Raw genomic sequence first — 72,089 nt, 5'->3', positions numbered from 1 at the left:
CCTGGGTTCCTAGAGTAGAGTTGGTTAATTTTCAATGGGATTTTCTGCCAAGGAGACCAAATTCTGTTTAAACCTGAAATGGCTTCAGCAACAATACAAGATGGAGGAACCTTTGCACTGCCATGTGCTATCACAAAATAGGAAGCTATACATGATAGGAAGGAATTCAAATGAGTGGTTGGGAGTGGGATGTCACATTTTCCATTATTTGTGTAAAATGGTTTTAAATTTAGAAAAGAAATGGGGATAGTTGAGCATGAGGTATAGATGGAAATATGCTGAGAAATGTCTAACACGTGGCTCTTTCTGAGGAAAAAAAAAAAAGTATGTAGAAAAGCAATTATTTATCTCATCTTTTTGGGGGGTACCTTTATCTCCTAGAGCCATAGCTGTGTTGCAGAGTCCCTTTTCTCTCATCTGCATTACCCATTCGGCCTTTTTCATTTTGCAGCTTATTAACCAGCGGTGGCCTTTTTTCTCCCCGGGTCATTTACATTTAGTTTATCCACTGCATGCTATGTTACCTGCTATTTGTCTCTAGTGTCACACAGTGAAGTCATGTGCCATTAGCACCTACTTCCTCGGATCATGGCCCATGTCAGTCATAGCCATGAGAGGACAAGTTAGAAACATCCTCCTCCTACATATGTTTCTTGCTGCATATAAAGACTATTCTTGAATTACTTGAAAGTCTTTAATTTCCTTCCATTGAATTGGGGAGCTGGCACAGTGCATATAGCTGCCTGGATAAGAATGTGCCAGGAGCTATATTTTCAGGGGACTTTATTAGATTCTACCAAAAATTAACATACATATTTCAAATATTTTTTTTGGAGATATAAGTAAGTAGAAAAACCAACGTTTAACTATGATCACTTCTTACAGTTGAGATGAAAAGGCCAAAAATATAGTTTTTAATCTTTTCCAAAATATGATAAGTGAAGACTCATTCTACTACCATTTACACCCCCACCTTAATTTTTTATATATAGAAAAAACTATCTCAGTTGTAATAAAAGAGCCACAAAAATAATTTATTACGGAAATAATTCTGTGTAAAAACATTATATCCTAAGTAGCCACATATCAGATTTGTGAGTTGATGAATATAAGAATCCTGGGGTCACACCTTGACACTGAGCAGAGAGTTAATTGCCCTCTTACTGAGGTCAGCTTTCAGCCATATGCTGTCATTTTTTTTCTTCTCTGGAGGATGTATAAAGTATAACTAAAAAGCAATAAAATATATTTTACATTAAAACCAAAATGGTTGCCTTAGAGCACAATGCTAGCCATAATTTCTGCATTTTAAAAAGAAATTTCTTTCTCTGCTCTCTATGTTCTTTGTTGACAAACCTTGTGGCTCCCTCTCTACCTGAAGAGAGCAGGCATAATTTCCTGTGCAGCATTCATTGTTCAAGAATGGGGTGAGCTGTATAGAATAAAACTGCATTAGCCGCCATATTTGTGAACAGCTTACCAAATTCCTAGATATGTGATGAGAAGTTGCTGCAGAAAATGAAATCCTAATGGCTTTCATAATTGATCTTTCCAAAACCAGAAATAGAACTCTTCGAGGCCTCCAATAATGAGAAAACAATCTACTTTATGGCCTTTGGGGGATGTGACTTTTAGTTATTTTTTGCTGTTGAATTTCTATAACAGAAATAGACATCTTTTCCTTTTGTTAGTTGATGGAGCATTAATGAAACACACACACACACACACACACACACACACACACACACACACATTTGTGGTTTGAATGAGAAATATTCCCTGTAGTCTTCCCTATTTGAATAATCAGTGCCCACTTGGTGCTGCTGTTTGAGGAGGCTTAAAAAGCTGGAGGAAGTGTGGCATTGTGGGTGGGCTTTGACAGTTGTAGGACTCCCACTGTGTTAAATTTGCAGCCTTTGCTTTGTGCTCCAACTACCCTACCTGCCACACCTCTGTTCCACCATCATGGACTCTAACCCTTTGAAACTGTAAGCCCAAATAAACACCTTCTTCAAGTTTTCTTGGTCCTAGTGTTTTACCACCTTAACAGGAAAGTAGCCAATACACTTTATATGCTTTTGTTAGTAGAACTCCAAGAATTGTATAATTCAAAAGAAGCATCTTTCAGCCATGTTTAAATTACCTCTGTAAGAAAACACCATTCCATACCATTCTTTCTTTAAAATACACAATGTCTTGAGTGAGCTTATTGTGTACATGTTAATTTTAAAATTACTTTTTCTTATTTTGTTATAACCTCTGTAATTAAACTTTCTGGAATGCTTCTTGGCTTAAACATGAATTATAAAGTACCTGAGCACAATCCATTCTCTCTACTAGTCCAAATTTATACTTAGGTCTAAATAACTTCAAGAACATAACCTGACGCATGCAAAACTTCCATTGACTTTTACTGGAGTCAGTGAAAGTCTGTCAGACATCCAGAATCTAATTCACAGCTGCATCCCAGAACACAGACTATGAACGAGAAACTGGAGAACTTTGTGCCATATAGCACGGTAATGTTCTTTTAATGTTTTTCCTGGTCTCAATGGGGCTTTTTGATAAATATGGGCCATTTATAAAGACATTTAGGTTCCTGGTAGATAAATATTAATTTATAATATATAAATATACTTGATTTTATCTATAAAATATTAATATTACCATTATTCCTCTTCAGATTTACATTTTAGGCATCCTGGTTAAATGGAGTCTGTGTGCTGAAATAACAGTTTCCCTGGTTATTTGTTCTTCCTAGTTTAAAGGTGACAATGGAGCGATGAAATGTTTTCCTCACGTAAATGAAATAAGGGGAAGATCCACCATAATATGAAGAACCAAAAGGAAGTAAATAATAATAGAATTATGGCAGTATAGGACAGATGCTCTACCAGTCAAACAAAAGAGGAACTGGGATCAAGTTAAAGCAGGCACTAGAGTGCTGTGACGGAGGGTGTGGGTGGGTGGGGTGAGATACAAAATCATGCTGTCTTTGGGCGGTGATTGTAAACACAGATCACAAACGTCATTGGAGATTTCTTCCAAATACGGTAGTGCTTAGGACCAAATTAAAAGACAAGGAAATCTTTCGAGTAAGTATTAGTCTTTGGGAAATAGAGATCATTATGGGGGGCAGGGAGGGCGTGTGCAGTTAATATATGAGAAAGAACATTGGGTGCAGAAGACAGGCCCTGGGAAATGATGGTGCCTTTAGGCCTCTTTCTCGGGCAGTTCAGCTGCATTCCAAGGCCAGGCTGGCATCTCTGGAATGTAAAGGCCAGCCTTTGTTTCTTCCCTAGTTAACTGAATCCCGCCCCCGCCCCCCCCCCAGGTGAAGGAAAGAAACTTCCTGGTGAGGATGGGGTGATCTAAAGTGGTGAGAGGAAGAACAGGAATGCCAGAGAAGGTAGCAAAGAGATTTCTACCTAATCACATAACAGAGTAAAAATGGCGAAACCCGCACAAAGCAGAGAAAACAGAAGCTAAGAAAAAGGGGAGATAAGCTCGCCCTCTGAAGTCAGTTCACCTGGATTTCTAGCCTACTTCTTCGATCTCTAGATGTGTAATGTTGGGCAAATTTATCAATCCACTTGTGCCACAGGTTCCTCATATGCAAAATAGGCAGGACAGTCAACCAACACAGCAGTGTCAATTGATAACCTGTCATTTATATGCAAAGGACTTATGACAGCATCTAACACAGACCCTATTGTGTAAGTGCTGATGGCTTTTACTAATGCAATTTAATACACTCAGTTTAAATTATTAAATTACACATTTCTTTTGTTAAACCTAAATGAAAACAGACTAAACTCGTTTATCTAACAGATAACCCCTTAAATTAAGTCAAAAAGCAGTCTGTAAGGTGGATAAAACAAACGGCCGGCAGATTCACAGCAGAGGACAATGCACTAGAAAAGCTAATTGTTGTTGTCTGGTCACAATGGCTGTTTGCACTAGCGTCCTAGCCAAAGGTCTAATGCACTTAACCGTGTGCCTGGTTCATCTTTGGCTGCGGCTGACTCTTGCAAGCCTAGAAAACTGATCAAAGTCAACCCCGCAGCAGCCTCTGCTTCGTGTCCTGGGCGAAAAGCCCATTTTTACATCTGGGCATCATCGAAACAGAGAAGGTTGAAGAGGAGAATGATGCTGGAGTAAACTGCTGGCTTCTTGTACCGTTTACAGAGTGCAGAGACAAAGGGGACACTCTAATCCGTGCTCACAACAGATTGCCAGATGAGAAATAGAAAGGGAAATGTGTCTTTACTGCAGGAAACACCCTGGGCTCCGGGTCCCTCCTCGGAGAGCACGGACTGACCGCAGAAGTCTTCTCTAAGGATCCTATCTGCAGCCTAAATCAGCGAGGGATTTCTAGTTCCCTGTCTGGGACACCTTAGGAGCACAAGCTCCTCCACAGAGGCTGTGTGTGATGAGGCATCCTTTTAGGAATCCATCCTGTTACCTACCTTTGGAATGCAGCACAGGGGAGGGGGCTGTTGAAAATAAGCAAAGACAGATTAAGGAAGAAAGGTTCTTTACTGTGAGTTCAAAATGATGTTTCCCTTCAGGCCCTGAGGCTTAAGCCTTTATTTCTAGAAGAATGGGGAGAGGAGGAGCTAGTCCCATTTGTTGCTAAGCGACTAAAGCTTACCCAGGTCACGTTTGCCCGCTATTGAGAAACAGTGACAAGGTGGATGTTGTGAAGCAGGGAAGAAACCTCTCATTTCAAGATTTCTGGTTCTGCATTTAAGCCATAGGATATTCTCCGGAACAAAATAACCAGGAAACCCATCAAAGTTCTTCTAGGATGGCGTTTTCAGAAAAGAAAAAGGCTCATCTGATGAGAGAGGTTAGGTTTCAGACCAAACCAACACAGCAGGGCATCTTGCCTCCCCTATGGAGGAGCCCTGGCCCATTACAAAAGGTGCTAATAATACATTAAACAAAAAATATATAGAATCTGTGTGTGAGGATAAAATACAAAACCGACAGATCAAGTGAAGGACACGAAGGAATATGAGAATGAATAGAGAGCGATTACACGTTCTTGCTGTGACAACAAATCCTGAAGCATGTGAGTGAGTTTTCTACAGATTCACTGGCCAGCATAGCACATGGATTCCATTACTTTTGTCAGGAGAGTATAATTTGATTTTTATCTATTTGGAAGCCTAGGTGTTTAAAAATATCTAGAAACTTTCTGGGAAACAAGTAATGAGAAATAACGTAATTTACCTATGATGCAAAAAATTGTATGATTAAGATGTGACCATAGATACAGTGTGATAGCTTGTCCTACTGGCCTCAGAATGAACAGGCAAGGCAATACAAGAGCCCAGAGCTGAGAAATAACCCCAAGTGGAAAGTCTATAGAAATTTATCAAGCTCTACAGGGGACATTTCAAAGAGGCAGATTGGATTTTCCAGATTGTTTTGGACCAACAAGTTAGCATTTGTGAAAATATATTGAAACTGTTCTCTCTGTTGAATTATATTTTGAAATTTAATTTAAGAGACTTCAATAGGAAAAACATGAAATCATAAAGTAGCAAGACAATTGAGGTGAAGAGCATCACAATCCTGAGGTTAAGAAGGATGCTATTCTGCTAGAACTGATGTCATGAAGTTTGAGTGTTTAATGAACAGAATCCTATATTCTCAGTTTCCCAGACCCGGAAGGTCAAGGTGAAAGTCCAGCAGGTCACAAGACCCTGTTTCTTGACAAGTCTTCATTCATCCCTTTCCCCATGGGAGAGGACCTTGATGGCTCTTCTTCCTCATCTAAAGATGCCAGTCATAGTTCATTAGGACTTAAATCCTACATACTCATTTAAACATTTAAGTTTCTCTTTGTACGTCCTGTCCTCAAATATAGCTACAATAGGACCAGCCATTCAACACACAAACAGTGGGGGCTAAATTTAATCCATAACACGAAGTACTTTTAAAGTATTAGTTGAAGAACAGAAATTCCATTCATTTAATTAGAAATATAATATATTCAAATAAAATAATAAGTATGGCACCTTTTAATTTCTTTCTTTTTTTTTTTTTAAAGAAATATTGATAAATCTCATCATTGGTGGTAGAGAGTTCATGTACAAGAACAGTGGATAAAACAACCGGTCCACTCTTAACATATTAATACATTTTTACCATAAAGAAGTAGTCCGTGGTTAGGGTAGTAGTTCAGTTAGTAAAATGCTTGCTTTACAAGCATAAGGATTAGAGGTCCATCCCCAGACCTATAAAAAATAGTGGGGTGTGTTGGGTATATTTCTAATTCCCGTCTTGGGAGGCAAGAAAGACACATCTCTGGGACTTAATGGGCAGCTAGTCTAGACTTCTTGGTGAGCTCTAGGCCAATGAATGACCCTGTCTGGAAAACCAAAATAGACAGTGACTGAGGAACAACACTCTAACAGCCGAGGTTATCCTCTGTTTTCCATATGCATGTACACACAAGTGCATGTACCTCCACCTCCCCACAGGCACCCACACAACTACACAAGAACATACACACACACACACACACACACACACAGAAAGAGAGAGAGAGAGAGACAGACAGACAGACAGACAGACAGGCAGACACAGAGATGGAGAGACAGAGTCAGCAAGAGAGAGTCAGAGAGACAGAGATGGACAGACAAGACAGACAGACACAGACACACACACACACACACACACACACACACACACACACACACACAGAGAGAGAGAGAGAGAGAGAGAGAGAGAGAGAGAGAGAGAGAGAGAGAGAGAGAGTCCAACAAGTGAGCAAAATATATGGGTAAACATTTTTAATGGTTTCTTAATGGCCAGAGAACATTGCGTTTTATGAATAGTATCTTAATTGGCTCATCCAGTCCCTTATTTACTAACTGCAAATTTGCTTTCTGACTATGTTTAATCTAGGACAGATTTAGATAATTAAAAAAGGAAACAAATTTGACTTTAGTAAATAAGGGATTGAAGAAGTCTATTATGAGATCAGTTATACGTGGGGATACACAAGTTGGTTTTGTTTTTCTTTTTAAAGGAAACAGTAAGTAGATAAGCTTTCTTGGTTTGGACATAGAATCTCTGAGAAAAAATATCAAGTGAGCAAAACAGGTTCTCATTTATGTGCAAAGTAGAAATGGATGTACATATGTTATATATGGTTCAATTATTTGCACTGAACATACAATATTTTGCTAATTTAAAAAGCAAGCTGTTTTGTTTAAAAACATCCCTTTACAGAAATGCAAATTATATATATATATATATATATATATATATATATATATATGAAACTGTATTTAAGAAGAGCAAAAAAACAGGAAATGTAAATAGATAAAATGTTTTTGCTCGATCAAGGGGCTCCAAAAATAGAGAAAGAAAAAAGCCTTTAAAATATCTATGAGTTTAAAAACTTGGGAGGCAGACTTAGAAGTTCTCACGTAAAACTACTCATGAAATGAAGTGTTGCATCTGAGAGAGCCCTTGACGTTCCCTGCACATGTTTGAGATGACTGGCTGCATGACCAACAGAGGCTCCCTGGTACCAGCCTGGAGATTGTCCCCAAAGTGTGTCTTTAAAGTGAAGGAGTGTACCTAATGTGAAAAAGGGTGCAGCAGATTTTCAATAATGATGCTATTTAAAAGGCTTTTTTGGTTGGTCTCTTTGTTTCTTTTCTTTTGCTTTGCTTGGTTTTTTGAGACAAGGTCTTTCTGTGTAGGCTTAGTGGTTGCAGAACTTTCTATGTAGACCAAGCTGGTCGCAAACTCACAGCATCTACCTGCCTCTCTCTCTCCGAAGTGCTGGCATTAAAGGCGTCCATCATCACCTCCAACTTCTTTAGATATGTTTTGTATAGACCTAAAAGTAGCAGAGGTGATCAAACGGGAAATCAACTAATACCGGATAGTCATGATATTTGAAAGTGAAAAAGGAGACAGAAATATAGCTGTACTTTAAAGGTAAAAGTCGGTGTGGAAAGTAAAATGATGACAATGGAAGAAGCTTAGGGGTGGCACGTGATCCAGAATACATTTTCTTCCTTCTTCCCTCCCTCCTTCCCTCCCTCCCTCCCTTTCTCCTTCTCTCCCTTCCTCCTTTCCTTCTTTCTTTTTTAAAAAAATCTTTTCTGTGTGTAAGCATGTACATGGTACAACTTGATACAGCCTATCGTCACGTGGGAAGAGAGGACCTCAATTGAGGAACTGCCTATAGAACAATATTAGCCTGTAGACTTGCCTGTGGGCATTTTCCTCATCGGTAATCACTGCAGAAGGGCCCAGCTCACTGCGAGTCATGCCATTCTTAGGCAGGCCAGTCTGGGGCCGTATAAGAAAGGTAGCTGAGTTTGAACCTGGGAGTAAGTCAGTAACGCAGCATTCCAGCACTGTCCCACTTCGGTTCCTGCCCTGACTTCCTTTGATGAGGGACTATAACCTGTCAATTGAAAGAAACCCTTCCTTCTGGGCATCTTTTGGTCATCACAGCAAGGGAAAGCAAGTTAGAACGGTTTCTGAAGCCAGGTCCTCACTCCTAAGCAGTAGGGACTTCACCCACTGATCCATCCTCCTAAGCCCTGGATCACTCCGGTCTCTTACGTCACATGTTGTGTGCTTAACTCAGTCTTTTTTTTTTTTTTTTTGGAGACAGAGTTTCTCTGTGTAGCCCTTGGCCATCCTGGACTCACTTTGTAGACCAGGCTGGCCTCTTGATGCCAGTCAATTTATCACATTCACAATGCCCAAAATAACTGAGAAACGATTACACGATTAAGTATGTAGACAGAAGTAAACGTGTATTTTTAAAGAAAAATGTTTAAAATTGTCCAGGAATATGAAATAGCTACCCATTGAAAACCAGTTTATAAGTGTATCCAAAAGTTGTAATCTCCTAAAACATTAAGACAAATACTTATGTTTAACAAATTGCCACACTGAGCTATCTACGGAATACTAATGCACACATAGGAAAATGGCTAATTTATGTTTCTTACGAGAGTGAACCCATAATGACAAATTGCAAAAATTTCCTGGAAAATTTTTCTTTTCTTTTTTCCCTCCCTCCCTCCCTCCCTCCCTCCCTGCCTCCCCCCCTCCTTCCTTCCTTCCTTTCTTTTCTCCTCCTCTTTATATTTTGTTTTTGAGAAAGGCTTTTTTTGTGTGTGTACTTGTAGCCCTGACTGTCTTGGAACCCACTTTGTAGACCAGCCTTAAGTTGGACTCAGAGATCCATCTGCCTTAGCCTTTGCGCCTCCCCCACACCCCACCCCACCCCACTCCTGAGTGCTGGGATTAAACGTGTGTGCCACCACCACCTTAGCCTGGAAAATAATGTCAACAACATGCACCTCATGTTAAAAATGTGCTTAGAGCCAGGCAAGAAAGAAGATACACACTTGTAATCTTAATACATAGACAGACGCTCTGTTCTTAGAGTTTCTGGGTGAAGTTTTTAAGGTCTTCCAAATACAGAGTCATGGTGTCTGCAAAGAGGGTTACTTTGACTTCTTCCTTTCCTATCTACATTCCTTTATATCTTTCTCCTTTCTTATTGCTCTAGTTAAGACCTTAAGTACTTTATTGAATAAGAGCAGAGTGGCCTCTTGTCTCAACCCTGATTTTGGAGGAAATACTTCACTTTTTCGTCACTCAGTGTAATGTTAGTTGTAGACTTGTCCTATGTCACCATTATTATGTTGAGATATGTTTCCTCCATTCCTAGTGCCCTAAGGGATTTTGTCATTAAGGTATTTTGAACTTCATCAAAGGCTTTTTTCCATCTGCCTGAGATAACTATGTGATTTCCATTCTTAAGTCTGTGTGCTATATTGCATTTATTGATTTGCATAGGTTGAGCTGATTTTGCAGCTCTGGGGTGAGACTTAGATGTGTCATGATATATTAATACGCTCTCTCATTCATTTCTTAAATGTTTTATTGAAACTTTTGAATCTGTGTTCAAAATGGAAATTTGACTAATTTTTTTCCACTTCTGTTGATGGTTTTGGTATTAACATAGTAACATAGTATTGGTTTGTAGGACAGGATTGGGAGTGTGTCTTCTCTTTATGCTTTGTGGAATAGTCCTAAGAGTTTTGGTGTAAGCTCTTTTGTAAAAGATTGGTTAAAATCCGGCAGTTACTCCTTCTGATCCTGGGCTTTTCTTTGTAGGGAGACTTTGGGTTACTGTGTCAATCTTATTGCTTATTATAGAAATATTTTCAGGTCATCCTAATTTAATTCTGGTAGCCCAAATGTGTTCCAAATGTATCCATTTCTTCTATATTTTCCAATAAGTTTTTTAAAGTACTACTTCATGATTCACCAGGTTGTTTTATAGCGTATTGCAGCATCCTCTACATCTCTAATTTTAGTAATTAAGACTTTTTTCTCCTTTCTGTTCATTAATTTGACTAGGAACTTGCAAATCTTGTTTATTTTTTCAAGAAATCAACTCTTTGATTCTATCGGTTGTCCTTTGACTGTGTGTTTCATCAGTGTTTACCAACAGCTCATATTTCTTCACACTTACTGCTTTTGTGTTTGGTTTGTTCTTGCTTTTCTGAGTTCTCAAGGGGCACCATTAGGTCATTGTATGTATGTATGTATGTATGTATGTATGTATGTATGTATGTATGTTTGTATGTATGTCATTCATTCATCCACGTATTTATTTATTTATATTTTTTTGAGAAAGAATTTCTCTCTATAACAGCCCTGGTTGTCCTCGAACTCACTTTTTAAACCAGGCTGGCCTTGAGCTCACAGAGATCTACCTGCCTTTCTGCTTATGAGTGCTGGGATTACAGGCATGCGCCACCACACCCAGCTCAGATCATTTATTTTAAATCTCTAAGAGTTTTTTATTTTGAGACTGGATTTCACTCTGAAACCCTGCCTGGTCTGGAACTTTCTACAAACATCAGGCAGGCCTCAAATCCACAGAGATCTCCCTTGGCTCTGCCTCCTGAATTCTGGGAATAAAGGAGTCCTTGGTTTTTGTTGTTGTTTTTTTGTTTTGTTTTGTTTTGTTTTTTAGTGTAAGTATTTGTAGCTATGAAATATCCTCTTAGAACTGTCTCTATGGTGTTCCAAAGTTTTGATAAATTGTGTTATTATTTCCATTTCGTTGAAGGGCTCTTAATTTTTTCCATTTAATTCAAGGGCCTACAATCCATTTATGAGTGTATTGTTCAATCTCTAAATATTTTGTGTACTTTCCATGTTCTTTTCTTTTGTTATTCATTTCTAGTTTTAGTCTAACATGAACTTATACAATAAATTATTTCTATTATTGTATTTGCTAAGGCTTGCTCTGTGGTATGCACTGTGATTTATTTCAGACAAAGGACTTTGATCTGCCAAGAAGAATATATACTCTGCATCCATTGGGTTGACTATTCCATAGATGACTATTGGGGCCTTTTGGTCTCTGAGGTTTCTCACTTGGTTTTAGTTGGATGCCTTAGAGAGGGATGTTGACGTTACCTAATGTTGTATAAGGACCCTTTTGTACTTTTCAGGAGACCCAACATTCGGTTCACGTTACATCTACTTTTTTTTTTTTTTTTATCATATTGATGAGTTGTGTCCCCAAATCAGATTTTAAACAATGTGTTTTTCTCTATATGAGAACAGTCCTGAGGTTAAACTAGTCTTAAGATGTGAACAGTAATAACAAGTACTTACACTAGGTTTGTGATATATTTACCAGAGGTCTAAATGCCTTTTCATAGTTTAAACACTTAATCATTATTCTAATCACAAAGTGCGATGATGTTCATATCCTTATTTTACGGAAGAAGAATCAGAGGCACAGAGCTTTTGACTAACCTGACCAAGGTCGTGTGATTAGCAAGTGGCAGAACTAAGGTCCAAACTCTTTTCCTCTACTTCATTTCTCCTCCAACGCCAGTGCACGCTTATTTTTCACAAGGTTTCTTTGATCTCTAGGCCAAGAGAGACTCCAAAAATAACACTTTTAATTTCCAAATTGAGGGCATGATTTCTAAATGGACCAAGTTATTTTTGTGAACCCTAGATAAAATTCAGGAACAGAACTTTGGGAAGGAACTTCCAGATGGCAGAAAATCTTCACAGTTCAGTAATTAAGCCTTTTGAGAATGTGACTCTGTGATGGAGCCACTGACTGATTAACTGTATAATATCAATTATATCAAATGGCACTACTTTAATTCTGTCAAAATTTAGAGAAATCTGACATGCTGACATGAGATTCTGTGAAGTGTGATAATGAGCTGCCAAATGTCATATAGTGCCACGGGGCGGGGGGGTGGGGGAGGGCACCCTTGCTCAGACTAAAGGTGGTTTTTACTCCTTATTCATCCCACATTGTGCTTTATTAAACACCATGAGCAGCCATATATACATACTCACCCTGGTGGATGAACACCCTCATCACTCTGGTTTATGTGACTCAAATTGTCCAAGTGATATGTTAAATTTGCAGAAGACAAATGTAACCCGTACGTGTGCATGTGTGTGTGTGTGTGTGTGTGTGTGTGTGTGTGTGTGTGTGTGTGATAAAGATTGCATACTTAGGGAATCAGGCCTCTATTCATACTGTCCCTCATTCTTGCAAAGCATGTTCCTCACTTCTCTAAAGTTTAGAGGTTTAACTTGCCTAATTTTATAATGACAGAAACTCACTGGCCATTAACGACAAATCCAGGCTGGCTCAATAGCAAAGCTGGAGTTTCTGAGTGACAGACACTTTCAACAGAGTTTGGCTTCCCTGAAAAGAGAGGCATGTCTTTTTTACAAAAAGTAGAAATGGTCATCAAATGTAAGAGTTTGTCTCATTAATGAAGCAGTAAAACTAGCTTTAGGGAAATGCATGAATATAAAATTTCTGTTGTGACCCAAAGGAGACAAAGGGACGCCTATACTATGACTTAGTGAGATGCCTGAGGGACCGGAATGAGTGCCCTGCCGTGGAGAACACCTTAGTTTTTATGTAAAGTATTTGCTGATAATTACTCCAACAGGCTAACATAGTTGTCACTCTTGGCTACTTTTCCCCTCCTTTCATACACTTCAAGTAACTTCAAGGAACCTCTAGAACATTCCAGACTACCAGAAAAATTAAAAGTCTAAAATCTGACCCACCATTTTTACCAGCTCCTTTCTTCTCACACTCACCCTTTCCTTGGACCAGAGTAATAATTTCGAAGCCATGGGAAGCTGACGGTAGGCGGATTCCCCTACCTCTTCGTTGTCTCACCCACTTTCTATACTAGGGTGTTTGTGTATTATTTACAGAAGTAACTCACTCACTGTTTTTAACTGAACAGAAAACAATGATTTAAAACAAAACTCTGCTTGTGGCTTCAAGAGGTGGGCCCGCCAGTGAAGCCCTTGTCTCATAAGTGTGAAGAGATGAATTTGGATCATCAAAGCCCCATGGGTGGTTGTGGTGGCCTACCTGTCATCCCATAGAGCTGGTGACAGACACAGGGACTTTCCAGAATAGTCTGGCTAGCAAGATCAGTCCAAATCACCAGCTCTGAGTTCAGAAAGAGAACCTGTTTCAGTATGCAGGGTGGAGGGTGACCTAGGAAGGTTTCTCATGTCAGCCCCAGGCCTCCGGATGCACACATACCTTATGTCGACATGCACACACACATATGCACTCACACATATGTGAACATGCATACTCATACACATGTATACAGCACACATGCATACACATGAAAAATAAGTAAGTAAATATATACATAAATAAATGCATTTCAATTTCTTGTATACATTTTTTCCCTCACATCATAGCCCAAAATGCCATTCTGTATTTGGTTCCATGAAGATCTTTGAACTGAAATTGTGTTCTTCAGCTGCTACTGCTGTCCTCCGTGGCTATTCCCTGCTAACTTTATCCTTGGTGGGATTTTGTAAAAGCCAGTAAGATAGTCCATACCTGGCTACCTTCTGCTTATGTTCCTTGACTCACTGGATACTTAGGCATCCCTCCTATAGTCAGTGGCAACAGAGCTAATGAATGTGCCGTCTTCTTGTCTTTGTCCAATCATCATTTTCCACTTATGTTTTTTCCTGCCTGTAGTCATCTCAGGAAAAACCAGACTCCAATGATTAAAGTGAGGAAAATGTCACTCTCCATTTCTGATAAGTGCTTTCAAAATTTAACCAGTAATAAAGCTTTTACTTATTGGCCTTTGGGAAGTGTCCAGTCTATCTCATTGTCTTCTACTCGCTGCAGGAAGGAGGGTGGGAAAAGCCGCATTACCTCACCCTGCCTAGTTCTCTGTTTATAGAGACAGTGAAGGAAAGTACAGCTGGGGTGGCAGTTAGTGGGAGAGAATTGCCAGTCCAGCTGCCTTTTTATCTCAAGCTTCTATGATTTACTCAATTACTTGCTACTATATTTAGAGAGTGAGATTACTTAAGATTCTTTTTCCTGAACTTTTGGGCTTAGTTACCAGTTCTGGGTAACTAACCGCCACTTAAGACCTATTGCAAGTCTACTTGAGTGATGACATTTTTTCTGCCCTGTTTCCCAGCTTGCTTAGGTCAGATTTTACAAAGCGAGTCAGTCAAAGATCCTAGTGGGCCCTCAGAGTGTTAAAGGAATGCGCATGAAAATCTCACATGAGGCACAGTAAGAAGGCCGATGGGAAAAATACATATCCTATATTTACTTTGACATCGTTATCTTTTCTGTTTGTTTGTTTCCTTTCTTGTTTGTTTGTTTTTCAAGACAGGGTTTCTCTGTGTTATCTTCGCCATCCTAGACTCGCTTTGTAGACCAGGCTGGCCTCGAACTCACAGCGATCCACGTGCCGCTGCCTCCCGAGTGCTGGGATTAAAGGTGTGCACCACCACGCCCGACCAACATTCTTATCTTCTTAAACTTTGTCTCTTTTATATTACCAAGAGATTCCTAGACTCTCACCCTTACCCCATCATATGTCAACAAGGATATATTTCTGTAAAGCCTTTGATTCAGTCACTTAAGAATACATAGTAGATTCAGACTTTATGGCAAGTACCTCAAACATTGATCACTTTGATCTGAGCTACTGCAGCCATGCAATCTATTATCTAGCACTGTTAGAATTATTATTCCTAAGAAAGTTGTTTATATGGATAAGCGAAACACTGTAGCACATTAAGTGGGAGAAGACTTTATACTTCCTCTTGATGCATACTTGCGTTTCATACTGGTTTTGCATGCAGAATCAATAAAATTTACTATAGGTCAAGAGTGGCATAGAGGATGAATCTCGCCAGGCAGCTGCCTTGGTGGGGGTGCTGTGGGGTGGCCCGGCAAGTGAACAGCTGTCTTCTTAGATTGGGAAGCGGATGAATGTTTCTGATGGCAGGAGGTTTTGCAGTTTCGGTTCTCAGATCTGTCAGAGGGCAGCCAAATTGGCTCGTTCCTCGTTATGGAGCCTATTTCTTCCATAATTGTAGCTGTTGTGCAAAAGGCTTGGCAAGGGTGGGATTTCACATTTGGCTATGGCTAAATACTCACTCAGTTATTAAGGTAGAGATAGTGAGAGTTCACTATTCAAGGACTCTGACCAAAAGAATTATGTTCTAAGATATTTATTTGACTAAGAGGAAAAGCTAACTATGTAGAATGAATGGGATGTAAGGAGCCGTGCTTGGTAAAGAAATCAGTGAGGATGTAGGAAATCGAAGGACACACTCCCTTAAAAGGAGATTCATTTAGAGAATGTTCCAAAGAAATGGAGAGAGAAAATAAAAACAAAGTGCAATATTTTTGATTAACATATACTTATATTCATTCAATCTCCACCCTCCACATCCATGGGGGAAAACTGATTTACTTCACTGAGGTTGCACTTGGATTAGCAACTGGCTTTGGTCAATGGGGTGTTGACAGATGTGCTGAGACAAAAGGCTTGAGACTTACAAAACTTCTGCGTTTTTTTCTCTTGCTCTCCCTTTGTTTTTCGCTATGAGAAGAATATGTTTCTGGCACCCACAAGTTTGAGGAAGATCAGAGATATCCAGAGCAGAGCAGGCACTAAAGCAGCTTGGCCCAGGGTCCAGACCAGTTATGGGCCAGCTTGCTTATGGAAGAACATGCTGAGTGCTCCTGGGGGCCTTTCGGTTGTCAGTTAAGTAGCAAATTTAATTAGTATATTCAAGTCGAAGGCTCTAAAAGCAAGGAAACTGGGATTAAAACATTTTAAGTTCCTTGATCATTTTTTGGATGAGAGGTACTGATTAATGCAAAACACATGTACATGTTCATATTACACACACATGTACGTATTGTATGGAAGATACTAAAAGAACAGTGTTTTCTACCTATTATCATTCCACACATATGTCTTTCCTTCAAGGCGATCATTGTTATCAGTTTCAGATGTTTATTTGAAGAGATATTTTATCCATATTTCTTTACCTCTTGAAGTAAATATCTGTGCATGTATATGAAAACAGTGGTGCATATTATGCATTTTCACAAAGGTTCCTTGGACTTTTGTGTTAAACTGCATAACTAGTGATCACTCTGCGTCAGTACATTAAGAAGAGACAGCATTTAGTACATATATAGTTGCCTAGCAACCTATCACTAGGAACAGTATGAATCATTTAGTTAAGCTCACCTTATAAGTATGATTGCATATACTATTAACCTAATCAAACACAGTTTTTCAAAATATAAGTAAATCTTTAAACAAGTTATGGGAAGAAAAAAGGGTCAAAATCAGCTCTTTAGAAGAAAAAAATCCTGAAAAAAAAAAAAGTGAAGGAAGTGTGTGGCAAACAAAATTTAAATAATATGATAGAAAAAAGATCCAACTCCACTATGTATCCTTTTCATAAAATATGCTGCTATTATATTATTTTTTTAAAGGAAAAGGATTCCCAGATTTCCTATTTATTAAAGCCCAGCTACATTAACAGGGTGTTCACAGAATATATATGAATTGAAAATGAGATACCACAGGGAGGCGTGGTGGTTCATACCTTTAATCCCAGCACTCGGGAGGCAGAGGCAGGCAGATCGAGGCCAGCCTGGTCTACAAAGTGGGTCCAGGACAGCCAAGGCTACAGAGAGAAACCCTGTATCAAAAATAAAAAAATAAAATAATTTTAAAAGGAAGGAAAAATGAAATATTGTATGTTTATCAAATATAATGTGACATAGGGACCATATTGTATTTAGTAGCACATATAAAATTATAAAATAACTTACCAAACACATGAAACTCTTCTCAGTCTGTTGACATGAACCAATATTATTATCAATTACTACAGAGTAAGAACAGGCAATTTATAAGAATATGTGAGAATTCAAAATTTAAAGGCTTTCCTTGAAAAATAATAATGTCAAACACCCCAGAAACATAATGGTAAAGTAAGTGTGAATGAAACATTTAAAACCTTGGCCTACTGGTCAATGCAAGGCTCTCAAACATGCAGGAAATATGCATTCTTTCAATAGATTTTTTTGTGTGAAATAATATACCTATTAGGCTTAGAAGAAATATTTGCTTATAACAAAAAAATTGATATCATATAGAATGGACTTCCAAGCCAAAATGTAGATAATTTACAAAATAGTTGAGGTGGAAAACTCTCTGTGTTAGTTAACTAAAAACCTGAATTCCAAATAATGGCATAAATTGCAATAATTAGAACTGGAGTTTCAATGGCTGTATAGCTTTAGAAATTAGTAATTTTTCATAACAGTATACTATCATCTTAACTATCTTTAACTCTTGTGTACTCTGTATATCCTAGAGAAAACAAAAAGAGATTGGAAAAATGAGTTTAAGTAGAAAATGATGAACAAATAAACGAATTGGTGGAATAAACTATATTTTAAAAAAGGGTCAACAGTAGAGCAACAAAACTCTAGAATGGGTGGAGATCGGCAAACTTTTGTTTCTATGTTTTGGGTTTTTGAGACAAGGTTTCTCTGTGTAACCTTGGCTGTCCTGGACTCTGTTTGTAGATCAGACTGGCCTCGAACTCACAGAGATCCGCTTGCCTCTGCCTCCCTGAGTTCTGGGACTAAAGGCATGTGCCACCACTCCAGGCTGGGGGCAAAACTTATTTTAAACAAAAACAAAAGATTTAAATAATGAATGTTGGGCCTGAAAGGGGAACATAACTAGAATGAGAGAATGATGTATAAGTTTCTCATGAGATGATACAATTAAAAAAAAATACTTTTAGACCTTAGCCTATATTCTATGCTATTCATGTGGGCCTTGTGCTTGTTTTGAAGCTGTGAAGAGCCTTGGAGTTCTCTTCAGGTGACTCTGTGCCAGGCCTCTGAGAAACTATCCCATCTGCTTTAGGCACGCAGATCAACACTGAGGTTTGAAGTATCTTTGAGTATTTGACATAATCCTGAATTTTAATGTGGTTTAGCTGAGGTTCTAAATTGACGCAGGGACAGACACCAGAAAGGACAAACTGGTGTTCACCACACACTAAATACATGTACTCACTTCTGTCCTCCAGTGTGACGTAAGCATTAGACCACTGACAGTAAGCAGGTTATGATACGGAACCCTAGTGTCATTAGGGAAGGCACGAAAGACCATATGTCTCTCCTTCCCTTCCCTTCATGTGTAGAGCAATGAGAAAATTATCTGCTGAATTTAGAAAAGGCCATGATCATGTTGGGTCTATGGTTGCTTAATCTTAGACCTTACAGATTCCAGACTATGAGAACTACAGGCTCATTAAATCACCCCATCACCTATATAGTTAGACTAAATGACAGTTGGCTAGGGCTCTTCTTCTCCTTCTTCTTCTTCTTCTTCTTCTTCTTCTTCTTCTTCTTCTTCTTCTTCTTCTTCTTCTTCTTTCTTCTTCTTCTTCTATTCTTTTGTAGATAAGAGTCTATGCTTCTATTTTGGGACCTGTGACTTTTTTTCATGACAGCACTCTTCCAGTATGAGAAGGTCCGTCGAATAGAGCGCCTCTGCACATAATTTGTTGTGCTATTAATCTCTTTCTCTAGTGACCAAAGATTTATCATAATGCATTGAGCAGTGAAAAATGATACAATAAGCTCAATTGTTCACAACTTGTCCTAGCTGGACATGTGCTTTTAAAGGTTTATTTGCACTGGAGAGAAAAGAAATAATTTAAGTAAGGTAAGTGGGACTTTTTAACAAGATTATGGAAATACGGTGAAATATGTGGAAGGCTTAAAAAATTAATTTTCTCAGGAACCTTGTGAAGGTTGTTTCTCTTTTGAGGTCCTATGAAATTGATTGTGGAAAGCACCAGTGGAGTGTTTATACCTAACCTGAGCGTGCGCGAATTGTAACTATGTAGACGTTGTTCTCAGACAAAATTAGAAATGAAAGAATAAAAATCTATCTCAGCAACTGGAAAAAAATAGAAGTTTTAGAACATATTAAAAATCAGGAGCAGCTTTGATTTTGCTGCCTGATGCAGGGAAGGGAACAGCCAGAACCAGTTTGGGCAAGTCCAACCGCTTAGTGAGTCACCAGAAACTACAGTGCTAATCTTTTTTCTTTTTTTCCTGAAATAACTGATTGTTTCCCACTAAGATTAGTTCTGAGGTCAAGTAGAGTTTCCACATTCCAAGAAGCAGGATGGAACTACCTCTTCTGGAACATTTTATCTTCCCATCGAAAATAGTGGTGCATACATTGCTGCAATCACTGTCTCCCAACAGGAGCTCATTCCAAAGTTATTTTCTTTGTAAGAATATTTTTTAATAAATTAATGGAAAATTTCACATATCCTACAATGTATTCTGATCATAGTCTGTCTCCTCTCATCCTTCTCCTCTTAATGCCTTCCAGATCCACCCATCCATCTTTCCATTCCCTCCACAATTAGTGTCCCATCCATGTATGGGAGGGAGCTGGGAATATATATTCTACTGAATCCAGTTTGTGATGTCCATATATTTCCATGAAATGTCAAGGACGCTGGCTCTTCCTCTCCCTGTCACCATCACTCTGGTTGTTTTCATAGTTCATAGGGTCTATTGCTGCTAGGACTCTTGATGACTCCACTCTCCCAGCAGCCTGCAATGCACCTCGTGGTACCATGAAAGCGAGCCAGCAGGAAGGGAGCTTCTTGGTCAGTTGGGTGATTTTCTGTTAAATAATCACATTTATTTACTGTGTGTGTTTATGTTTGTGTGGTCAGGGGACAGTTTGTGGGAGTTTGTTCTTTCCTCCCGTTATGTGGAAGGAAACGCCTTTAACCACTGAGCTGTCTCACAGCTAGCCCAACAAAGTTATTTTTCTCTATTTACATTCCACAGGAAGGAAACCTTAGTATCCCCTGAAAAAGCTGTTTCTTCATGAGGGCCACTTCCATATCTAGTCATTCTGTAAGCTCTGACTGTGAAGAATCAGCCCATGGTAAGTCCATTTGTATAGCAAAACAGAGTGTTCAAATCTGCAGTGAGAGTCTGATGGTGAACACATTAGAACACCACTTACAGACATATAGTATTTGAGAACATGCACAAACTTATAGAGAGTCTAAGGGGAAGACTTGCTGTTAGAAAGCAGGTCTGGCCGGGCGGTGGTGGCACTTGCCTTTAATCCCAGCAATCAGGAGGCAGAGGCAGGTGGATCCCTGTGAGTCAAGGCCAGCCTGGTCTACAGTGCGAGTCTAAGACAGCTAAGGCTACACAGAGAAACCTTGTCTCGAAAAAAAACCAAACCAAAACAAAACAAAACAAAAAAACAAAACAAACAAACAAAAAAAGAAAACAAAAAGAAGAAAAGAAAAGAAAGAAAGAAAGAAAAGAAAAGAAAGAAAGCAGGTCTGCCAGTGCAATGGATGGCTCCTCCCAGCATCAGAAAGTAGACAAACTAATATGCTACTGGGGTTTCTACTGTAAAAAGATGAGGTTTAAGTTACTGAGTGAACTTTGATCAATACATTATATATATTGTGATATATGATATCACTGCAAACGATTTTGAGCTTTTTTGACACCAATATTACATGGCTTAGTCTTTCTGTTAGATTATTTCTCCAGTATCCAAGCAGGGTTAAGGATGGGGCTTATGTCTACTTTGCCTCTTAACACTGGGATCCCATCTGGCATAGACCTTGCAGGCTAGGTGCATGCTGCCACAGACTCTGTGAGTTCATATGTGCACCAGTCTTGTATCTGGAAAGAGTTGTTTGCTTGTTATCTTCCGTCACCACTGGCTCTTATAACTGTTCTATCTCTTCTTCCACATATATATGTATACACACACACACACACACACACACACACACACACACACACATATGTAAAGAAACAGAGGCCATGAATTTGAGAGAGAGCAGGGGGTTGGTATGTAAGAAGATTTGGAGGAAGGAAAAGGAAAGGGAAAAGAAGTAATTATATAATTATATTTAAATTAAAAAATAATAGGCATTTAAAGCATGATGTGTTTGGATGTCAGTTTGAAAAGGGGTGGACTTACAATGATTAATCTTGTCATCTTGGCTGGGTTTAGAATCACCTAAGAGACAGGACTCTGGGTATGCCTGTGATAGAGTTTTCAGGTAACCCCACCATTAATCTAAGTAGCTGGATCCTCTACTGTAAACACAAGGTGAGGGCAGCTGCCTCATGCTTAAGCCCCGCGCTTCATCTTTGTACTTTCCTGAATGCCTGCTGCTTGGGAGGAGGTGATGGATGCTTTTGGATCAGCATTCTTACAGTATAAAGCTGGTGAGAGACTGGGTCCTGGCAAAGAACTATACATTGTGCTGCCTCCACTGGTCTGGAGAACTGGGCCTGGAGGGCTACTGCTATTTTGTGTTCTTTGTCATATGAGCCTACACCAAATCCCAACTATAAAGAAGCTACAGTGGACTGGGGAAATGGCTCACATTCAAGCTGTTGAACTTCTGAGCTGGCCAGAAGGGGACACAGCATTTTATTGAGGTGTGAAACACAGCACGGTGAGGAACTGCTGCCTTAACCCATATGGTTGCACTTTACTGTCAGCAGCTGATTTTCCCAAACTTCAAGATACACAGGGAAGGAAAACAGAATAATGTAAGAGGGAATTAATAGAAAAAGAATAAGACTAGTTACCTGCTTATGCATTACTTTTAAAAAGTGACCTGGATGAAGACAGATACACAGTGCATTCCTACACCTGTTTCCATCTTTTCTCATCTGCAGGCACACTGACTCCTTTCACATGCTTCCCTCTTCCACTTTGAAACTGTCTCCATACTGGGGAATTGTGCTGAAGCTTTTAGAACCACCTGGTTCTACTTTGTTAGTTTTCAGTTGATGATAGTGAGATGTGATAGATATTGATTTACATTCAGAATTTTAGACACACCACAATAGGAAAGATGCTTTCTTCAAGGCTGCCAAATACAAACAGCCAAAGACACTACGAATGTAACATTTATATAATTCCTCATTGCTTTGTGGTTCTTCTTGCTGTATGTAGTTTATTGTGTATATGTGCAATAATATAAATGTATATGTTAATAGAAAGTAATAATAATGACAATAATAATAATAATAATAATAATAATAATAATAATAATAATGACCATGAGGACTAGTATCCACCATAGTCGACTTTTACCAAATCACAGACAGAGGCAAGGATTTACATATCTCATCCATGTTGGCTAAGCAAGAGAGGCCTGCTGTCAGATCTCTCCTTTGGGATAGGGCCCAAGTTACACTCAACATGACCGTGGTTTGTCATGCATGGCAGTGCTGCCTCCTCACCTTTTTTAAACTGGAGGTTGCCTCTTCTAAGCTGTACTTACTTGAATCCTCACCCCCAGAGTGTTTTTCTGGAAACCCCAACTTAAGGCAGAGAGATAATAAGAGTTTCAAAAAATTATTCTCAGAAAATAGTAGGCAGAAAGGAAGAAAGTGTCCAGCACCCTCTTCTAACTTCTTAAATTTGAGCACGTTATACTGACTCGTCTTGTGTGCTTAGAAAGAAAATGAACTCACTTTTGGATAACAGGTTCATTTTGGAAGTTTGTAATGTGAGTCTGGACAAGAGAAAGAGAGGTCAGAGCCAGGAATGTATTAAATTAAAATAAGCAGGGCTGTAAACTTATAATGTATGAATTATGCTGATTTACTTTTCTATGAACTACTTGGCCATTCTCACCTAATTTTAAAATTCAGTACAGCTGTGAGTTTCATTAAATGTTTATGATCCTATTAAGGGATATATTTTTAGCTTTAATAAAAGGAAGTTGATAAAGCTTCATTATCTGTCATTTGAGAGGAAGAGTAAAAAAAAAAAAAACTACGGTCTGGAAAGTGAGTCTATAATATGTCATCGTAAGTCTTCTATTCCCTAAGCCTTTGTCTGTCTCTGACATCAAAGATAAATGACTATTACTGAAATTAATATCTCTTAAATATATCATGATTCTTCAACATTATTACCAAGAGGCTGTTATGAAAACTTCACTAAAATAGAATTTGATTTTCTTTCTCTGAACTGTAAGGGTGACTGATATTTTAGTGCCTGTAGTAGCAATGTCTTCCATAGAAACTCGGCGGGCTTTCTAAAAAGGCTAAAATTACTTCATATGTGAAAAGGGAAATTACAAAACGTAGTGACAAAATTGTCTTAGGGCCTTTTAAAAAATATATATCATTTGAAAACCACAGTCATTTAAACCATGTCACTAAAGGAAGGTAAAGCCTCTTCAGGCCCTGAATCTTTGCTTTGAAAAGGCAGAAGCCTGGTTGCTAAATAATACAACTCAATTGACATAAGGAGGGCGCTTAGGAAACAACCTTCTGCTCTTGGAAATACTCATTTCTCCTACCAGAGGCAGACGGTAATTTTACTGCAAGTCCTCTGCATTATTGTGAGTAACAAGCACAATTCTTCGAGGAACGTGCGTCTACACAGAGGCTTCTGTCACAGTTGCCATGGCGCTCGCTCGTCTCCATCTCCGACATTACTAAGGCTCATTTTGGATTAGAAGGATGCGCATTTGAAAGACGCGCAAGACTGCCTGTGTGGTCTGGGAGGGGGCGAGCAAACGAAAGCAAATATTTGAAAGCCTCGGTTACATGTGACGATTCTACGCATGCTAATGAGGGTGGTGCTAGGAAAGTGATACTGTTTCCTCTGTTAAGTGATAGAATTTACCGAAGGGTGAGATTTTTTTTTTTTTTTTTTTTTTTTTTTTTTAGTTTAAAATGTAGGCGATGAGTTGGATGCATTCCATCTCTAAACAATTCCTACCAGCCTTCTCTTTTAGGTGCTTGGTCTTTTATTGAGAAATTATATCCCCGCAGGCACAACTGTAAAATAATCAGAGGACTTGGACTTATCCTGTGTGCCTAAAGCATTTGGGGACTTTTATGTTTTCGTTCTGTCTTTCTTTCTGTCTTTCTTTCTTTCTTTCTTTCTTTCATTCTTTCTTTCTTTCTTTTCTGTTTGTCAAGACAGGGTTTCTCTGTGTAACCTTGGCTGTCCTGGACTTACTTTGCAGACCAGGCTAGCCTCGAACTCACAGAGATCAGCCTGCCTCTGCTTCCGAGTGCTGGGATTAAAGGCGTGCACCACCACACCCGCTCTTTAATGCTTTCTTTACTGCTTTCCATTGCTAAGGGGTTAATCCTTGATGCCATGGACACAATTTATAGTAAGAATTTGCAGTCATAGCCTGCAAACAGTACAAATATAATGTGCAAGCTGCTAGCCCTTCTGCATTCATTTTCTGTTTGCTTTCATGTTTCCCCACTTTCTCAATTAACTTTCTAACACAATCTTTTCTCATTCTCTCTCTCTCTCTCTCTCTCTCTCTCTCTCTCTCTCTCTCTCTCTCTCTCTCTCTCGTATGAGGTACATATTCTTGCATGCAGAGGTACACTGCACACAGATGCTTGTGCACATGTGTGCCTGTGTGTGAGGCCACAAGTCTACGTCAGGCATCTTCCTCCGTCACGCTTCACCTCACTTTCTGAGACAGGGTGTTTTTCTTCATCTGGAGCACATCGATTCAGCACAGTGTCTGATCAGTGAGTTACAGGGATCCACCTGTCTCTACCTCTTCAGCTCTGGGATTACAGGCAAGTACATCGCCACACCCAGTTTTCACATGTGTGTTGGGAACTGAACTCAAGTCCTTGCTAGTGTGGCAAGTACTTTATCCATTCACCCATCTCCTATCCTCCATTCTAGAAATGGTCTCAAATCTACACTGAGACGAAGGTGAGATATGAATGAATATGAAAATAGAACAAAATTATAAAACAAGAATAACAGTGGACATCATCTCAGTTTCATGGTTAGGAAGGTAATAGAGCCAAAAAGTGGTCTACTTATGTAGCAGGTATTTTAAATGCATATTAACACTTAAGGGCTTATGCACTCCAATCAGTGACCCAGGATTTCTTTTTTAAACTTCTGCCTTCTCCCCCCTACTTTCTAACAATGCCTGTTCACCTAGACTAGTTATAATGACTAGGACGCTTCTTGTAATTTTATTTGGATAGTAACAGACTCATTTTCTGAAACATATCCATGTCTATATTTTAAACCACAGATCTTAAATGTAAGTGGTCCACTTTAGTGCTACCCACATCTTCCACATGAGGATGAGGGCAGGAGGACCCAGGTGAACCACACCATGTTAGGATGTTTACGTGGAGTGAACCCTTGTTAGAGAGGTGCGTTATTATTTCTAAAAGGAGGAAGAACAAGAAAGAAACTGAGTCTTTTGTTTAAGATAATCATTTTTCCATTAAATTAGTGCCTTTCCATCACACAGCTCCTGTCTGCAAGCCTGTAATTCCGTATGAAAGCATATAACGTACAATGGAGCTTAGATTCCACATTATCTTTGAATTTTGATTTTAATATGAATTTCAGATGTAGAGGAAGATGTGAGCTTGGTTATAATTACAGCTACAAGACATTTGAAGCACTGCAGATTTTCCAGAATTTTTAATTTTTCCTCTGCCTTCCAGGATTTCCAGTTTACCTTACTCATGCAGATTTTTTTTAATCAGCAAACTCTAGGTTTTGAAAACTTTTTCTTTATAATTGTTGGGGCTTTTATTAAGCCTATGCTTCCATTTGAAGCAGTATAATTTTTTTTTATCAAGGGTAAAGAACAGTAAGGCAAATTAGCGAATTAAGGGACTAAAGATGGCTGCTGCATGGCCTTATCAAAGACAGTGTTACTGGGATGAGAAAGACCTATTACAGCAGGAAGGGGAGAAGTAAAAGTAAAAAGTGCTGTGCGCATCTCCTTCTGAACAGACACACATCTATAGTTGAGAACAATTTTAGAACCTGTACATATTGTTCTTATTGTCCTCCTGCCCATATTTGCCATTTTAAGAAAGTTTTATTCATCAGAAATTCTACAGATATTTTGTATATACTACTATCATATGTGCTTGCTGGGATGTGCTGCCTAATTAGTCTTTGATCTATTCTGGACCCGTGTGTGTGTGTGTGTGTGTGTGTGTGTGTGTGTGTGTGTGTGTGTGTATTTGTGTGTATTTATGTATGTGTGTGTGTGTGTGTTGTGTAACTGAAACAGCTACACCCCCAAAGCACAAACTGTTAAAAACAGGTGTATTTTATGTTTAACTCAAGAAAATAGTGGTGGGAGAGTATTGGGGTTAATGTAAATAAATTTAGATGGAAACTACTGATAATCTACAAAAATCATTTCTATAAAAAATTTTAACTAGCTGGCCATTAACCAAAGGTAGGACATTTCTCTATGAGAGGTTAAAGGAGGTACTGAGCTCAATGAATTCCAAAGTCATGTTCCACATTAACCTTGTAAGTGTCCATTCTCTTAATGTTTCCAATAAGACAAGTAATCGGGATAAAGGGACATGCTCCTCTTGATATTTGTCAAAATGTAATATACTTCTGAGAGGCATACATTAGGTTATGTAGTAAGTCTCTCTCTCTCTCTCTCTCTCTCTCTCTCTCTCTCTCTCATATGACCTAGTGGCCAGGGTAGTTAGAAAATGATTAATAAACACAGTGAAACTGAATTACTGACATAAGGAAGTAATGTGATGTGAGAGGCTCTGAAAGAGGAAATTCACTGCTGGAATATCTGTGGAATGAATCTGATAATCCTTGGTTTAAGATAAAGCAAACTGGGCTTGGGGATTTAGCTCAGTGGTAGAGCGCTTGCCTACAAGCACAAGGCCCTGGGTTCCATCCTCAGCTCTGGGAGAAAATAAATAAATAAATAAATAAATAAATAAACCAAACTATTACTAAGACAGATGAGGTAATGTTACCGGATGGAAAGATACATTCCTTATCCACAAAAACAAAAACAAAAACCTGGAGAAATGTGGAGCTCTTTGTGTGAAACCAAAGGGAACTATTACCCCAGTACATGATACTGTTGACCCAGCTGAGCTCCAAGCTGGCTGCCTTGGGCTCCGGGGAGAGTTCGTTGTCTCTGGGTTTTCAGTGCTTCATCTGGACAGTGGGGATGATAATAATACTGCCCCTCTTGGGATGGCTGTGGTGACGGAATGCATCTAAACACTATTTCCTGGCATAAGTGGAGTGTTCAGCAGCAATACTAATGAGCACAGGAGCATGTTGGAGAGCCCTTGTCCACAGAAAGCGATAAGGTATACCCACTTGGGACAAAGGACTAAAGTGAACCATAGGACATAGTCATCTCAAACTCTTCCTTCTAGAAAGCATAGAGTTTTAGTTTCAGACAGTAAAATAAAAGTGAAGCTCACAGGGAAGTTGTCACTATAGACAGGCTCAGGCATTCAGATATTGGCTGCGTGGTAGCAGCCATAGAAAAAGAGAAAAGTGCTGACGGAAAATCAGCGCAAGTAACTCCCCAGAAGAATTACTGACAAGTTCAGATGTTAAATTGGTGAGACATATGAAGAAAGGTCACTTACTTAAATATTATGATGATCCTGCTTGTCGGGGAGTGCCAGGGTTGCTAAGTCGAAAACGAACTGCGATGAGTGGAAAATGTTAAGGTTAGCACAAAGTTTACAATAAGTAACGGGGTTTTCAGAGAGGCAGAATTCATTCATGAGAGGCTCATTCTTTGGCAAAGGCCATTGGCGAGTGAAGTGCTGGAGCTTGCTTGTGAGAGGAAGTGGTGAAGGCAAACTGCTATTTAGTTGGCAATGATTCAGACCCTGGACCTCCCAACTCATGGGGCTCAAAGTTGTTGGAAGCTTGAGGGGTGAGCTGCACTAGCCTGGATCTGGGTATTTCAGCAAACAAAGGCCATTTTGGTCTTAAGGGTAAACCTCATAGCACTAGGACGTAAATGGGACTGCAGGGATGGCTGATCTTGATTCCAGATGAGCAACTGTGAATCCCTGAGATTATAGAATCCCAGAAGAACACATGCTGTCCCTATCATTTCATATAATAATTAAGTGCAGCCTTTGGGCTACCAAAGCTTCAGAAAAGCATGGTGCTCAGAAGTGGAATCAGTCAGAGGCAGCCTGGTATGGTATCAGCAGACAAAGAGATAAATGCCGTAATATCAGCCTTGTGAAAGCAAGCGGGAGTGACTCTATGTTTAGTTAGATTTCATATATCAGGCTGTCGGTTCTCGTATTGGTTATGATCGTGGTGACAGATTTTAGTGCAGCCAGTGAAATCAATAAGTGATTATGATTACCACAACCTTAAGGGAGCAGTAACGAGCTTGTGCTTAAGGGTTGAGAATAAAGGATGAAATCTGACCCTCTAAATATGATTAGGGTGCTGGAGAGGTGGCTGTGGTTAAGAGCACCCACCTGTTCTTCCAGAAGTCTTGAGATCAATTCCCAGCAACCACATGGTGGCTCACAACCACCTCTAATGTGATCTGATGCCCTCTTCTGGCATGCAGGTGTACATGCAGATAAAGCACTCATATACATTAAATAAATAAGTCTTTAAATATAGGTAAGGATGTTGGAGAATCCAGCACTGAAGAAGAGTCCCGAATTCCTCTTATTGAAGAAGCATTTATGCCTGTAGCGCACAATTCTTTGTGCTGAAGGAACATTTACCCCAAATCCATCACAGAAAGATAACTTTGTAAGATAATAAGAATGAATTAGTGAAAATGAAATTTAAACACTGCAACCACTCTAAATGCATTTCACTTTTGAAGCCCTGATAACAAAATGTACTAGTTGTTCATTGAAAACTGTGTGTTCAGGTGACTGCCATATGGAGTGTTAACCCACCACACTGCAATGTGGAATTGGATCTTAGATGCTGATTTCCATTTTGGGGATGCTTGAAAGTGACACTACTTACCCAGTGTCATAGAGTAAATAGACATTGGAGGCCTCTGTAGGCTGGGCTGAGTTCTCCAGTGCTGAGACATTATCTTTTAACTTACAGAGGAAGATTAGCCTAAACCCCGGGAGTCTCATAAAGAATATGGTAAAGCCTAGTGTGGTGGTGTATACTCACAACTCCAACACCCAGGAAACTGGGGCAGAAGGAGAAGGAATCTAAATCTAAAATAAGACTGTACAAACAAAGCAAAACTGAGCAACCAACAAAACAAACAAATACCAAACCTGAACACTTGTGAGACACATATATACACACACACGTGCGCACACACACACACACACACACAGAGAGACAGACAGAGACAGAGAGATAGACAGAGAGACAGAGACAGAAAGAGACAGAGAAAGAGAGACAGAGACATAGACAGAGAGAGAGACAGACAGAGAGACAGAGAGAGAGACAGAGAGAGACAGAGAGAGAGAGAGAGAGAGAGAGAGAGAGAGAGAGAGAGAGAGAGAACAATGTTTAATGTTTTCTGGTTCTGGTTCTTTCTCTGTATATTTCCACATGTGCACAGGCTCTAAGTACAATTGGAAGACTGGGTACAAATCTTGCTCTCCATGGTACAAGAGACTGAAAGCTCAGTGTAACTTGCAGATGTGCAGAGCTTGTTCCCGAAGAATTTGCACAGTGATGTTCATAGGATGCAGATGCAAGGAGCCTGACTTGTTAATGTTGGAATTTTTTTTCATAGCATTAAAATACTAGTATTTAAAATATATTACCCTTCACGTTAAAAAGAGCTAGCACTAAATTTTATTTATGCAACATTTTCATTTTACATTTAATTTAATGAGCGGTATCAAATTTTATGGTCACTGTTTTTCAAGTTTTAATACTCAAAGGACACTAGTAATGTGCTGACTTGACATAAGGAGCACACAGCAGCAAATGGAGTGATCAGCTGTGGAACTCATCCTGCTTTATTTCCAAAGCAAAGGTCCTGCCAGGTAATAAGAACTTCCTTTACTCTCATGAAAGGTGCCAAGGTCCTGCCAGGTAAAAAGATCTTCCTCTATACTCATGAAAGGCACAGCCTGGATGCTGCCTGTCTAATATTCTAAAGACCTCCAAGACTCTAAAAGACTGGGAGTGGGGAGGAGTAAACTGATTTCAAGATGCTTTCTCTGAAGCAGGGTGATGAGAATATAATAATAAAAAACATAGGACTGTGAGAAACACTGCCATAAAGGTGGGAAAGTGTGCACTCTGCGGCCAGTTACCTGGTCTCTTAGTGATGGCTTCATCGCCTCTCATCTGTAAATCATCCAGAATGGTTGACAAATTCTGTATCTATTTCCTATCTGTACTGATAACATCCTTTTGGGGTGTGGTTTTGAGAGTTAGATATTACAATATATTTTTTTTTCAGTTCAGAAAATATAATAGCAGATACTGATGGTTGTGAGGTGGAGCCAATTTGGGCCCCTGATAAGATGGGCAGCAAATCTCCCATGTTAAATAGTTTTATGCTATTTGAGGACATGCAAGTGACCAGGGACTGCTCCATGAATGCTCCCCCCTGATGTGACTTAGAGTGGAGAAGGCCTTGGTCTCGTCCAGTGTCTCAAACCGCTTTTTCAGAATGGCTGTGGTTGGCATTTGTTATGCAATGTTTATGTGCCACCTGCAAAACTAAATATTTGCATGTGTTATTATCTCTTCTTATCCTTGCAAAAGACCTGTGAGATTGCGACAACGAACACCACCCTTAAAGAGAAACCGCAGCAGGCAGCTTAGGCAAGTAAGAAATAACAGAGTGATGACCTTTTCATACACTGCCTCTCTGACGCTCGAGTTTGTGCACCAGAAGGGAAACAGGTGGTCACTGTTGAACATCGTTCAGTTACGCTCACCCTTTGTTGAGGAGTGTGGGATAAACCCCAACATAAATAATAACAGCAGCAGCAGCAGCAACAACAACAAAACCTTCACTATAAGCTTTTCCTTAGCCTCGGGGAAAGAACTCAACGTTTTTCATTTGCTAAACCAAAGAGCCTCGGTTTCTTTATCTATAAACTGGACATAACATTTCTCACGCAGAATTGTCACAAGCCTCACACAACTGACACAGCTTGTGCCAAGTGCTTGCCACAGCACCCGGCATGTGACAGCAGCTGGCATCCTTAATGCTATGTGTCCTTGAGAGCTAGGAGTTTTCTTAGAGTAAGAGGGAATGGAGAGCTGGGATTAGCAAAGGAAGAGACAGTTCAGGAATGCCAGGGTAGCTTGAAGAGAAGACTCCAAGCCTCCCTTACACTCACGCCGTACAGATTTGTAGTCTGTTCTAGGGTTATTCAAATTCACTTCCTTACTACGCTGGTTGCTGAAAGCTGTGTCCTTTTAAAACATATGGGCAAGTATCATATTGTGTGTGAAAATCAAAGAGGCACTTGTCTAAAAATATGTAACCTGAATTCTATTCCCGGCCTAGCTGCAGACTCCTGTTAACTTATTAATATGTGTATGTCTCAATTTTTTATGCATATTTATAGAATTAACTCTGTCTCTACTAGTTGTAGGAATTTTGTTGAGGGTACAACATCCATATACTCCTGAGTTCTCTTAAAGGTAATAATGTGAATAAGTAAAACCGAGTTCATATTAGAATATTGCCTTGATTTAAAAAAGTATTTAGTGATAGAAAATGGAGGGTGCTTTGTGGTTATAAAGAAGAAACAGCCCTCATTTGCTTAGTTAGAATATATGTTCCTATGAGTAGTAATTTTAGTTCCTTATCTACAATGTCTTATATTTAAATTAAAAATTATTGTAAAATATCTTTTTTAGCGTTGCCATTATGGCCCAATACAGGGACTGTCACAAGCTCACTTAACATAATGTAAGGGCACAAATTGATTGCCATATAAGATTATTAAATCAAGGTAAGTCATCTGAAATCTTACTTTTGGAATTATAAATATGATATAGATCTCTTTGAGTGATTTTACTACTATCTCTTTTGTTGGTAACCTCCTCAAATGTAGATGTGGAGCCCAGTGCCCTGAGCATGCCAGGTAAGCACACTGCCACTGAGCTACATTTACAGCAACTATCTATCTATCTATCTATCTATCTATCTATCTATCTATCATTAATAGCCTTGATTCTTGTACAAATATATCATAATCAGGATAGTCTAGTTACCTGTGGAGAATAAAATATAAACACATGTCTACCATGTTTACACATGCCAGGGCTTTAATCTCTGTCCTCTGTTAAATTTAAACTGCTCTGGGGGTGGGGGTGGGGAACAGACTGAAAATGATCTCCAGGATATTATAAATATGGACCATACTCAGCTACCTTCCTTTGCCTTCGCAGAGGTTTAAAATCTGAGGGGAAGGCTAGCGTTTCTCTGGCACTGGCAATCCCAGCTGTAGAGAGCGTGTACTGACTTCCTAGAATTGTTGTTTGCCAATCTTCTGATTTTTGCCTAGTGTATAAGATAAGAGCATATAAAAGATGTGATGGCGCACACCTGTAATCTCTGTGAGTTCGAGGCCAGCCTGGTCTACAAAGTGAGACCAGGACAGCCAAGGCTACACAGAGAGACCCTGTGTCAGGGGTGGGGGTGTGGTGGCGGGATGAATAAAGCACACAGCGCCATGGGGCACCTCCCTGTCTGCCTGTGTGGGAAGTACAGTTCCTCTTGTGTTTTTCCCCTCGAAACGTTCAGTGTGTTTTCCTTACTCCAAAGAAGCAGACTCTTGGCTCAGTATAACAAAAACTACTCTTAGAATATTCATTGTTTTCAATGACTTGAGAATTTCCAGGTCTGCTCTCATTATACCTCATAAATGCAAACAATATAAGACTATCTTACAGTGTCACAATATTTTACATGTCATACCCACCTCAGAGGGCCGTCGTTGTATAAACCATGGCCAAGAAAGGGCTGAGCATTTTTGTAACCTACAAGGTAACAAAAACGTTGGGTCTCCTTCAAATTACCTGTGTAGCCTAATGATTCTTGAGCTGTCGATCCTCAAAGGATGTTTTGCTCTGTGTGTTTGCTTCTACAGCAGCCTTTGTAAGGTTAAAGAGCACAGTTCAACTCCACCAGAGGAAATTGCCTGGTCATTATATAAAAAAGAGATTTTAAAAGTGTTTACAAAAGCAACACATGACAACATATGATCAAAACTATGGTTCTTGCTCTATCCTGGACTTTATGTGTCTGAGGTAATGTTTGTGAATATGCCCTTGTATATTAGTCCAGGATTGTCTATAAAATGTGATTGCAATGCTTGCTTTAAGATACTGCTACACTGCATACGTAAAGCTCACACAGCCCTGTGCTTGCTCCTGCTAATTTTTGCACACGGATATGAAGAGTAAACTGCTTAACATACCCAGTTTTTTTCTTAATGTCAGGAGGAAACACACCTGTTTTCTGTGCCTTCACATCTTTGTGTCTCCCCAGGGGGTGACGCCTTTACTTGGGGGAATTTCTGGTTGGGGGAAGAGGGTCTGCGCTGCAGTGGCAGTCAAAGTGATTATTATCACGCTGGTAAGTTTCCACTTGTGGCTGCTGCGTGTAGGCTGTGAACGCATTTGAAGTCAGCGGGAGACCGTTAGAAACCTCCCCTCTGCTGAGGAGCCTTAGAAACCTCTGCTTCACCAAAGCACGCTCATAAGCTGCGGTCAGTTGCTTCTTTGTTCCTCCAGGGTTGGAGTGTTGCTTCAAACTGTCTTCTATCCCACAGAGCACACCCTCCTCCAAAACTGAAAAGGAAAAAAAAAAAAAAAAAAAAAAAAAAAAAAAAAAAAGAAAGAAAGAAAAAGACTAGTACAAACAATCCCCAAAGAGTGTTTTTTTTTATTCTCCTCTCTCAATCTTGTTCTAATGGTATGAGATCTTGCCGGGAGCCATTTGTGGTGTAGATACACTGAATGACATAATATTCGTATAGTTAAAAACAACTAATATGAACTATCAAACCAAAGGCCGGGTGATGCTAAAACCAGATTAATTGGCTTTTCTCATTCCCTCATAGAGAGAGCATTACAATTTTTACAACTTGCTGATGGCTACGGAAGACATGTGAGTTGTTCTGTAGAAGATACAAAATACTTACTGGGAACATAATTGCATATATTACAGACTAAGTTTGCATTGTTAGATTATCAGTAAATGATTATCTTGTTTCAAATATAAACAGCTTCTGTTAGTGGACACTACCTTATCTTTAGCTGGCAGGGGACTTAGCAGGACTCTGACTCCTCCTAGTAATGTAAAAGATGCTGTCCTTGCTTGAGAATATTGATTTTTTTTTTATCAAATAGGACTTAAGTGGAAATTCCATCTGAAGTGGAAATTTCAAGAGGAATGCAAGTGAAGATTATGAAAGAAAAAGTAGCACTAAAACATTAACCCTTAACAACTTAAGGACTAATTTTACATTAAAACACTCTTGAAAATTCAAATTGCCTGCAAAATACAATATTGAAAAATTAGCAAACTGGTCGGCGGTGGTGCATGCCTTTAATCCCAGCACTTGGGAGGCAGAGGTAGGCAGATCGCTGTGAGTTCAAGGCCGGCCTGGTCTACAAAGTTAGTCCAGGACAGCCAAGGCTACACAGAGAAACCCCTGTCTCAGAAAACAAAACAAACAAACAAACAAAAAACAAAACAAAAATTAGCGTAATTATAGGTATTAATCATATCAAGTAGCTAATAAAGAGACAAATCAAAACCACCAGCAATAAGTGCTAAAACAATGGTAAATCATATTGGGGTACTTTTAATAGACTGTTGGCTTTATTTGTTCATTGTTTGTCTTCTTACTAACAAATTGTAATACTATAAATGATAAACTTTGGAGATCTATTGAAATTAGAAAAAAAAGTAATGATAATTCTGTCACTAGAATCACTAAATCTACAAGCAATCATTAGTTTGAAAACTGAATCGAAGCATATTCTTTTGATATATTGTTGACTGAAACTTCCCTTTGACTGATTTTATCTTTGGCCTTTGTCACCAGAAGTATGGATTTCATTATTCACAATGACCATAAGGTCAATTATGAGGGCTCACAATTTCATGACTTCGTGAAAGTGATTTTGGGCTGAAGATGCTGCGTTTAATTTTGACATCTTCAAGGCTTCTTTCAAGCTGTGAAAATACCTCAGTCTTTCTTTGTTTTTTTATTATGTTGATACTTTTATAGATCATGGTACGATTATTTTATAAGTTGCTACTGTAGTTGGGTTTTCAAACACATTTCCCCTTTTGTATTGAATATTTTTTACATATACATTTATATTATTACACATATATACGATAAATTACCTATGGCAAGAAGAACCGTGACAAAATCAGGAATTATATTAATGTTACATTCTTAGTGTTTTGGCTATTTATATTTGGCAGCCTTGAAGAAAACATCTTTTCTATCTTGGTGTGTCTGAAACACGTCAGCACCTATCACATCTTCTCATTATCAACTTAAAACACCTATCTAGACCTGAAAACATCTTGACCTCTAAACAACTAAGCTTCATTGTAAAACTAAGCTACCGGGTCTTCAACCTCATCAGAGACTTGAGAGGGATTAAACTTGATTACCTGAGTATACCGGAGTACAGGTTACTAGCTTTCCAAATGAGAAAATGACAGAGACAATTTGCTACCTGAATAGTCATCCAAAACTCTCTACAACATTAGAGCATTATCTTCAGTCTTCTGGCCCAATATATCTGACAGACATTCCTGTGACTACTTCATTGGAGATATTTTATTCAAAAGATGGGAGAAACTGAGCCTTATATAGTTAACTAATAGTTAGAATGAAGTGTTCGGTATTGAATAACAGCAGCCTAATGTCTGTTTCTTGTTAAAACATTTAGAAGACAAATGTTTAGATGTCAGAAATAAGTTCTCACCATCTCATACAGTTATTGTTAAAACCTTATTGCACATTGCTTTAGAATATAAGTAGATGATAAGATAATAGATGCTTTTATTTACTAAATATTTATTATTTTATAAAATATTACTTATATACTATGAAGGAAATACAGAAATTGATTTATAACTTTTTAAAATATTTAGCGTAATCATAGTGTCTACTTCAATAAATTCATTTTAAGCAAAGAATTTTCAGATGTTCTAGAAGATTTCAATTTCCCTTGTTTCTAGTTTTTTTTTTTTTTTTTTTTTTTTGGTTTTTCAAGACAGGGTTTCTCTGTGTAGCCTTGGCCATCCTGGACTCACTTTGTAGACCAGGCTGGCCTCGAACTCACATTGATCCGCCTGCCTCTGCCTCCCGAGTGCTGGGATTAAAGGCTTGCGCCACCCTGCCCGGCTTTGTTTCTGTTTTTTAAGTTTTGGATCAATGCTGCCATTTAATTCAGCAACAGTAATTAATGTAAATATTCTTAATTAATTTCCAAATTCTGTTCAATAGATACAAGGCAAAGGCAGTATCATGACATAATACTTTGTTCAGTGTCATACTTGTCCAATTTATGTAAAGCATGGTGTTCAACTTTTTTGTCACCATAAATCTGCATTCTCAGTTGAGTCCTGAAGTCTTCCAGAGGCCTATTTGTTCAGAATTCAACCAGAAGATTTATCAAGATGAATAGAAATCTCAGGAATCCTTACCTATAAAACAGAGTAGAATTAAGAAAAACCATAAATGTTAATTAAACTGAATTTCTCGTTTGCAGAGCTAATTGCTAGAGTAATTATAATTAAAATGGAAGGTACTCTTGCTAGTTGAATCTATTATGATTGTGATCATGTACCTTCTGTCTTAAATCACTTAGTGGATACTTTTTCACTGAGTCAGTTCTTAGCAGGAACCTTGGAAGACTCATGTGATTGGCTAGCGTACAGCACTTGGAGATTTCCAAAGAAGGGTCTTTACATGCTTAAAGATGTCCAGGCTTGACTCGTTCTAAATTTCTTTCCTTGAGCTTCTCTCACAGGTCCCTGAAGCAGCAGAGAATGGATTTGCTATACTAGTAACTCTGGCTTTAAAAAGACAGTGTTATGTCGAATCGCTCAATACTCCAAGACAACTAACTGGCATTACTCTGGTATTCCCCAGTCCTGTTGAGTCACTCAGCTCCAACTTTGTATTGCTAGGGCCATCCCAAGTAACTAAGAAACATGGTGGAGAAAACGAGTCTTTTCTGCCTGAAATTGTGAGGTGCTTTAGAGATCTCTGCTCCCATGGGAAGGAGGAAGGCAAATTCCAGGGAAAGATAACATGTATTGTTTTTTTTGGCTGGGACAGTTAACATTTCATTTTCATCCGGAAAAAATAGCACTGTCCCCCCAACCATTTTCTCAATGAAATTCCAGGGCCCTGATGGAATCATGTGAGCAGGCTGCATAGTGGAAGTATGGCCCAGATAGCCCTGTCGCTCTGTGTTTGTGCACTTAGGGTGAAAAGACACCCATAAACACACACAATGCCTTGATGCCTTTTTGCTTTCTTTCGCTAATCTAATTTAACTAGTGAAGAAATCTTCCGGTGAATTGTAGCTGCTCGCCCATGCTGATTAGCACAGTCTTGTATTTTAATAGTCTCCTCTTTAACAGGGAGGGAGCAGTGTCTCAATTAAACCTATGGAACGAGAGGTTCTGATAGAGTTAAGATGAGCCCAGCATCTATAGAGGTATTTCTGAGTCTCCTTAATGAAGAAGTAATCCAGTTTGATGGATGCCTTTATTTTCTGTCTTAATCACAGCATGCAAGATTAACAACACGTGGTTTCTTTTTTTCAGTTAATTACACAGAAGTTAGACACAAATGTGGGGGTTTACGTTAATTAATTGCTTTGAATTTCAATAAACTTAGAAGAGACTGCATGAAAAGCACCTGTTTGATTCTCACTAAATTAAGGAATGTTACAGTTACAGTTGTCTTCAGGTTTATGTTTTCTGTCATAGTCATAGACATGATATCTATATGTTTATATATGTAGGTATAAAATAAACATATCCAGATATAAAATAAATATGTTTAAACATCTAACATGTAACTATATATAAAACATATAACAGTAAGTCAGATATTGGATGACTCAACATCCTGTTTTTAGCTGTAGTCATTACCTGATGGTTCAAAGACACAGTGAAAAACTTTTAGATTAATTGTACAGTGGTTATAATGAAACAAAGATAGGCCTACATTGATCCACATTGTAAATTTCATTAGTGTCTGTTCCATTCTGCTGGTCTGGGAACAATTTATGCATTGAAGACAAGATTGTTTTCTCAGTTCTCATTGATGCTAACACCGATGGTGTTCAAAACTGCAAAATATTTTTTGACCAGGCAAGGAGGTGATTTTCTGGCTGGGGCAGGATTAATTCCCAAGATAATACTATATATATATATATATATATATATATATATAATGAAAAAATGTCTGTGACCAGCTTTTCCCTTGTTGTGTGATTATTTTCATTGGAGAAGGAAGGGTATGCTTCTATTTATTTTATTTTAAAAACTCTATTCCTTTTTCTAGAAGTACCTGGATCTGTGGAAGTAGGAGGAACCCACCCAACATGGTGTGGCAGTTCTGTGTCTGGGAGAAGATAGACAGGCCACTAAAGAAGTAGGTAAGTAGCGAGATAGACAGGTGGATAGGTAGACAGTATGTACATAGAGAGATGAAGGACACATAGATAGGTAGGCTATGATGATGATTGATAGATAGATAGATAGATAGATAGATAGATAGATAGATAGATGACAAATGATAGACAGACAGACAGACAGACAGACAGAGCACTCATCGTCTATCAACTTTATTTCTCATTGATGTAGAATTTCTGTACTTTCGTAGAGCTCGAGCCCTAACTCCATTTTGAAACCACAGGGAAATTTTGCACAGAGAAGTAACGGTTACAGGAATTTAATTTTGGGCAGGTTTCTCAACAAATTGCCGTCTGCATTAACCCTGAGTCCCTTGTTCAACAGGGATAGATTAAACAAAGCGGAAGGAAAGGCATATGTAGAAGTTCTCAAACTTCCTAACACTACAGTAGACGCATCAACCCTCTCCTGGCAGGAAACAGAGAGAGCGCTTTATTATTTCAGGGTTAAGCTTACAGTAAAACCCTTGTGAAAAAGAACCCCCGAAACATTTAAAAATACATCTAGCTGATCGCATTCTTCAGAAAGAAAGAAAAAAGAGGCTGGTAGTCAAGTGTGTCTGACGAAAGAGCAGTTACTTTCGGGCTTTTTCTTGAAACGGTGAAATTCCAACACAGTTGTTACATGAACTTAATTTGTGTAGCCCAAATCTCTTTTCAACGCCGGCGTTTGGCTTTGGGTAGGTGGCTTCATTACCCATCTCCTAGTTACCCTTTGAACCAAAGTAGTTCTCTTGCTCAGCCTATGATTTTAGGGGATAAACATGTGACACCTTGGCCACTAGAGCTTGGGTGCTGCCAAAGCTATCTTGGTCATTCGAGAGTGACACAAAATTACAGACTTAGAATGTCTGATTCATTCATATTCACGATCCACGAGCTGCAAAAAATTATACAAATGACTCTTTCTCTCGAGTGACTCTAAACTGTACGGTACAGTTTCCCTAAAACCAAGATGTCACGTGACAGAACACAATGATCCTCTTCATTCCTCAAATTATAAGGGATTATCCAGTGAAGAAGATGAGCATTTGCTTCTAATATAAATTAGGCTGATAAATGAAAGGACCGTTAGAAATACCAACTGCTCCGAAAGTCGCATACACAGGGTGGGGTTCTTACACCGAGTGTACAAACAGGGGCTTGCTTGAAAGCTTATTTTAGAACAGTGTCGATAATAGTCAACTTTAAATACATATTTAAAGGAAATGTAAGAAAGATTGCTACCTATTGCTTTGTTGTCAGCTCCAGTTTTGTAGAATCTGCTGTTATTTTTTAACCTTATAAATACTGAACCTGAAAAATAAGTGACTGTTGGGCACTGGGCCTTGGTTTTGAGGAAGCATTGTTGAATATTCATTGTCTACTCACTATAGACATTTCTACTTAACTTGTAATGTGTATGTATTTACTGCACATGTGTGTTCATACATGTGCATGCATGTGGAAGTCAAAGGGCAAGTTCTTTCTCCTTGTGTGTCTCAGAGATTAATAAACTCAGGTTCTCAGAGTGATCAGCAAGTGCCTTAGCTAGCTGAGTCAGCTCACCAGCCTAACACTTCTACTTTAAAACATAAAAAGCCTAACCAAACAAACAAATATTTAAGGAAAAAATGCTTTAGCTCACATATACTGCAGAGACTATGAAGATAATTGTCACAATCCATAAAATATTTATAATTAGAGAAATCTTTGTTAAATGAAAACTAGTGGTCCTTTAAAGGTGTATTTATTTATGTGTAATTGGAGAGATGGTTCAGTGGTGAGGACAGTGGCTTATAATCTGTGGGTCCTCAGTCTCTTGTGCGGGGTAGGGGGTGGGAGGTTGTATGAGTGGGTGGGGTCGGGGGTGGGGGGTGGGGAGACTGAATGACTCTTTCACAGGTGATACCTAACAACTATGGAAAACACAGATACCTAAACTACAATTTATAACGGTGGCAGAGTTACAGTAATGAAGTAGGAATGAAAAGAATTTTATGGTTGTGGAGTCATTAGAGGGTCACCGCATTAGGAAGGTCTAGATCCACTGGATTAAGAGGACCTGGGTTCAATTCCCAGAAGCACTTGACTCACAAATGAGTGGAACTCCAGTTCCAAAGGATCTATTGCCCTCTACTGGCCTCACAGGCACAAGGCACACACATGGCACATAGAAGTCCATGCAGCCAAAATACATATATACATACATACACACACACACACACACACACACACACACACACGCATATATATATATACACCTATACACGATGAGTCATTTGTATGTCATGAATGCTGATTGTAAATGAATCTGACAGTCTGACTTTTTAATATATGTGTATTTATGTACATGTACAATCATATAGAATATATTTATTTATATGTGGTCTCTTAAGGGATAGTGGAAATTTTATGTATTTTATTTTAGTGTGTTGCCACACTCTCTGTTTTAAGCAATGGCTGTAGGAAAACAGTAGATTTTAATAATCATTTGTCAGAACTTCAGAATTGTTTATTCTTATGCACACTTAAGGTAACACCTAGTGTTTGAGAGCCTCTTCACTTATTTTAAAATAACACAATTATAGAGGTGTGTCCTCTTCATTATGATGCTTTTGTGCCAGCGGGATTCAGCTTGTCTAGCCACACTCTGAAGACATGCTTTAATTGGCAAACCTGGGCCAGAAGGAGGCCTCACAAGTGAAAGCATTTGACTTGAAAGCCGGAGGACATGAGTTCAGTCTCTCGGACCCATGTAAAGATAAAAGGAGAGAACAGAATCCACAAAGTTGTACCTGACCTCCACAGGTACGGCAGTCTTCACATCCCATATACATTAGAGAATAGTACTTTTTAAAATCAAAATAAAATATCATCACTACTCTTAGATTTATGAAACGTTATCTAATGGCCTTTCCATTTTTTTTTTTTTTTTTTTTTTTTTTTTTAGTATAGGAGGGGGAAAAAAAAAAAAAGAAACCTTAGTTGAAATTAATGACACAAATAATCATACTTCCTCATCTCCCTTATTTGTTTGGTGTCGTTTTCTAAGTAGTCATGGTAACCTTCTCAAAAAACTTAAGCAAGAACAGTAAACTTCAGCTTGTGAGGGGCCAGACACCTAAGAAGTTTCTGGAGTTGCTGAAACAACATGGGATTTGAGATGAGGTTACCTGCGTCTGTTTCGTGACATCTGCGTTAGCAAACGCTGTCCTGGATGCCAAAGAGCTTAAGCGGAAAGGCTAAGCTGCGAGATGTCCAGGGCAGGTTGCCCCAGGGTTCTCTTTGCAAGAGCAGCTGCAAGGGACACGGTCAGTTGTAGACCTTACTTGGAAACTGTAATTCTCCAATAGCAAGAGCTCAAACTTTACCACGCTATCAAGTTGGTTAAAAGTTACTGAATGAAAGAAATCAGGTAGAGATTTTTAATAACGAGGAATCAGAAATGACCATAATCAGCGATGTGGCTCTGACTGTGCTGAGGCAAGATGTCCCAGTCTGTACCACTGAGGCAGGTCAAATGTCCCTTCACACATTATTTGAGGCAGGTCAGATGTCCCAGGCTGTACCACTGAGGCAGGTCAAATGTCCCTTCACACATTATTTGAGGCAGGTCAGATGTCCCAGTCTGTACCACTGAGGCAGGTCAGATGTCCCTTCACACATTATCTGAGGCAGGTCAGATGTCCCTTCACACATTATCTGAGGCACAATGTCTTTTGCTCTCACAAAATACAGGCATGCGCAGTAAACAGGATGGACGGAAACAGAGTATAATTTGAGGAAGTAAATTAATTCAAATAAACCTTGGGTGGCCAGATTGAGGTGACTTCTTCCTTCCTGTGTATTTCTCCTTATTTAAAGGGCAACCTCTGAGAAGAGACACTATCAATGCACACAACAGCGAGAGCTACTCTGAACAACTTCTGAAAAACAAATGATTCCAGGGTGATAACGAGTAGGCTTTTTATCTTATATTTTCTCTTTCACCTGCTGCTTTTGTGATTGTATTCTATAAAGAAAATACTTTATGGGGCATGGTGACTATGACACCTTCAGTTGTGTGCTCAGAAGCAGGAAGCATACACATTTGAGGCTGGACTGGAATATATGGAGAGTGTGTGGCCAGTCTGAGATACGCAGTAATACCCTATTCAAGAGCAGGAGGGGAGGGGGGAGAGGGGAGGAGGAGGGAAGAAATAAGAAAACTTTGTATTGGAAAAAGATGCATCATATTCATCTTGCGGTTTTTGCCCCCACCTGACCTTTATAGTCACAGTGTGGTCAGTTTGTTGCCCTCAGTCTGCCGTACTGAGCCTTTGACATTTCAGGTACTGCTGGCTTAAATACTTCAGCATTTCCTCTTTCTTAAATTAAAATTTTATCCATGTAATATATTTTGATCATGTTCTTTTTCCCATCCTCTAGCTCCTCCTAGATCTTTCCTGCTTGCCTACCCCAACTTCCTGTTTGTTTTTTCTCCCCCCAAAACAAAAGCCCAACTACATGGTGTGTGTGTGGGGGTTGGGGTGTGAGCTACTCTCAGGTGTGCGGCCTGCTTTGGATTGCGGTTGGTGTACCTGGAGGCACTTTTTTGGAGAGAACTGTTTTTCCCTGTCCCAGCAGGCCAGCAGGCCAGCAATTATGCATCATATTGGCTTCTTGGGAGAGCTCTGTTTATACTCTTGCCCTTTTCAAAGCTGGGGTTTTGTCTAACTTGAACCTGTGAGGGACTTGTGCATGCTGCCCCAGTGTCTGTGAGTTCAAATATGGCTGGTCCTGATGCATCTGGAAGACGCACTTCTGTTAGAGTCATGCACTTTGGGCTCTTAAAATACTTCAGTCTTCCCCTCTGCATAGATCCCCAAGCCTAAGACATCCCATTTAGGACTGAGTGCTCCCAAGTCTCCCAGTCTCTGCACATTGTCCAGTTATGGGTCTGATCTTTCCTACGAGTGCTGAAGAAGGCACTGATCGTTGGGTATAAATATATGTCATTAGGAGTCATTTTATTGATAGATTTCTGTAGCATAAAAATGGTGGTATGTCTATTCCAAGGAGTGGAATAGCTGGGTCCTGAGGAAGCCTGATTCCCATTTTTCTGAGATAGCACCAGATAGATTTCCAAAGTGGCTGTACTAGTTTGCATTCTCACCAGCAACGAAGGAGTGTTCCTCTCTCCCCACATTCTCACCAGCATGTGGTGTCGCTTGGATTTTTGATCTTAGCCATTCTGATGGGTGTAAGATGGAATCTCAGAGTTGTTTTGATTTGTATTTCTCCAGCACACAACAAGAAAATTTGCTCAACCATGTTCATAGCAGCCTTATTCATAATAGCCAGAACATGGAAACAGCCTAAGTGTCCATCAGTAGAAGAATGGATAAAGAAACTGTGGTACATATACACTATGGAATACTACTCAGCTATTAAAAACAAGGAATTCCTGAAATTTGTAGATAAGTGGATTGAACTAGAAATGATCATAATGAGTGAGTTAAACCCAGAAGCAGAAAGACTCAAATGGTATATACTCACTTATATCTGCATACTAGCCCAAGGGGCATGTCCCATGAAAGCCTTCACTTACCAGGAAACTGGGACAGGGGGGAGGACATCCTATTGGGACTCTAAATGAGAGAAGCATGGGAAAATAGCAAAGTAGAAGGATCCAGAGGGTCCTAGAAACCTACAAGTAGAACATTATGATAGGCAGATTTGGGCCCAGGGGTCCCGCTCAAACTAAGGCACCAGCCAAGGACAATACAGACGATAAACTTTAAACCTCTACCGAGATCTAGCCAAGGGGCAGAACATTCTCCACAGTTGAGTGGAGAGTAGGATATGACTTTCTCACGTACTCTGGTGCCTCACATTTGACCATGTCCCCTGGAGGGGGAGACCTGGTGGCACTCAGAGGAAGGACAGCAGGTTACCAAGAAGAGACTTGATACCCTATGAGCATATACAGGGGGAGGTAATCCCCCTCAGTCACAGTCATAGGGGAGGGGAATAAGGGAAAAATGGGAGGGAGGGAAGAATGGGAGGGTACAAGGGATGGGATAACCATTGAGATGTAACAAGAATAAATTAATAAAAAAAAATTGAAAAAAATGGTGGTATGTTTTTTCCTAAGCCTGAGATGTGTCTAGTCTCAGATTCTTGGCCATTTTAGCAGTGCCAAACATAGGTTCCATCTCATGGAGTAGGCTTTAAATCCTGAACATGTACCCAAATGACTCTATATCTTACTGCAAAGATACTTGCTCATCCATGTTCATTGGTGATATATTCGTAATAGCCAGAAATTAGAAACAGGCTTGACGTCCATTAACTGAAAAGTGGGTAATAAGAACGTGGTCTGTTTATACAACAAACTATTATTTAGCTGCTAAAAATGAAATTTACATGTAAATGAAAAGAGCTAGAAACAAGCTTCCTGAGTCAGGTAACCCAGACCCAAATATAAAAATATTGCGTATTTTCCATTGTATGTGGATATTAGTTTTCAGGCTTTCTATACATATGCTACAATCTAAATAACCACAGAACTTAGGTACCTAGTAAAAGTACAGGGGTGAAGAAGATCTCCCAAGGAGCCCTCCAGCAGTTATGAAGGCGATCCTAGTGGAATCTATTAACAATGAGGGAGGCAGAGTCCCAACTGACCCAATCTCTTATTACCAAACAAAGCTTCCAGAACCTGGACTGGGTTAAATCCAAGTGAGTTGTTGGCCAAAGAGTTCCCATGGAAATTTTCAAATAACCCAGGCTGCTGCCAAGATAACTGATTGCTCTCCACAAACTGAAAGCAAGGCTCCATTGCTGAAGACAGCACCTACCCAACTCATTAAACAAGGAGAGGGTGAGCTGGTACCTACACAGAACCTTCACCTCTGCCTTCTAGTGTTTTTAGTTTGGGAATGTAATCTTTAGGATACCAAAAAGCAAACAAACAAAAACAAAACCAAAAACATAAACACCAACCCAACCATAGAACCTTTGATCCACAATCTGTCTTGTCTATAAAATATGCTAGGGCAGTGGTGGAACAAAGCTTGTGGAGCAACCAACTACTCCGTGCCTAATTTGATTTATGACACACTCCACAGATGCAACCTGTATCCAATATTGTTTGGGTAGACAGGAACCAGAAACTAGATAGCTGAGAGAGTTACAGTAAAACTAAATGCTACTGGTTTAGGAAAAAAGTGTCAATAAAACGACTCCTAATGATGTTATGCTATATTCATAGATCAGTGCCTTATCCAGTTGTCATCAGGGAAGCTTCCTCTGCAGCAGATGGGGACAAATACAGAGAACCACAGCCAGATATTACAGAGAGAGAGAGAGAGAGAGAGAGAGAGAGAGAGAGAGAGAGAGAGGGAAATATACAGCTCCAAAAGGGATGTCTCCACCAAATTCTTCCTCTAAGAACTCTGGGAACTTTGTGGAAGAAAGCTCATATGAACTTACAGAGGCTGAAGCAGCATGCGTAGACCCTGCACATGTCTGCACCAGGTCCTCTGTATTGATATTATAGCTTTAAGTTAGTATTTCATGAGTATTTTCAGTTTGGTATTATTTTATGAATGTGTGAATGAGCGGGTCTCTGATGCTCTCGTGGCTTCCCTTGGGGGCACTTTCCTTTTGTTAGTTGGTCTTCTCCAAGTTCAGTGTGATGGGTTTCGTTTTATCTTATTCTATCTTATTTTGCTATGCTCAGCTGTTATCTCTTAGACGCCTGTTCTCTCCTAATGAGAGACAAAGAGGGCATGAATCTAGTTGGGGGTGGGGCGGTACGGAGCACCTGGGAAGAGTAGAGGGAGGAGAAATGTAATCAGGATATATTGTATAAGGAAAAGAATCTATTTTTAACAAAAAGGGGGAAAATAAAAAAGAAAATCACACAAAAACTTAGTGTAGGAGCTTCCTAAAATACATACACTTACGACAAGAATTTAAGTGGAATCACAATTTAATGAGGGAGACAATACCCAACCCAGACATTTTATATCCCCTAGTAAAACCTCCTGTGCCCAGAATGGGTTACATCTTCTTCAGTCATTGGCAGTAAGAAGTCCCTTGGGCCCCTCCAAACAGCCCAGGCAACATATTGCCAAGGCTGTAGATTGTTCTTCACAGCCTGATGGTAAGGTCTTATAGCTGAGGCCAACACTTACTTGTGTTATTCAACATGGAGACCTCAAGCTGGTGCTCAGCTGGACTTCACCCATGCTGATGCGCATTCATGATTCTTGAACCCCACCAGCAACGAAAAGTAATCATCAGTCTCACCCAGCTACAGATCCTGTAACCTACAACAGTGACCTGCTTGCAAGATATATCGGTGCAATAGTGACACAAATGTTATGAGTGTCAACAACCCTCCCACCTTTTTTTCTTTTTTAAACTTCCTTGCTCTCACATGCTAGGTCCTGGGTGGATTCTGAACAACCTACAAAACTACGTTAGACTTTTTCGCAGTGGGTTTGCCATCAGAACACAGGTGTTGTGAAAACCACCTCTAATTCAAAGCCAAAGATGGGAAAGGAAAAGACATCAGCATCATCGTCATTGGCCACGTAGATTCCGGCAAGTCCACCACAACCAGCCACCTGATCTACAAATGTGGTGGAATCGACAAGTGAACCATCAAAAAGTTTGAGAAGGAGGCAGATGAGATGGGAAAAGGCTCCTTTAAGTATGCCTGGGTCTTGGACAAACTGAAGGCTGAGTGCGAGCGTGGTAATCACTATTGACATATCCCTGTGGAAATTTGATTCCAGAAAATACTATATGACTATCATTGATGCCCCAGGACACAGAGACTTCATTAAAAACATGGTTACAGGCACATCTCAGGCTGACTGTGCTGTCCTGATTGTCACTGCTGGTGCTGGTGAATTTGAAACTGGTATCTCCAAGAATGGGCAGACCTGTGAGCATGCCCTTCTGTCTTATCCCTTGTGTGTGAATTAGCTGATTGTTAGTGTCAACAAAATGGATTCCACTGAGCCACCCTATAGCCAGAAGAGATACAAGGAAATCATTAAGGAAATTAGCACCTATATCAAGAAAACTGGCTATAACCCTGACACAGTAACATTTGTGCCAAATTCTGGTTGGAATGGTGACAACATGCTGGAGCCAAGTGCCAATATGCCTTGGTTCAAGACATGGAAAGTCACCCACAAAGATGGCAGCGCCGGTGACACCACATTGCTGGAAGCTTTGCATTGGATCCTGCCACCAACTCGTCCAACTGACAAGCCCCTCTGACTGGCCCTCCAGGATGTCTATAAAATTGGTGGTATTGGCACTGTCCCTGTGGGCCAAGTAGAGACTGGTGTTCTCAAACTTGGCATTGTGGTTACCTTTGCTCCAGTCAATGTCACAATAGAAGTCGAGTCTGTTGAAATGCACCGTGAAGCACTGAGTGAAGCTCTTCCTGGTGACAATGGGGGCTTCAATGTAAGGAACGTATTCTTCATGGATGTTAGACGTGGTAACGTTGCTGGTAACAACAAAAGTGACCCACCAATGGAAGCAGCTGGCGTCACTGCTCAGGTGATTATCCTGAACCATCCATGCCAAATTAGTGCTGACTATGCTCATGTACTGGATTGCCACATCACTCACACAGTGTGCAAGAAGCTGGAAGCTGGCCCTAAATTCTTGAAGTCTGGTGATGCAGACATTGTTGGTATGGTCCCTGGCACGCCCATGTGTGTTGAGAGCCTCTCTGACTATCCTCCACTGGGTCATTTTGTTACTCGTGAAAGGAGGCAGATAGTTGCTGTGGGTGTCATCAAGGCTGTGGACAAGAAGGCTGCTGGAGCTGGTAAAATCACCAACCCTGCCCAGAAAGCTCAAAAGGCTAAGTGGGTATTATCGCTAACACCTGCCACCCTGGTCTAAATCAGTGGTAGAAGAACAGACTCTGAACTGTTTGTCTCAATTGGCCATTTAAGTTTAATAGTAAAAAATTGGCTACTGAGAACAATGCATGGTAAAACCTTCAGAAGGAAAGGAGAATGTTTTCTGAACCATTTTTTAGGGGTGTGTGTGTGTGTGTGTGTGTGTGTGTGTGTGTGTGTCAGTTTTAAGTTATTAGTTTTCAAAACCAGTACTTTTTAATGGAAACAATTTGACCAAAAATCTATCACAGAATTTTGAGACCCATTAAAACAAGTTTAATGAGAGAGAGAGAGAGAGAGAGAGAGAGAGAGAGAGAGAGAGAGAGAGAAACAGCCCACAAAACTGTTAGACTGGCAAAGGAAAATAGAAGTTGGGTAGTAGATGGAGCCCACACAGATAAAAAAATCTGAAGCTTAAGAGAGTTTTGGTGAGATGAGCTACCTGAAATTTGAGGCAATCAGTAAGGCAAAGTGAAAAAGTTTTCTTAGGTACATGGTGTTTAGAAGAAAGTTGTGAGTGTTAACAGGGTATAAATCAGCTCTGCAGTTCTAGAACAGCCAATATCCTGGATGAGTACTGCGGCCCAGGCTAGGGCCCGACAGAGATGGCCACTCCTCACAATTCAACGAGGTGAAATTCAAAGTAAGACTTTATTCTGAGCTTATCGATCACCAAATACGTGTGCTAGAATCAAATACTATAAGTCAAAACCTCGTTGACTGTTGAAAAAGATAACAAACTAATTAGGGATGGGGCAAAGTTGGAACCTAAGTTTTCAGTTCTCAGCCAAAGACCTTTGATACCATGATCAGAATGAACCAAACATGCAGATCCTCGGGTTTAATATTGATTTTTGACAAGTTCATCTGTTACTAATATTTCATAACTATCAACCTAATTAATAATTAGAGTCATATTATTGAGGAAATATTGTGAAACAATTTAGTCACATATGTATGCATGCATTTGTCCTTGGAAATACTGAGAATTAACTGATTTTCTGATTGCTACCTACATATCTCTATGGGCTTTTTAATCTATATAGATTAGGAAATTCGGACCTGGAAAATTCCATTTTAAGCAAATTATTTAATAACAAGTATTTCTATGTATAAACCACACAGATAATATTTCTTTTCAAAACTTGTCATTAAAAATGCTAAAGATTTTTTTGGGCATCTTTTAAACATTGTTATTAATCATTCTAATTATGAAATTCTCTGAGTCAATAGTTTACATAAAATAAATTTGTGTTTTATTAGAAAATTTGACCATTAATTGAAAGGCATTGATCTCTCTGGCAATAATTGCATCTGTAATAGTTCTATTATTACTTTATAACCTTTAATGTGAGCATTGACTTCTTTTTCCACACATGAAATCATTTTATTCTTGGAATTATTCTACCCCAATCTTGCAGAACTTTTACAAAACGAACCAATTTTAAATTGAGGAAAGCATAACAATGAGGAGGATATTAGAGCTGCACATAGAAAATGCAGTTGATCGAGTGCAATATTGCAGTGTGCCTGCACTAGGTAGCTCTAGGTTTTTGTTTGTTTTCAGGCTGGTAGGATTAAAAGAAACAAACAAACAAAAAAAAAACCACAGAACATACAAGTGGTTGAACTTTTGGACATTCATTGTCTCATGACATTGGTGCTACAATTTGATTTTAGTGGGCAGGCATCCACGGAAGAATGAAAGTGGGCATTCTGAGAAGGTGTCTGAAGTGCCCACAGGAAGTGGCAGGCAGGTGTTGGGAGTTATTATATAACAAAATGATGCCAATTTAACACATCCACTATCAGGAAGAGAAGGGGGCCAGGAAACAATCCTGATGAAATACCTACTACTGAGAGTGGAGCCAGGTAACGCACGGGAGAAGAAGTATATATTTTTAGTTTCAACAACCCAAGCAAGCAAGAAAGGGGAAAAGTAAATGGCATGCCCCGTGATTGGGAAACTATTTGAAGATGTACAGAAAAAGGTAAATGTGAGGTGATGCCCGTATTCAAGGAAACGTATATGCTGTTGTGGCTCACAGATTATCTCTGCAGCTGGCAACATCAGCACCAACAGTAAGCAGAAACAGATCCCAAGGCTATAGCCCAGAAAAACACCAGGCTCTGCATTTTAACATCGTTCTTTAGGAGGATTGCAAGCACAGTGACACGTGAGACTAAAATTTGCGAAACATGTTTTTGACATTAGCAGGATTAAAAATTTGAGAGAATTTTCTCTCAAGTTTAAACTTTACATTTCAGAAATGAAAACATGTTTGAAATCTAATCTAAAATTGATTTCATTCCTTGATTTTTCTTTCACAAGATATATGATTATAAAGTTATTTGTGGATGACTATTAGGCACTCAGTTAACTGTGAAGTGTTTGTGTTATAATATTAATGTATAAAAATATTTTGAATTGATGGAATAGCTTTGGGGGAGGTTACTTCCAGGGTCCAGAGGGGCCTGCTGAGACTTGCATGGACAGGACCTAAGCCCCTACACAGATATAGCAGATGAGCAGCTCAGGCTTCATGTGGGTCCCCTAGAAAGGGGAACGGGGGTGAGGGGGTGGGGGCTCTCTCCGACATGGACTCTCTTGCCAGCTTTACAATCGCTCCCTCTGGCAGAACTGCCTTGCCAGGCCACAGGGGAAGAGAACACATTCAGTCCTGATGTGACTTGATGACCTGGAGTGGATGGCGGGGGCACAGCGCTCCTCTATTCTGAGGAATAAGGGAGGGGGGATGGAGGATAGGGAGGGAGTGTGGGACAGCGAGGTGAGGAGGGAGGGTGCTATGACCAGGATGTAAAGTGAAAAAATAAATAAGATTAAAAATAAAATGAGTTGCATCTTTAGTTTCAAATGATACTGTGCGTTGTCCTTTAAAAGTTAATCTTTCTTGAGCTAGGCACTAGCTCTAAAACTGGGTCCAGTTTGGGTAAATGAGTTGAAGTATACCATCATATATTCAATTTTACACATATAATAATTTCAAGTATAATTTCTCGAGCCAATAATCGTGAGTACCTAATAGCATTGTAATAAAAGTTTCAATTATATAACAAAACAATGCCAATTTAATGCATCCTCTACAGGTAAGGGTCTTCTTAGAGACTTTAGCTACATCTCTAAAGGGCCAGAATTATAGAAATGTTTTGGGTAGTGTCTCTGATGTGGCTTAGAAATAGTTTAAAATAGTCTTTAGAGTTCATTTATCACTGCCATTCCTGTCCACCATGCATAGTACATTACAGCACCATAAACTTTCCATTTAAATGAGTTTTATTTTATGTTACTCATTGCTCAAATTAACACATGTTACCCTGTAGTCATTGCTGCAGATGCTCTGCAACTCTTCCCTAAGAACGCAAATCCACCACTGAAAGCAAAGTGACGTCATACCCACGGATGTTCAAAACAAGCTATTAGCTTAGAAAGCAATTTCTAAAGTGAGTTCCAAAGTGATTTTTGACCAAGAGAATATTTCTTGAGAATGTACACTGTCCTTAGACATTTGTTCTTGAGCAGTTTCCATTTGGCGGCTTGACTGGTGACCCAATCCTATAGTCCCAGTACTCTGGAGGTGAGGGCAGGAGGACCATGGGTTCAAGGCCATGTTTAGTTACATAGCAAAGTTGAAGTCAGTCTGGACTACGTGAAATCCCACCTCAAGAATACAAGAAGGAAAGTATTAAAAAAATAATCAAAGTTTTATATTCACCAGGGCTTAAGCAATTCTTACATATTTGCTAAGATACTTATTTTGTTGTCTTGAAAATATATCAAGTCGCCGAAGGCAGTAGAAGAGCTAAAATTCAAATTGTGCCATTTCCTCCTCTAATCCAAGATGGAAACTCAAGGTGCAGGTAGAAATAAGATTAAATCGATCACTATAAAAGTGATAGAAGGTTCTAGGTCAAGTTGGTTATGGGAAACAAAGTCACTATCATGTTTCATCAATGATCAAGACTCGCTGCCAAGGGTTTTCATTGCATGCAGGGCATGGAGCACTTTATAAATCATGGACTCCGCTGACATTCAATTACACTCGGTCTTATTAATATGGACTGTGGAGTGCTTTTAGGTGTCTGCTCACCATAAAACTAGTCCTTTCATTAGCAACGCTTCTCTTTCACACGTGAAAAGTTTTCACACAAGTCTTTGAAACATCTAAAGTACAAGTGCTGATTATAATAAAATGTTTGAAACTGTAGAGTGATTATCCCAGAACCTTAAAAATAAACACCTGTCCATATACTCAGGAGCTGATTAAAGGTGGGTAAAATGTGAAGACAGACTTTGCTTCCCCCCAATCCCTCCAACCCCTATTTTCTATGTATTTTTTTTTATGAGCCAATCGAGAGCATTTGCAGAATGGTTTTGAAGCTTGCAGGGGGTGGAATGCCTGTCCTCAGTTTCGTAATTCCAACGTCACTGTCTCATCAGAACTAAATCCTTTTCAACAATAGGAGTCAATATGTTGTGACTCTGAGACTTCCTCCTAATGAGGACACATCTTTCTTTCCACTAGAGACATTATTTTCCAGCTGAAGAATTCTTGTGTGTAGCTTTTGAATTAGAGTCTTGAAACGCAAGTTATAGACTTCCCAGTGTCCAAGCATGTACTCTGGGGCCATGTTTAAATCCTTGTGTATACTTGGGGGAGAAATTATTGTTGTTATTGTTATTAATATCACTGGCAATTTTAATATTTAGTCAGACTTGAGATCTCCTTGTGGGCCCTGGTTACTGGGAGATAAAAATCCTCTGTATAATTTTGCAAACAACAGAAGAGAGAGAGAGAGTATGTGCCATAGATGTGCTCAAGACTACCATAGATTTTGTGAACCATTGATACTGACATTTTGAGATTGATACACAGGGCTGGAGAGATGGCTCAGTGGTTAAGAGCAACACCTGCTTTTCCAGAGGTCCTGAGTTCAATTCCCAGCAACCACATTGTTGCTCACAGCCTTCTATAATGTAATCTGATACCCTCTTCTGCAGATAGAGCACTCATATGCAATAAATAAAATAAATAAATCTTAAAAAAAAAAGAGATTGGTACACATATGTGTCTTCTACATATCTGTACATATGTAAAGATATGGGGATTCCTGATGTACATCATGCTTATTTAAGAATAAATATTTTTAAGAATAAATATTTTAATTGAATTGGATCTTAAACAATCTATTCCAAACAAAGTATTTCAAACCTCTACAGCTTCCACTCATATTTGCTACCTTGGAGTAGAACTATTCATACATGGCCACAAGGAGGCGCTAGTGATTTGCAAATGTCGGTGGTGCACTGCAGATTGGAAGCAATTTGACAATTATTAATACGCGTTGAAATCATTTGTTGCTGCTGTTGCTATCAACATATTTCTCAGCAATAAATATTAAGATTTACATTGAGAATAAAATAAATTTCTCTCTATGCCATATAAATGGTTTCTGCCTGTCTACAATAAAACATGGCGTTTTCGAAAAATATTTTCCTATAGAGAAGTCTTTTAATGTTTCCATTTTAAAGCTTGCAACTGTTATAAGTACATAATAAGTATGTTTTAAAGGGATAAATAATAATATCACTAAAGTCCAACTTAAGAAATGCAGTGGAGCTGGCACAGGAGCTAAGGAGGTAAAACACTGGTCATGCATGCCTGTAGACTTCTGCTCAATCCTTAGATAGAAGAAAGAAACTGACCTAACAAATTCACCTCTCTCTCTCTCTCTCTCTCTCTCTCTCTCTCTCTCTCTCTCTCTCTCTCTCTCTCTCTGTTCTCCCTCAGTAATAATAACATAAATAATAAATAAAAACATTTTAATGCCTAATTCATTTTCCTGAAATATGACATTTTTATCAGAGACAAAAAGTAATGGTTTTCCTTTTTGTGTCAGTGAATGACCCTGAGAAAATGTAATTCTTTTTTTTTTTTTTAATTCTGGTTGTGACAGGGTTTTTCATTATACAGGCCAGACTGACCGTGAACTCACAATGCTTTGCTTCATCCATACTAAGCCACAGTGCCTGATGCAATTCTTAATTGCTTCCTTTAATTTATGTAGCCCAGATTTAGTGTGCTCATAGGTACAAATATCAGAATATTTTGAGAGGGTAGTTTTCACAATCTGAGCAGATTAAACATTTTACTTGGTTTGAGTTCTAAAACAGGTAATTATTTTAACTCTGTATAAAACTGCAGAAATCAGTACTAACATTTCATCAGGAGGCATCATGGGCGCTTTTTATTTCCACATGAAAAATGCAGAGACTTTATGAAGGCAGGCTGGTGCGCCATGCCTTAGAATTGTGCAGTTTAATGAAGCCAGTGGGATTACTACCATACAGAACGAGAACTTGTTTATTTCTTCTCCCTCTGCCCCACACAGGAGGGGTCAAAGTGCCATCCCTTTGCAGATTAGAATTCCACACTGCACAAGGACCTTATAGACTGGGCATGCATTCTGTCGATATTGACTCTTCTGCAGAACGTCCTGTGAGCAAAGCCGAGAGAAACCTTTGAGCTAAATCAGGTGCTTCCACGTTCCCCAAACAGACGCGGTTTCCCCTGGTACAACTCCACTGCCCTCCTGTCCTCCGGGATAGTGCCTACATCGGACATGGTTCTGTGCGGAGGCTCTGCCGGGACGTTCTCTCTGAGATGAAAAGGCGCCTTTCCTTCAGAGCCTGCACCCTTACTGTATTTTATCTTTACACAGTATTTTTTTTCTGTTATTATATATAACCCAAGGGAACATATATTTGTGGGAACCTGGCTTGTATTCACCCTGAGAGTACATCAGGATGTTTGAAGAAGCCAAATTGAGCCGGGCGTGGTAGCTCATGCCTTTAATCCCAGCACTCTGGAGGCAGAGGCAGGCGGATCGCTGTAAATTCGAAGCCAGCCTGGTCTAAAAAGTGAGTCCAGGACAGAAAAAAAAAAAAAAAAAAAAAAAAAAAAAAAGCCAAGTTGAAGCTGGATATTGTTGACATCAGCGCTGTTTAGTCAGAATGTCCTCACCACTAGTATTCTGTGGTGGTAAAAGTCTCCTTTGAACTCGGAAGATTTAAGAAGGGATTTCTTCTTGTGGCAGCTGTCTTTTTGTGGGAACAGAAACCGACAGTCAAGCCCTGGAACCCCGGGTTCTGTAGTAGGACCTCACATAGCTGCCTTCAGGTTGTAAGGCCACTTGCCACAAGTTTGACCTCCAGGCTAGGACTCCACAAACACCGTGACTATTGCTGATTTAGCTGTATGAACTTTGTCCGGACTTTTAATCTAGGCTACCAATTCCAATTAGTTGTTGTCACGTGTCAAGTCCTTCCTTGTCACGGACTGCCTGCCTACATACCCTACCCTTATTGCTGGGTCTTCGGTGCGGTGCGATGCTCTGACGTCCCTGAGTCACTGTCTGGTCACTGTAGCCCAGAGATTCAGTTAGATGCTTTACCTTGACTTCAACCACATCCAAGGCTGCAGATGCTTCCCAGACCACCCGTACTTGACTGGCATCCGTCTTCCAGGCTTGCAGAAACACGTGGTTTGCACAGTCTTCCCTGCACTCATACCCCTCCTCCCTATCTGTTTTACCGCTGCCTCTCTGCGTGGTGGTGGTGTTCCTTGCAGGGCTGCAGTGTGCCATCCCTGTGGTAGGGTTATACCCTCCGGGCTCCACTATCCACTGCGCCCTTTCTCCTCCAGCATGTAACGAAAACCCAAACTCAGAAGGCACCGTTTGCACCTTCTCTGGGATCGGCCACTGCAAACAAGGAGTTTCTCTGCCCTGTGGTCTGAGTAAGTCCACCTTCCTCATCTTGGCTGCTTCTTTTTCTCAGTTTCAAGACAGATTTTCCCTCCCACTGGTTGTTTCTGGAAGCTGAAAGTCTTACTCTAGGGTGCAAGTTACTGACTTGGTGGGAGCCAGTAACAGATCAGTGGGAGAATTAGGTGCCCTGTCTGCTGGTTTTGTATCTGTTTTCTTCTAAGCAGATTCTCATAGGCCTAAAGTTCTACTTAACTTAGCAGTATTAGAACAAAACAAAACAAACAAACAAAAACAAAAAACTCTAATTGATAGGCAACAAAAATTGTGAGACTATTGGAATTTCTGCAGTGGTACAGGACAGTCGTGTGTTCCCGGGAGACAACGTGAGGGAGCAAAAATGTAAACAGAAAGGAGATAAGAAAGAAACAGAGCTGTTAGCATACTTGGTTTTTTGTTTGTTTGTTTGTTTTGTTTTTTGTTTTTTTGAGTCAGGGTCTCTCTGTGTAGTCTTGGTTGCCCTGGACTCACTTTGTAGACCAGGCTGGCCTCGAACTCACAGCGATCCACCTGCCTCTGCCTCCTAAGTACTGGGATTAAAGACGGGCGCCACCATGCCTGATATTTAAGACCATTTCTATGACCTGTAGGTGGGAGAGAGTCCTGAGAGAGCAGACAAAAATAAATTTTAATTGTCAAATTTTAATTGTTAATATTCTCTCACTCCTGAGTAATGTTTTTGCCTGGGACTAGAAACATTAGGGAGAAATCAAAGGAACAGCAGAGTTTGGAGCTCCTTGAGCTGGGGAAAACCTTGGTCTGAAAGGGATGAAGAGATTTATGATTCCTAGGACATCCAAGTAGTTCTCCTCCTCAGGCAGCAAGCAAGACTTTGGAAAGCTGGATGCCAGCATTGCTCTCGTGTGTGACCCCTGGCTCCTTGCACTTTTCTAGTCAGAAAAAAAATGTTATCTTTCCCTCATTAGAGTCCTTATGCTGATAATATGGTCATGTAACTGAAGAGGATAGAAAGAAAGTGCTTAGCCGTTGTGGTGTGGGTTGTGTGGCGCATTCCCCTGGCTTTGATATAAACTGGTTAACACAGCTAACTTACCGCCCAGGTAAGTTGCCCGGTTTTTCCTATTCCCTAATTTTCCCATCTGTATAATGGAGACATTGGCACCTAATACAGATGCCATGATGAGTTTAGTTCAAGTGAAGGGGTCGATGTGGTGTCTGGGAAGGCTAAAAAGTCCCTATGTGAGGCGATTAGAGCTGTGTTTCCCTAGCAACACCCCCAGGACACATGAAGGTTGAGGCACTAGTCCTTAGGGTAGTTGACTTCATCTTCACAAAAGGGAAAAGTAGTTGTTGCAAGCACATTACTGGCATCCCTACCATGGGACCCCCACATAGGGGCTTTGGGCCCTTAGCAGCATCTTGCATTCATGATGAAATATGCAGAGGATGATAACCTCTAAATGATTTAACATCTTTATCAGTTGCTCAGTTTTTGAGTGTGTGTCACCAGCTTAGAAACCATGTGCACAACTCTTGGTGGCATAGTATATATGTTTCTTAAATGCTCTTCCTTGCCCAAAGCCCATTATTTTTCATTTTTATTTAATTATGCTCATGTTATGTCTATGAGGGTTTTGTGATTTATATAACAAATGCAATTTATTAGTATGCCTTTTAATTAGAATGGTGCCATGTCATCTATTTATTCAGTGACTTCAAACTTTATTTCTTCTATAGGGTAGCTAATGTATAAAGCACATCAGTGGAATAACAATTATCATTTAAAACTCATTATTGGCATTGGATGGAAACAATGTAGAAAACACATTATAAACACACTCGTGTGTGCCGCTTACTATCTTATCTTGGGCTATTGTCTCAAAAAATATGTCTCCAAATTTAACAAGGAAAATTTCATTCCTAATTAGATTTAGAAAAGAGCCTAGAAACTAATGGAAACATAAATTTAGGATGCGGTTACAATTAGTTCAATCCCCATGCCCCCCTGCCCATGAAATCTCTACTGCCACAGTGTAAGATACACGTTCAATGTATTTCTAAAAGTAATATTTGCAGAAGTTTTAAATAATAGTGAGTAAAAAGTAATTTGTAGCGAAAGCCAAAAGAAGACCTTATCTATGTGGAAAGTGTTTATTTTAAAATGTTTTTAGATGCTCCATACCCATTACTAATAATTTTAAGACTGCGAGAGACTGTTGGAAATGCTCATTGCTATACTCGGACAGTAGGTGTCGCTGATGTCATTTTCCAACAATATGCTGAGTCAGAGTGGGCTGGGCTCCATGATGCAGACTTTTTTTCCTTCTTTTTCTTTTCCCGGTTATAGCAAGAGCCAGACTGCCATCGGAGACTCAATCTTGAAAGTCATTATGAATTCAAAATGAAGTCTAGGTTTCATTCTTTTCTCTTGCACCTCTGCTATAAATGCTCCATCTCATGGCCGAGGCCCTTCTGTGTGTTATGATTTTCTTTTGAATGATTTCAGAGCTTTGGCTGGCACAAGAGAACAAACGATGTTGAGAAAAAGTCATGTCTTCATGATTAGTGTGATGACCTTCTTTATTTGATTTGGATGTGTGTTATGCTTCTCCTGTAGCCTTATGTGGGTAGCATGGCCGCTGGCTATCATGTACCCTAGACTCCGTTTCCACTGGGATGATTACCCATGCTACATTTTATTACAAATTGTTGAAATTACCTCCTATCAGCTCTTTTGTCATTCTCAAATCCATTTGTGGTCATGTTTGATCCTAAAACAAACAACACAACAATAATAGCAGCCGCAACAAAAACTTAGTTCGCTCCTTTCACCAGTGACGAATGTTTCTATTGTCTGCTTTGATACGAGTCATCCATTAGTGACTAATGGATTAGTAGCTTGAAAAGGTGGATGATATTGACAGGCACAAATGGATTTTCTAGGTGTTGCTCTAATGTCCTTTCTTGAGAACAATGAAGTATCAAAATCCTTTCTTGTGGTTTTGTGTTGGTCCAGTTGAAGTTTGTCGTGCTAGAATTTTCCATTCTTTGGAGAGTCCGGGACCCAGCTTTCCTTTTTTAGATTTGAGAGGATGAAAGAACGCACGGATAAGAGGAGAGCTTGGGAACAGCCCACAGGAAAGGATCTGGTTCTGCTTGGTTTGCAGCTCGGTTTCTCTCAATTTAGAATATTGATAGCTGTCATTCTGTCTGTCCTGATTAGATGGATGGGATTTACTTCCATGTATTGGGACATATTTCATCACAGTTGTTTATTTATGGTAATGTGTGGACAAAGAATAGACCCTATAGATCCTCTGAAGCCCAGAATGAAACTAATTATTTAAAATATATGATTTGACAATTGCAAATTCGAAAGAAAGAAATGGTATGAAATAAAACAGAACATGTTTTGTAGGAAAATTCCAAGACTCCTGCCGCTATTCCACCGAGCTACCTAGGAGGTTTTGCTGCGTCAGGCCAAATGACTGTTATTCTCTGTGTTTATAGTTGTTAATAGAGACCAAATAGTTAGTTCTGAATGACTCAAACCTAATGATAATCAGAGCTATTGAGACAAAATTATCTCTGATTTCTAATTCAATTTGGTTTAAATCAATCTGGCTTGACTTCTGCCTTCAGTACACACACAGCACAGTGTTTGAACTCTGTGGCTGTATTGGTGCTGCCCTGAGCCAAGTGGGCATGGCCCATGTGTGTTCCCCAGAGTTAAGTATGACCTTACTCCTCTCTCTGCCTCAGGGTGTCTTACATAGGCCAGTGTGCTGCTGAGAAAAATCATGTATTAAAGTTTCAAAGGACAGATGGCTATATCATAAGCTGACGATTGGCTCTTCAATGTTTAATCTGTCAGGGGCTTCCCACTCAATCTATCTTTAAAGCAGAATATTGATTCTCTCTTTTACCCTCTCTGGGGACCAAGAAGTTCACTGCAAACATTAGTCTGTTCTTTTTGGTTTACATGCCTTTCTTTTAACAATACGTAAATGTATTTGTTCCAAAGTGGTATTTGTTTTATGACTTGAAATTTTTATCAAGACAATGTAAAAATTGGTCAACTGTATAATTAAATGGAGAAAGATGGTTTATTTACCTCCAGGCCACTTTGGGCATTCCTGAGGTTTCTTTCTGCCATTTGAGGTTTAAATTGTATTATAAGTTAAGTGTATTCTTTGAGGGTTTATCTGTTGGAAGATTTGTTTGGGGTTGTATGAACATGAGAGATAGTAGGACATTTCAAAATTAAGATCTAAGGTCTGGAGGGAAGGCTCAGAGGTTAAGAACACTGACTGTTTTTCCAGTGGTCCTGCGTTCAATTCCCAGCAACCACATGGTGGCTCATAATTATCAATAATGTGATCTGATGCCTTTTTCTGGCTTGCAGGTATACATGCAGGCAGAGCACTGCATATGTAATAAGTAAATAAATGTTAAGATCTAATGTGAGATAATTAGAAAGATGCACCCCCTCCCCGTCTTCCTGACTCACTATGTGATCTCTCCTCATATATACAGTACCATGGTGATGATGTCAACTATAATGTGAACTAGCTAAAGGGCCTTCATCAAAGGCTGAACTGGAGAAACCATCTAATCATTGACTTATCTCCAAAACTGAGCTGAAGGCATCTTTTTCTTCATAAGGTTTCTGGCATCTGTTACTTTGTTACGGTGAATAAAAGTGAGCTAATACAAATCCAGCTAAACTCGGGATTATATCTATTTCTTCTGACGGTATTTGATTTTAAATCACTAGACTGTGGGAAAGTTTTTGGGCCTGCCTCAGTTTATCCAACTGGATAAATGTTACAAGACCATTTCTACCCTCCCACTGCTGGGCATCAAGGCATCAGGGGAGGCTACTATTGCCAGGAATTCCATTCTTTTCCCCTATTGTATCCCCAACCTTGCTTAGAGGGCTTTACTGCTCTACCATCCTTTATTCCATCATTACCCAGTTGACTTGAAAGAGAACAAGAACCAGAATTTCCCACAGCCAAGTGTCTGTCATTCAAAAGATACTTTTTTTTTTTTACTTTGACCCTTTGACCTTTTATCCCAGTCCTGTTTAGAAATTCTTTCCCAGTCTACAGTTAAGGTGAAAAGCAAATTAAAAAAAAAAAAATTGAAACGTTAACCATTTGGCTAAGTTTTGTGTCTTTTCTACTGATATCTGTTTCTGGTAATGCTGACATTCAGTGGTTACTGTGTGTTTCGGAGTATGAGATTGAAAAGGGGTTGGCCTGTGCCCTGGTACCACCCTAGTTCTAACAAAGTATAATGGACTCTCTAAGGAAGAAGCAGGGGGCATTTTTCAAAGTTCTTATAATAACGCTTTGTACAAAGGATGTTTCCTTCCTTTTGCTTGCTCTTTGATCACTTCCCGCTGGTGGGCTGCCTTACTGGGCCACAGAGGCAGAGGACTCAAGGCAGTCCTGATGAGACTTTGGTAGGTTGGGATCAGTTGATAGGGGAGAAGGGCTCCCACTCTGTGAGAACTAGGGGAGAAGCTTAGGGGGAAAGAGGGAGGGAGGGTGTGACTGGGAGGAGATGCGGGGGGGCTATGATTGGGATGTAAAGTGAATAATTAAAAAAAAAAAAAGTCAGGTGAACCATGGGTTATAGAGAGAAAAAAATGTAGCAATTTCAAATTACAGAGTAGCCTGGCTGCAGGGTGAATTCAGTGTTGACTGTCCTTATCTAAACTGATAAACATTTTAGGCACTAATATTGGGACATGGATGAGCTGATTTTTGTCTGAGTGTCTCTTGTCATCACCCCAGCTCTGCAATCCTGGCTTCTGGAGACTGGACTGGTCCATATTTTAATTTGATTCACACTATTCCTGACAGGATGGGTATTTCCTGTTTCAGTGCTGATACAGTACTGATGCCATTTTGTGCCTGGCGTTCTTAGTCTAGGGCACAGCTTCGCAACCTTGGCACTGTTGAAGCCTTGGACCAGATCTTTCTGAGTCATAGTGGAGTAGCATTCTTGATATCTGTTTGCAAGATGCCAGGGAAATTTTTTTCCAATCATGCCAACCAAACATGTCTCCAGAAATGGCTAAATATTTCTGGAGGCCAAAGTGGCTTTCCTCCACTGAGCACTGTTATGCAGACATTTTAATATGCTACTTCAGTTTTGTGGATTTATTTCTGTTTTCTTGACAGTCCACTGTGGTAGGAATATTAGGCTTCTGTAAGAAAGAAGCACATGGAGTTATAAAAATGGAATTAAGCATAGCAGTAAACAATTATTTTGAGTGATAAAGAAGTGATAATGAATTAAAATTTGGACAACCTGATAAATATGAATATCACAAGACATAGAAAATATCGACAATATTTTTATAAACTAGCTATTCGTAGTACTTATTTTTGCTAACATTCCGCACATTTTTGATGCCTTCATTTTATGACTAGATCTTAGCATTAACTTTTACCTTAATTTAAAAAGATTTATTTTTGATGTATACACACACACACACACACACACACACACACACACACACACACACGGAGAGAGAAAGACAGACAGACAGACAGAGATAGAGACATAGAGGTGTGTGCTGGTGCACAAGATGGAGGGATGGGGGCATCAGAGCCCCTGGACCTGGGGTTCCAGGCAGTTATAAGCCTGCCAACATGGGTTCTGGGAACAAAACTTAGGTCCCCTGAAAAAGCAGCATGCACCCTTGGCTGGTAAGTCAATTCCTCTCACCTCCTACAATTATTGTTTATGAGCATAGTAAGTAACTTGGGTTATCTTTACCATGCTTAGTCTGACATTTGTTGGCTATTAATTGTGAAGAGTTCATGTCCACTTCATTCTGGCTGTGCATAGATCTAACACGTTATAATGAGAAAGACATGCATGCTTCCCAAGCACAAGCCTCTTTTATCACATGGCAGTTCCTAGGTAACATGGCATCCTGTACAGATACTCCAATGAACTCTACTTCTTGATTCCCATAAAAAAGTGATCCCTCTCTCTCTCTCTCTCTCTCTCTCTCTCTCTCTCTCTCTCTCTCTCTCTCTCACACACACACACACACACACACACACACACACACACAAGTGATAACACATGGGGAGGGGATATTTATAACAAACGTGTCACTCTTCTGACTAGAACACACTGAAGTTTTGAATTATTATCAGACAAGAGAATGTGATTGGTCAATCATAGTTTTATAGGTTTGATTTATATTCTTGTGCAAGAATTATCCCCCAGGATAGTTTTGGGGTTCTACTCTTTTTTTTCCACATAGAAAGCATGCACCATTTTACATTAGTGTGCAATCCTAAATCAGCAAGGGGATCTGGGTGGTAGGAAGCTATAGATACTAGTGGCAAGCTGACAAGATGGAGAAAGGGAGGGTATTGGAATTAAATAGACTGATGGTTTAGTTCACAGTAGCTAAAAATCCAGCCCTAAGATGGTCTGGAGAGATGCTTTGGTTGTTAAGAATACATAGAGAGGATCAGCTTTGGGTCCTAATACCCACTTGGCAGTTCACAGCCACTTGCAACTTGGGCTTCAGAAGAGGCAACCCCACCTTCTGTCCTATGTAGGCACTGCACATGCATGGTGCACACAAGCTCATTCAGGAACATGTGCACAAGTGTGTGCACACACAAATAATACGTAAATAAATGAACATTTAGTAAATACATTCCTACATATTCTTCCGGTGCTTTGAGGATGAAATGCAAAAGAGGAATCCTAGGACATTCATTTTATTAATGTGAAATAAACACAATTAATCACAACTGTTGCCTGGGAAGACTATGAGAGATATGGAAGACTGAGGTAGAAAAGTTTTGTTAAGTCAAAGGAAGTAATCTGAGAATCAAGAGTTCATCTTTAAAAAAAAAATGGAATGAATTTTCTATCATCACTATACAAATTTAATTGATATATTTACACATTAAAGTTAGCTGGAACTTTCTTAAAAGGCTTATAAGGAAAAAGCATGATTTTGTAGACTATAAAGCACACAACGTATGTTGGCATGGATTAGGATAATTTTATTTCATTTACTTGTTCCAGAATTTCAGCAATACAGTTTTGGCTTTTTGTTCCCACAAGAATGCTTTTGAGAATCCTTTATGTCACTGCAGGTATATCATTCTTTTCTTCCATAGATGAGTAGCATTGTATCAATTGAAGAAATACAATCTCTTCAGCACTGGGGCCATTCTCAGTTCTTGGGTGTTATAACTAAACCCCTCCGTGAACCTACCAGGGGCTTATTTGGCTAAATCTCCTCCATTTCACTCAAGACCCTCTCTAACTGAAGTCAGTGCAAACACATGCTTGAGTGAAGAGCACAGGAGAATCATTAATGTTTCCACATCTCCATTTCCTCGCTGGGGAGGTGAAGACTACATGACAAAACTAGTGTAAATCATGTGGAGCGGATAGCACAATGCACTACATAATCAATAGTCAATCTATAAAGTGATGACTATTGCAGGCTGGGGACATTTTTTAGGAGAGGTGACGATTAGCATTCTACTGGGACTTATGGTTGTCTGACACATGTAAAAAGTAACGTTTTTTTTTTCCCCCAGCCTGCTCTTGGACTTCTCATGAAGAAGGTCTCCAACGATGGCAGCTGCCCCAGTGCACCTACTATTTAAACCCAGTTAGGTGTCTGGCATCCTTAGGGAAACTCACAGTCAATCTACAATATTTTTCTTCTGTAGAGATGGATGAAGCACTGCATCTTGTCATTAGTAATTTTATCATTATTATTTCCTATTATATTTGTATTTTGAAGGGATTTTTCCCATTGGTAAGGCATATTGTTCAAACATTATCTGAATCTTGGTCATGAAACCAACTGAGTGAAAACTGAGTGAATTGCATATAGTAATAGTAACTTTTGTAGAAAAGGCATTGTATCTCTCTCTTTCTCCCTCCAATTCCCTCCCTCCCTCCCTCCCTCCCTCCTTCTCTCTCTCTCTCTCTCTCTCTCTCTCTCTCTCTCTCTCTCTCTCTCTCTCTCTCTCTCTCTCTCTCGTGTGTGTGTGTGTGTGTGTGTGCTTTCTATCCAGAATAGAAAGTTTCCTTGTTCTTCCTCAGTCAAAGCATTCTGTCAAGAAGATCTCTCCTTTTTTTGTTATTTATGGGACTAAACTGATGAAGACATTTTTATTCTTAGCTGCTCTGTGAGATTTACGTGGTACCCAATGGGTAGGACAGGAAATGGAATTGTAACTGCACACTCAAACCCAAAATGGGCAAGGGCTGTGATGCGCCTGCAGTTTTTATAGCTGAATTTCTGTGGAACTTAAAATGCCTAGGGCCCTAGGTCGGCCTCGCCTGGTAATGGCACCGCATGAATGGAGGTTGTTATGGTATTGAAAAGGAATTGGATTGACAGGGAGAGCAAGGAGCTACTATGATATAGAAAGAAAGAACCTTGCTTATGTAAGAGCCTGTAGAAAATCATCTTTCTTAGCAAGAATAGAGACATTGCAGAAACTAGTCCCAAGAGGTTGCTAGGATGCAGGAAGTCAGCAAAAATATTCCTGGCTTTTGAGAGTGAAAATGCTTGTATTTTTTTTTGAAAATCATAGGTAGAAAAGGAAGATGTTGAAGCCAGTTTTGTCACAGCATGTATTCATAGCTGGATATTTACACATAGGTGAGTTTCACACATATTAGGTTCTTAGTGTGTTCTAGGTGGAATGAGATGCATATAGAATTAAATAGATATTGTTTAGAAAACTATTCAGATATTGATGACATACCAATAAACTTGGAGTTATTTCTTTAGGCTTTGTTAAGGTATAATTGACAAATGCTATGTATATTTGGACATGCTACTTAATATTTGGTGTACATGTTGTCTCAGATGGCAAGATCTTCTGCCTTTATAAGGTTGAATTATATGCCCTCATAAACGTACATATATGTATATACACACACTATATATACATATGTGCACCTTAAAATTACAAGCCTTTTATTCATTCGTTGGCACTTAGTTTTAACACCATACTTATCTGTTATGATTTACATGTCAATGAATCTTGTAGCTCTATCTCACAATTACTGCATTTTTCTTCTTTTTGACAAAAATTCAGAGGTGAGAGTTCTGATTCACATTTTATTCTAGTTTTTATTTCTAAGGAACTGCCATACTGTTTTAGATCGAAGCTGTACCATCTTACATTCCTTACATTCATTGATGTACGAGATTGAAATTCTCGATACCCAAGCCTACGCTTTATTTTTCAGTAATATTTATCCTCACATGTGTGGGTCCATATTTCATTATTATTACCATTGAGCTTTAACAGAGATATTTAAAAATTATAATCGATATGGACAGCATCACAGTGGTCGTGATACACTGTTTCCTTATTATCACATTTAAACGTAGCTAATTCCTATACACATATGTATATACAGGAGAAGTATATGGCATGGGTAATATTAATGCTATTATTCCTTTAAAGCAAAGGATTCTTTAAAATATTTTTAGTTAAACTTAGCAATACAGTTTATGTACAGTTATTTATATTGCTTATTCTCCCATCTGTCTGACTATTTAAGAATGATACAGGATAAACATTACTGGCATTGCTGGCAAGTAAATACAAAGAACTACTGGGGCTGGAGAGATGGGATCAGTGGTTAAGAGCACTGGCTGCTCTTACAGAGGGCTCGGGTTCAACTCCCAGCACCCACATGGTGGCTCACAACTTCTAATTCCAGCCCGCTGGGTCTGAAGCTCTCTTCTATCTCTGTGGGCACCAGGCACACAAGTGGTGCCCAGACCTACATGCAGGCAAGACATAAAAGTAAGGCGTTAGGATGGTCTTGCTTCTGTATTGTCACTGCCATGTAAGTTATCCTTTGTCACTCATACACTTTTGGATGAGATTTGGGCTTTATGGCCCATATCACTTCCATATTGTCTCCTTTAAAAGCAACAATTAAACGCTGTTCACTGAAAATTAGACTTGAATTACTAATTGCCTTATTTCTAGTTTTAAATAGCTTAATAGTCACGCTGTACTCGTGTGTTTTGTTATAGCTGTCAAATGGAAGATACAGTGTGTCCTCTTGGGAGCAAGAGGACATTAAAGATGGGAAACATAAGCAGGAGTGTGGAAATAAAGCAGGAAGGATACAATTTGACAATAATGGCCCTGTGGGGGCGACTTGAATAATCAAGAGGCATTAGAGCCGTTTTATTTCAGAGAGGAGTTATAAAATTCTGTAAGAATCATACAGATTCACTTAAAGTTGATAGATTTATTGGGAAATTTTCATTGATTTAACATGGAAAAAAATCTTATGCAACCCTGAACTTTCAACACCCTCTGTTTTACTTGACTGGTCTGGTGCCAAAGTTTATATTACATTCTAATTCAAACGGGCCATAAAGTCCTTTGTGAAAATGATACAATGGATGATGAAGGGGAGACCCTCACTATTCCTATTAGTCAGTCATGTTTAAGTAATTGTCCATGCCTGCCCATGGGGTTTCCAATTTGTCAAACTACTTTCTCTTAGACACTTTTCTCATATCTTTATGGCTGGTTGAAGGCTAAATGTAAGAGTTTTTCCTCCAAAGGGTTTGGTAGATTGAATTGCTGGGTCTCACTTTTTACTCTTCCAATGGCCTCTTGGCAGGAACTTTGGCATCAAGGCCAGCTGAGCCAACCCACCAGCTGATTTCAGCTGACTCACATATGTCGACGCCACAAATAAATGCTTTTTATCTTCTGCAAGGCTTGGAGTAGTCGATAAGACCACATTTTCCTTCTTGCAGCAACTGCTGACTAATAAACCATGCAAAGGCTTTGATTATTTAGTGAGAACGGTCACCTCGTTTTGCTAATAAACAAAGCAGTGAGACATCAACTGACTAAGTGATTTTCCTGAGGATAGAGGAAACCTCAGAAAACAATGGCAGACGCCTATGTCAACATTATCCGCAGCCAGACATTTCTATCAGGTTTCAAACCCATAAACATCTTGGCTGTTTGCTTCAAAAATTATGTAAAGCAATTTTTCTGGACAAACAGTTTACTCAACTGGGCAAATAACTCTCTAGTCAGAAAATGAGAATAACAATTTACTCACCTAAACAAATACCTCACGAGGCACAACATTAGTTAGTTTGTCAGAACTTTCTTTAAGACGTTTTTCTTTCTAGTCCTAAAGTAGGATATTAGCTTTGACAGCTCTAACTAGTTCCCTCTTCAAAGACTTGCTTAGAACCTCCCAAGCACAATCTCTTAAAGTCTCCAAATATTTTTTCCTAATATCTACCTCTGCTATACCACCAAGACTGCCAATCTGAGAGTCTTTGCTGCTGAAGTAAATTTAATGCATTCAGTTTTAATGCTGGACCAAAAGGTTTTTTTTATGGTCTTGGTGCAATATTTGACAGTTGATGTAGATTAGAATTATTCTGTTGAGCACTGAATACGTATATCAGGTAGAATGGGGGTGGGGGGAAGTTGGACGGGAGTCTATTGGCTGCCAGTTCTCTTTGTTCAAGCAGGAGCTCTCACGCTGATCTATGCATCAGGCTGTCATCTATCTAGAGAAAAGGGGCCAAAAAAGATCACTTTTAAACTTTCTAACTCTAACAGTCTATGATTTTAAGATTCTGAGGTTTTAAGAAAATATTGATTTCTGAAAGAGCTCAGTGTTTGGTTTTGATCTCTTGCTAGGATTACACACACTGAAACTATATATAAGAATATTTTATTATTACTTCCATTTACATATCATATTGCCTTTAAAAGCACTGGCATAATTTTTAAAATAATTAAAAAAAAACCCTTTTTGAAATTGTAATGACATCATTTGCCCTTTCTCATTTCTCCCTCCGACACCTTCCATGTTCTCTTTTAAATTCACGGCTATTTTTTTAATTGTTGTTACACACACACACACACACACACACACACACACACACACACACACACACACTCCCAAATTTATAAATACAAACTGCTCAGCTCATGATGTTACTTGTATGCAAATATATCTTCAAGGCTGGTCAGTTGGTATTGAGTAACAGATGGCCTTCCCTCTGGGCAAGACAATATCTGCTCTTAGCATTCGTCATTTTAATAGCTCTTTGTATAGGATTAAGGCCTCTCGAGCTTCCCCAGTCCATATTAGCATGTCTATGGGTATCATCCTTGTTCAGCTCCTGTTTAGGCCGCCATGTCTTTTTGGATGTAGCTTCTGACATTTCTAGGAGACAATCTCTCACACCAGACTTCCTGTTCCTCTGGCTCTTACAATCATTCTGTTCCCCTCTCCACAGTGATCCTTAGGTGCAGGTGCTGTGCTGCACAGGGATCAGTTAGGACAGGATTCCACAACTCTGCATTTTCATAGGTTACAGTTGTCTTTAACAGTCTCTGCCTCTTGTGACAAAAGTTTCCTTGGAGAGAGGTGAGGACTACACTGGCCTGAGGGTATAAGGACCAATACTTGGCACATAGTTAGGAATTAGGCAGCCTTAGCAAAGTGGATGTTGTAGGGCTTCTTCCCAGATCCGTGACTTCACGAGCCCTGGGGAGACAGCTAGCTTTCCAAGTGCTAGTAGACATGATTTCTCAGTGCAGAAAAGAAGAGAAAAGGATAAACTAGCAATACATCTGTATTGATGGTCATAAGGAATCACACCTTTACCTATGTATCTTAAAAATACATATATTATGTATTCATCTGTAAATAAAGGATCATACAGATTTAGTGAAAAATCCCCATCTGGGTTGACAATGTTCCCACAAGAGCTATAGATCATCTAACAAAAACCCCAGAACCGAGCACCAAGAACCTCTCTTTTGAGTTGTTAGGGTTGTCCAAGAGACTCACTGAAACATATAGGCGATTTCTACTGCCCTTGGTTGCCCTCAGTGCTAGAAGCCCCTATTGCTGAAGATGCCATGTACTTTGGAGGCAGAAGCCCCTGGCTTGGAACTGACTTAAGAGCCTCCTCCCTCAGGACTAGCTTTCATGGTCCAGAGGGCACCATGCAAGAGTGTAAAGGAGAGAAGCAGTAAGCAAGTCTAACCCTGTTACAATGTCTATGAGCCATGACAATGACCAGCGGCTTTTAAAAAATTATTTTTTGAGATAACCTCTCATTCTGGAGCCCACAAAAGCTTTGAGATAGGTGGTCCTGATTCAGCTTCCTGAGTGCTAGAATTGTGGTTATGTAATAGTGATATAGCTTTAAAAATTATTTTTATGATATATAAATCGGTTTATAATAAGACCCGAGTTAAAACCTCAAAATATTATTTTTATTATTTTATGTCAACTGTATTTTTTGCTCACTTAGATGATATTAGAATAACAAGAAAAACTGTATTATTTTTGCTTACAAAACTGATAACTTTTTGCTCACTTAGAATTCGTCACCAACCACTATTACCTCTTGTGAAGAGAAGTTCTTTGCAGCCTTGGGAGTTAAGCTAGCAAGGCTTCTTGTGAAAGGGGTGGTGCTTAACTCAGTAACATCTTGTCTTATTTGGTGTTTTCCCAGCAGATATGCAGTACTATTAAGCATGAGCTCCTAAAGTGTCATGTGTGGATTAGAAACAACAAAATAGAATCTGGACCAGCACTATACACAAGTGTACCGATGGATGGAGAGGAAGAGAGGACAGGTGTCTGCTGTGGTACAAGCCACAGCATCATTGAGAGCTGCTCTTCTCTTCTCTTCTCTTCCCTTCTCTTCTCTTCTCTTCTCTTCTCTCCTCTTCTCTCTCCTTTCTCTCCTCTTCTCTCTCCTCTCCTTCCCTCCACTCCCCTCCTCTCCTTTCCTCCCTCTCCTTTCCTCCTCTCTCCTCCCTTCCCCTCTTCTCCTCTCCTCTTCTCTTTTCTTTCCTGCCACACCCATTTACCAAAATAACAACAGTGATGCTACAAACTAAAAGCATTGAAGAGAGTCCTAGAATCTATTTTGTTTGACTTGTGGACAATGAAATAAAGAACTTTAACCACCCAAGTGCAGGTGTAGCTCAGCAATATTCATTAAGAATTCAAGAGAAAGATATACATGCCAAAGTTGTTTTAATGACTTACTAATATTTAAAAATGACATGTACCTGTTTGGGTCTGTGCCCATGCCTGTCTTCAGATCCTTGGCAGTTGCTGTAGTTACAGGCAGTTGTGAGCCACCTGATGTGGGCATGGGAATCAAACTCTGGTGTTTTGCAAAGGGAGCAAGCACTCTTACTTACTGAAATATCTCTCCATCCCTCCAGTTGATTTTTTCCAGGGTCTTGTGCATGCTGGGTAAGTACTCTATCACCCAGCTAAATCTCCAACCCACAAGTACTTTAAAATATATTTAGAGGTAAATTATCATATGCTTTCAAAATCTATCCAAAATAAACTTATTCAACACATTCCAAATGGGTGTGAT

General features: G+C 39.5%; 1 pseudogene; it reads left to right on the top strand.

Annotated features, from left to right (window-relative positions):
* The first annotated feature begins 32,322 nt into the window (after nucleotides 1-32,322).
* On the top strand, nucleotides 32,323-48,836 carry LOC127196716 (elongation factor 1-alpha 1-like; annotated as a pseudogene).
* Nucleotides 48,837-72,089: the final 23,253 nt, after the last annotated feature.

This window comes from Acomys russatus, chromosome 12 (genome assembly GCF_903995435.1).
Source record: "Acomys russatus chromosome 12, mAcoRus1.1, whole genome shotgun sequence".
Lineage (NCBI taxonomy): Eukaryota > Metazoa > Chordata > Mammalia > Rodentia > Muridae > Acomys > Acomys russatus.
Note: the sequence above shows the minus strand (reverse complement) of the source record. Positions and strands in the feature narration are given on the sequence as shown.